Genomic DNA, 72089 nt, shown 5'->3' on the forward strand with positions numbered 1-72089 from the left:
GAAAAATACTTTTTTAAGCCTAAATATTTTCCTTTACATTTTTCCAACTGCCTCTCTATTTCCACTTCAGGATCAAAAACTGCGGTAAGTATGTAAATATTATTATGCAATAGTATTATTATTATAGTATTATTATAATTATTATTTCAATAATATTATTGCTTATGAATAAAAGAATAGAAATGAAGAATATTAATTTGCATAAGATGGTACTATTAATTGCTGGAGATTTTATGAAGTATTGGCGGTATTTTAATTCTGTTATTTAATATTTTTTTGTGTATTTTGATTCCATTTTTTATTTTTTTTGACGATATTTTAATTTCTTTCCGGTAATCTTTCGTCTCTAGGGAGACGACGCGTGCGTTTAAAGCATCGGTATGTGCTCATTTCTTTCAATACTATCATATTTAAATAATAATATGTCAGAATTTATTATGCCTTATGAATTATAGATTTTAGAGGGATATAATGCAGGGTAATTTTTTTTAAATATAGCAATAATCGTCGCAATGTTTCTTGTACTCTATATAGTCGTTATCTAATGTTTGGTAATATTGTAATGTATGTTATAAATGTCATTTAATCAATAATAATTTATGTGAAATTTATTTTAAAATATATGAATATTTTCGTAAGCATTAGTAATTTTCTTATGGAATGAATATTTAAATAATTAAAAAAATATTTATTCATTTTGCCGGCAGAGTGCTGAGAAGACGGTTGCTGCTCTACATGAGAGAAAAATCAGAGCAATTTTTACAATCTGCCCAATATTTGAACGGATTTTTCTTCCATCAGTAAAATACAAAGAGTACAGATATTAATTACAAAATTTTAATTCCTATTAGAATTTGTCAAAATTTCTGCAAAATATATAAATCAAAAGAAAATCTATCAAAATTTTATTTTTCCGCAGGAGAAGCGACAAACAAAGCAATTCTTACCTATTTTTTCGAGTAATTTTTTATTTGCTATGGTGCAGGTGGTTAAAGTATTTATTATTATAGTGCCTGTCACAATTTCTTCTGAAAATAATTTGAAAATACATTGCAAAACATAATAAGACAGTGTGATCAGTAAAATGATTGCAAACTAATGAAACTCTGCATCGGGCAACGTCTGGCATACAAAGGGAGCGTAGTCCCCTGCTAGACGCTGATCAATATACCGGGGCGCTGCCCCCTCTGAGGGGCACGGGAGATGTCGCTCCGCCCTCGGCTCAGCCCAAAGATGGTAAGAAAAGCTACTGCGCATGACACTAAAAAATAGGTTTATTAATCATAAGAAACTTCCTCTTAAGATCAATAGTGGGTTTTCAGGCTTTATATTGTGGTGCTTGGGGATTTTTAATTCGACTGATAGAAATATTCATGCGAAACTACAGATGCTCAAAGTGAAGGATAAAGTATGCGGCTGAAAGCTCGTATATGTCTGGGAATATAACGACGTACGCTTGATTTCCAGTTAAGGGTAAACTTATTTCAGTTAAAATAAATGAAAAAAATCATGGGAAGATGCATAAAATTTACAGGAAAGACTAAAATAGAGAAATTAAGAGAATAAATTCGCACGAACGACATTTTTTCGACTTTTTGAATATTTAATCAGCCCTCGCAGTTAGAGAAAACCCGTACGTGGTTGTGTTCTTATTTTTATTAATTTACGGCAAGATATATTTCTTGTAATTTCAGTTTTTTATTGAAAAAGAAGAAGGTATGATGCAGTTTTCATTAATGCCCTAATGGAAAATTTTCTAGTATTTCCATTGATTTTCAATGCTTGAAGTATGATTGGTCCTGCGATGATCAAAATTAGAGTAAAATATTCTGCAGAAAAGACGAAAACGAAACCTGTTTCAATCTAATAGTTTAATGTTCTTGCGAGGCTGAGTGACATGGATTCATGCAAGACCACGTGCCAACATGGAACATAGATCAAAAATGTTATCATAAAATGTATTTGCCGACGTCAAATAATATCTATAATTTCAGGGATATCAATACATTCGTATCCATTTCGAAACTCTTGAAAAAAATCACGAGTATGATTGGGTAAAATATTCACAGCATGACGCAGAGAATAATGAAGGCTTGCTGCATGGGCTAATCTTGGCTTTATGGGACTGGGAAATATAATACCTTTAACATTAAACGTTAGATATATTTATCGTTATCTAAAATATTAATAATGCGGCCGTGTAAATCTTTGATCGTCGTATTTAGATCGTAAGTCTGATCGTGTAAGAATCATATGATCATTGTTCAATTATATGAACCTATCATATTTACGATCGTATTTATAACAAAAGAACTGCATGTAGGTCATGCAATCGTAAGTAGATCATTCGAACATATGAACTAAAGATAATGAAGCTTCAGAAGGCGTTACAAACCATGAAAGTAGATACAAGCTTAAGTAAGATTCAAGCTGAATCGGAAGTAGATTCAAGCTGAATCGGAAGTAGATTCAAGCTGAATCGGAAGTAGATTCAAGCTGAATCGGAAGTAGATTTAAACTGAATCGTGGTTGTTGACGGATTCAAGACTGCCCTGAAATCACTAGGGTCATGAATCAGCTTTCAAAAAAATAAGGCATCGTTAGGTGGACGACTTTTTAGTACCCGTTATCGGAATGTATCTACCAATTACGCAAACACAGGAGATCTGGCCACAATTGACCTGAAAAGTCCCAGGTAAGAACAGCGGTCTCCCCCTCTATGATCTTTCTCTTCGGCTCCTCTTCGTCCCCTCTCAGGCATCTCACCGTCCCCACTCCGCTCCCTCCCAGTCCCCTCTTCTTCCCCTCTCCATCCCTTCTTAATTCTCCCTTCAGTAATTATCATTTGCCGATGCTTGAGCAGCTTGACCCGAACTCTGGACCTTGGTGCAGCAATATCAGGAAAGTGTTCTCTAACTCCCCCACAATTATCATGTGGCGCCAATAAAAGCTACCATCGGCACCGTGAACCCCAGCAATAAAGATAGACACGTCGAGTCTCCCTCGTGGCGCTAATTGTTTCTTCAAGGCGGCTGCTTGTGCCGGGACGATTAAACGCATCGTTCGGTCACGCGTTCCTCGGGAGTCGTTCTTGAGTCCAGCGAATACAATAGGCTCTTAGTTCTGCTAAGTGCACCTTTTTGAGGTGCTTAGTTAACTTCAATGGGCTGTGTGAGGTGCTTAGTTAACTTCGATAGGTTGTGTGAGGTACATAGTTAACTTCAATAGGTTCTTTGAGGTGCTAAGTTAACTTCAATTGGCTGTGTGAGGTGCTTAGTTAACTTCAAAGGGATCTGTGAGGTGCTTAGTTAGCTTCAATAGGTTGTGTAAGGTGCTCAGCTAACTTCAATAGGTTGTGTGAGGTGCTTAGTTAACTTCAATAGGTTGTGTGAGGTGCTTAGATAACTTAGTTAACTGTTAACTTAGTTCTGTGAGGTGTTTAGTTTACTTCGGTGGGCTGTGTGAGGTGATAATTAACTTCAATTGGTTCTGTGAGGTGCCCAGTTTACTTTAAAGAGCAACCTACATAACTTTGCTTCGTAGCTTAGCTGTACAGGTTTCAGAGCCGGCCCAAAAGATACCTGGTTTATGAAGGAATACAAGACTGTTGGATTCCTTCTTATGGATGTGAGTTCTCGTAAGATTTATGCTTTCAAAATAACCAACTTTTGCCGGATATCCTATAGTAGAAGTAGATAGATTAGTCCCAAGTGCACTGAGAGTAAAAACTGCATTCGTTAGTGCAAGATTGTAGTGTAGATCGAAGTACTAAACAGTAAGCAGAACTTATACTATTTTGTTATAAGAACTAGTGTTTAGAGTCCTGCGCGTTTTCATCAAAGGTTCATCAGATTGCAGAGACGTCACAAATCTCATCAAGAATGAATTTCAACGCAGATTCAAGGACATCATAAACAATAATATTTGAATTATTCAAAGTTGTAGTTAAGCTTGAATGTGGAATTTAAGGATAAATTGAGTTTGTGTGGCATTAGCCCCAATTGATGTTCGAAAAAACGTCTTAACGCATTATTGTGGTAATCAGGGCCGTATAATTAAAATTTGAGACAGACACTCAGAAAAGACTACTTCGTACGGCATTAGTAAGTCAGCTAAGTAATTTTGTTCACATTCATCAAGACTTTTTAATAGTAAACACTACACTCATTCGAACGATTATCGTTGAACATGGAATCGCTGTTAAAATGTAAGGAAAGCATCGGGTGTCCCGAAGCATGCGAGAGGACCGGCGACGGACAGGGGTGGAGCCCTGGGTCATGTCGTTATATCAGCAGCACGAAAGTTTCCTCATTTGAGCGCCAAGTGCGTTCCTCAGGCTCAGTTTTTACGGCTTTTAGTGCTTCGAACTTCTCTGCTGGGACACTCCTTGCTCGATACTTTCTTCAGGAGCCCGCGAGACTACGAGCATCCATAGTTCATAAATTAGGTTTGCGAGGAAGAAGGTCTGTTTGGATCTCATGGTCAGGATGATAGTTTCACGATCACAGTTCATTCAGAAGTGCATGAAATCACAATGACAGTATTACAGAAAATCTTTATAACCGCTGGATCCTATAGAGGACCAAAGATTTCGTGATATTTGTGTTGTAACCCTTAGTGGTTTGGACTGCTGAGCAAGTATCTGAACCTCCTTGGGTTCCGTATTATTGAAGAATGTTCTCAAGAAACCACAAACTTTCTATTATATCTCATCAAAATATCATGTAGTATTAGGTTGGCACAAAATTATAAAACAATGCTTTTTTCCGTTGTTTCGAATGATTGCCAATAGTTCAACCATTTTCTAGAGGGGGAAATAAAAAAATTTAAGGAATAATAAAAAAATAAAAAAAATATTTTGCGCCTTAGAGAAGATTAATAGTTGCAGGGCAGCTTCAGTGTCTTCAACTCCTACAATGTCAGTTCAGAGTTCCTTCTGACTTGGAAGCCTTCATTCAACTCCTACAATGTCAGCTCAGAGTTCCTCCTGACTTTCCACTGCTACAATGTCAGCGCAGAGTTCCTTCTGACTTGGAAGCCTTCTTTCAACTCCTACAATGTCAGTTCAGAGTTCCTCCTGACTTTCCACTGCTACAATGTCAGCGCAGAGTTCCTTCTGACTTGGAAGCCTTCTTTCAACTCCTACAATGTCAGCTCAGAGTTCCTCCTGACTTTCCACTGCTACAATGTCAGCGCAGAGTTCCTTCTGACTTGGAAGCCTTCTTTCAACTCCTACAATGTCAGTTCAGAGTTCCTTCTGACTTGGAAGCCTTTCTTCAACTCCTACAATGTCAGCCCTGAGTTCCATCTGACTTGGAAGCCTTCATTCAACTCCTACAATGTCTGCTCAGAGTTTCTTCTGACGTGAAAGCCTTCCTTCAACTCCTACAATGTCAGCTCAGAGTTCCTTCTTACTTGGAAGCCTTCCTTCAACTCCTACAATGTCAGCTCAGAGTTCCTTCTGACTTGGAAGCTTATGTTTGCAAGTCGGAGGAATGCAAGCGTCTTGCCGTGAGTGTCTCGAGATACACGCGTGCAGTACGATGAGGCCGACGCGTTAAAGCTCTGTACGGCTGGTTAGTTAAGTGAATGGAAAGCAATTGCCAACATAAATTTGTATTATCACTTTATAGGAAGCCTCTTACTTTATTTGGATTTAAATTTAGGGACGAGGACATTTTTGTATTTATTTTTGAGTTTGCCATACAATCTTAAATATATATATTTTTGTCAATTAGTTTCATTCTTAGATGCTAAGCGGGGTGATTGCAACTCCTAAGAAAAAAATGTCTTAATTCTTAAAATTTTCTAGTTTCTTATCTTTGTAAGCATTTGACCGGAAGAATTAATTATGCAAAACAATGTATTATTGAAAAACTAATTAAATAACTTTTAATGAAATGGAATTTTCTATAAAACTACGTTCCTGCTGGAGTCCAGCTGAGCTAAAGTAAGATTGTTTCGGAAAAACGCGCATGTGAAGAAAATATTACTTAGGCTAAATCCACGATGAAGTAATGTTCGTGCATGTTCATTGGTATACTTGGTGCAACTCTTGTAGCTTTGCTGTTTGAACTTCTCGGAAAATTTTATAATAGCGACTCTCGTTTGAGTAACTGAAGAAAAACAAACTTCCTTTGCTGGGATTTATTCAAATGATTTCTAGACAACGATTTCATAAATATTATTAAACCCAAATATAGATTCATGAATACAAACGTCAAAAATTTCTGCAGTTTGAATTTAAAACACCAATAACCGAATAGAAAAGCAGCCTCGAGATGAATGTTAAATAATTTTTGAGAAGAATATTTACGATTAAAATCTAGGTAATATAAATCTGTCATACAAGACCATTGATCGATTGCTTCAAGAATAACCTCGCATGACGTTAACCTGACTTACTACCGCGTAAGACTTACGAATAAATTATAAAAAATTTCAATCTATGAGCTACGCTGAGATTACAAAGCTCAGCAGACGAGCAAATGTCGTTCTCTTCCATTGCGCAAATTTACGAACGTTGCTGAATCTGAGTGAGTGTCCGTAAACAAGCGCACTATCGATTTTCCTATTAGGTTGATCGAGTGCCGTGCTGGCCATACGAGTCCCTAGCGACATCCTAACTCGCGCTTATACGAGGGCAGCTACCTCGTAAACCTCACGAATTCTCCAGAAAATTCGAATTTTATCCCGCTAGGTCATGAATGCTGGAAAAAATGTTTGGAGATTTATTATTCGTTCGTATGTAATAGGCGAAGCATGTTACATATTTTGCTCATTTTTGTATTATGCTTGTAAATGGAGAGGAGCATTTAATAGGCTAGAAATTACAACCAACATTGAGAATAATTTCAACTAAAATTATTTTTCAGGCTTCTTCTTCGTAAGAGAACCAATTTTCCAATAAAGAACCAAGTTACGTTTCCAAAATACGTCCAATCACGTTTCAAATCGGACACTATACCCAAATTTTAAATTGAAGCAAGATGAATGTACAGTATACGTACGTACCACATATTTTTGGTGTCAATGCTGTCAATGAAGACAAAAGTTGGACAAGACTCGCGCTGAACGAGCAGGAATATTAATGAGATTCTTATGCAATGTAACTTCAGAGAGGCGCGTAACTATGAAAATATTTAAGAAGTTTAACATTCGTGCGCTCCTGAGACTTCATGAAATGTGTAAGACGCAGATGCTGTACTACGGATGCAGTGACCAGTGTCCGCGTAATAGAATCTTATTATCGCTGCTCAGAATTTTCTAATATCGACCACGTGATCAATTATCGGCTACTGGTCATCCTGTGATTCTCATCACGCCTCGGGGAATCATTCCGTCCTGTAACTGTCAGCCTCCTGCGAATTTTGATCAATTATATTTCACGTGTTACTCGCACGTTCCTTTTGGCTACGAATATACTAAATGTTTTCAGGTATATGAATGACAGAGAGTAACTTACCGTGTCACAAACATTGCCCAGAAGCAGCATTGGTCAGTGTGTATAACGATTATATTCAATGACATTTATGTTTAATGTTCATTTGATGCGAATGCACACATGTAAGCGTATAAATTATTTGCTACAATTATTTCAAGTCTAGCGTGTTATCCACTTAGTTCTCTCGATATGAGCAACATTTTCATCAACGGATTGCACTTTGAGCACGCAATTAGCTCACCGTGAGCATCAAAGCTCAGCGAAGACTGCAAGCCTGGATGTTCAGGAAAAATTAATAATTAAGGGACAAAATATTTCTATGAATTTCAGACTTAAAATGAGGGTTCAACGATATTCTGGAGACTCACAGTATTAGGAAACATGTTATAAGCATGCATGACAGTGGCGAGCCATGACATAGAACACTGAGGTTGATTGAGGCCGATGTGACTGTTTTGCAATCGGAGGCTGGATTGCGAGGACCAACGGTCGGTCAGCAGCGTGATGGTGATGATATGTCGACAATTTTCAATAAGGTTAGGTTATTAGGTTACGTTTATTACGTGCGTCATGTGGTTCGGATATGGATTGTGGCGAAGGCTCGGTCATTACGAGGCAGCTGAAGGCGATAATTGCTGGACGACTCGTAATGTGTCAGCAGCAACACGGATCACATTTCGCCCCATGCAATTGATCGCTAATTCGACAAGCCGTTCTATCATCGTCGACAACCATTGAGCAGAAACAATATGGCAGGGCAATTGCATGGGGGTGCATACTCGGAGAAAACAAAGGCATTTGTAATGTGGACAACGATCGTGTGTACTGACAGGATGTTATATATGCTTTTGATGTTAGCAGTACGATTGTTCCGTTACTACAGGTTAATTAATTGTTACGAATGTCGATGACCATGTGTTATGGTGTATTCTTGTTTGTACGTTTTTGACATCTGAAATCAGTAAAAGAAAAACGAATTGTGTGTTTTTTGACGCACAAATTAATAGAGTTCAAATAACACAATATGACCGGACAGTCGTGTGAGCAGGCGTATAAGGAAATATTTATGATTTTGAATTTCATGGAAACTTTTCATTCACTTCATATATTATAAGGAAAATATTCGACATGAGCTGAGCTACGATCCTCGCATATGGCTGTTTTAATTCTTAAAAATTCCGAGCTTCATAGTAAGTTTGATTGTTTTACCTTGTTGAAAGTGCGTCTTAGTCTAACGAATAGTAAATTCGGACATTTATATGCAGTATAAGTATGCATGAATCCGTTCTCCTTAAGTTATTTTTTCGTAATAAATATTGATCTAGCATATTTAACATTCAAAGTTGTGTTGCAATGGAGTACATCGCGACTTGCCTGCTAAGTCATCTCCATATGTTTTTTTGTAAGTCTTCAAGATGGAATTAAGGCGCTGGCATTTGATCGGAAAATTTCTGGTGAAACCTGCAGTGCAAGTCAATGAAGCAGCCTGAAAAAACTTCTTTATCTGTTGTCACAATTTGTTTGGGCGATGTTTCGAAAGTTTCGCTCGTGCCGAAGGTAATGTGCATAAATTGTCCAAAGTTGGAGAACGTCAGACAAAAAGTGAGTGAAGCAAGAACGAGATGAAAGAACGAAATTTAATGTTATGTGTTTGCTTCAGACTGTGTGAATTAAATAAAATGATAAATTAACTTTATTATATTGATCTGAAGAAAAATTAATCCTGGAATGGTTGATGATTGGTGGCTGCTTAATTACTTCACTAAATTTTTGGGACACTGTCTAAAAAATTGTTTGTGTTATTTGCCCTAGTCATTTCACTTTGCCTTATCTCACTGCAAAAATCAATGATTTAGCGAATTTTTTTAAGCACAATTTTTTTTTTCCGCGGCAAAGGAACAAACAGCGCATCGCAGTCACGAGGCTAGAAAAAGAGCAGCGACCACAGACGAGTCTAATGTATTCATTTTTTATTGGTCATCGAGTGGCCCAGCGATATGACACCTGATCTCTCGCCTCTAGGCCTCCTTTAGGCCTCACTTGGGCCATTCTTGCTTATCCTCGGCCCCAAAGGACGATCTGTTTCCCTTATTTTGGCTGCATTCGTTACGCCGCGCAACACGCGCATCTGCCACACAGCAATCTTTCCATATCGCACGGCCGGTGCGAATATCCCCAATGGTTTGACTTCTTTACGATTTACAACAGAAAACAAATAATATATTTGTTTTAGCTTTGACGTTATGATTATTTATTTAATGCTTGTTTACTTCATTCATCGGTACCTCAGTATTTATTTTCCAAGAAGCCCCTGCAATCATTTCCTCATTAGGACCAACAAAGAGTTAAAAATTTAGCAGATAATTAGTATTTCGAATAACTTTTGTTAGGTGCAGTTATTTATTTATTAAGGGTTTCCAAGTTTCGTAGGTATGGAAATTGCCCCCTGGATGATGCACTTGAATGGCCTTTTCCATAACTTGATTTACGGTCAGTAAGTTATGGCTTACGATACCACAAATGAGTTCATCAAGTAAGTCGTAGTTCACATATATGTTCAAATTTTAATTTTTAAGTCAAGGAAGTGAATCTGTGCATAATTCCGCAAGACTGCGATCATTTTATTCAATAGCATTCTATTTAAGTATTTGTAAGGCTTCTTGATTAAAGCGTCAAATTTAATAAAATTGTTGGAATGTATTCGTGTAAAAATAGGAAAGTTATGCATGTTTTTTAAATGTTATTCAATTCTTGACCATAATAGTCTAAGAGTAGCTTATTTTAGCATTTTTTCGATATATATTGATCCATGTGGATATATGCAATTGAAGGTTTATGCTATGCTGGTATCCCGAGGTGATTCTTCATCACATAAACCAAATTTTCAAGCCTAGGCCATAAAACAAAGAAATATTTTCAGAGATGCAATGCTACGGCAGCTTCCCAATACACGTTTTTTATGAGTCCCCGTTCGTAGGAACGAGCAGATCTGTTATAGTTTGAGGGTAACTTTGCCCTCTGATTTATGGCTTGGGTTTGGCCGGGACTTCCGCTTCTGAGGCGTCTGTTCGGTATGGCGGACCAAGGTGTGAACTCGACGCAAGAACATCCAGGTGGTGTTTATGTGTTAAGAACTATTCAAAATTAACGTATTTTACTTATGTATATTAGTGTAATAATGTTGAGAACACTGAAAAGATAGTTATTAATTTACATCGCAAATTGTCCCAAGTTGACCTAATGAATCCTTGCAATCTATACATGCTGTAGTTTTGATGCATATAGTCATTATTATTACACCTGATAAGAAAAGGGGAACAACTGGGATGAAATGCTGACAACAAAGCACTTTGACGTACATTTCCGGACTTTCTTTCATGTCTTGCAATAATTTTGCCATTTCATTATAAGCAAACTTTATAAAATTACGAAAAAGCATTAAAAGGTGACATAACGACATGATAAAATAACGACATACCGAGGCCTTCGTTCAAAGGTACGCGATAAATTGTTGCAGGAGTGGGCAGAAAATTGCTGCAAGGAATCAAATTTAGTGCGGTCATTTCCTTGTCAATTTCATTTAGGGCCGAGGGAGCGGTCAGAAAATGTTGATGTACGTCGCGGCCGAGCTGTGAGGTCGTCAAGCTACCTCGCCAAATTCGCACGAGAAAAAAAATTATTTACTCAGTACAGCTCACCAGAAGCTGTACTGAGCAAATAATATTTGATGAAGGTTTTATTTTTGAAATAATATTACTTGAAAATTTTTGGGTATGATCAAACCACAATATCGCAGCGGGCTGAGCAAAAATGATTTAGAAAATCATTCGATCGCCTACCAGTGATTTGTTGGATTATATTTATAGAAGTAAAATCTTGACGTAACGTTCTAATTTATTGATTTTTGCTCCTCATGCTTATGTACCCATTTATTAAAAATTCATCGAATTCATATCCCCTGTTAATCAACATTGCAGTTTTCATCACTTCACCATAGTTTACATCATCGTCAAGCTTTCGGTCAAGGAAGTTCAGAATTTTCAGCCAGCGGAGCGTCGGACGTTTTCTTGGGCGCCGTAGACTTAGCTCCCGCAGCCTCGCTTATTGCATTTGCGGTGCGCAGTGCTATTTACACAGCCACTTTTGGGGACGACAGCTGCCTGTACAGCTGTACACAGCTGCCTGTAAAGCTGTACATAGCTGCCTGTGCAGCTGTACATAGCTGCCTGTAAAGCTGAACATAGCTGCCTGTACAGCTGTACATAGCTGCCTGTGCAGCTGGACATAGCTGCCTGTACAGCTGCACATAGCTGCCTGTACAGCTGTACATAGCTGCCTGTACAGCTGTACACAGCTGCCTGTACAGCTGTACGCAGCTGCCTGTACAGCTGTACGCAGCTGCCTGTACAACTGTACGCAGCTGCCTGTACAGCTGTACGCAGCTGCCTGTACAGCTGCTCTGACGTACGCAGCTGCCTTTACAGCTTGTTGCCAATGCACAGGTTAGATATCTTATCCTACTGCCTTATTTATTACACAATTTATTTTATTATTATTACCTATATTCTTGTTAACATTCATAAACTGCTACTACTCAAAATTGTGCTCCGATATTACCCATCCAGTCAAGCTTGGCCTTTTGATATGTTGTTAACAGTTACGGACAGCTTTTTCAAACAAATGTTAAAATAAACTCGCGACAAAGTAACAAAAAACCCATAATTTTTCAAATAAATCTTATCAATGCTGCTGATGATTCACTCCTTTTCTATATTTTTCAGTAATATTCGTAGTTTTGGGGCCCCATGGACAATTGTGCGGAATTGGGAGCTTATCAGAGTGAAGGCATTAAGATTAAGAGAGAGCGGGAGAGAGGGAGAGATGATGAGGGAGATTAGTTAAGTCTTCGTATACGGGGGCCAGAGTTCGTATGTGTTATACGGTGAAGACTTAACAGCGTGGATATAAGGAAATAATATCAGTGTATACATTACTGGTATTAGTCAGATAATTAGTCATTAGTCAGAGAAACTAGTGAGACCTTGTCCAACTAGCGATGTAAATTTTACCATTATGTATAGGTCATCCGGACCTAGTTTGACTCGGCAAAAGAGATTAGCAGTGCTACATTCGAGGAGTGTGTCACTATTTTGACAGTATGGCCCATTCATTTCTGTGAGTGTCTCAGAGAAAAAGTTACTTCGTTGCCAGTGTATCATGAATGCCACAATGAAAACCATAAAATTTTCTCAACACACCCAGAAGCAATTATTATGTAATATGCAGTCAAATCTAATGCAGTTTGTGATAGATACCCTGTTCAGGGCTGTACAGATACCTACAGCTTGCGATAGATACCTTCAGCTTTACAGTTGTGTTCTTCCCAAATAGTCTAGTCCCGTCCAAATCACTCTTGTAAAGGCATTCCCAACCCTTCACGAGTCTCATGATACATCCAATTACCCAAGTTGCTCCTGGTCAGAACTTCTTCATTGACTTCATATAAATGCCTCATGCTATTGCTTTTTATTTGGGTGGGTGCGTTAGTTGGGTCTCTCCTTATTGTGATTACGGATATTTTATATGCAGAAATTAAGGGCTGTACTGAAAGAATTTCTCACCAATGACCGCTGATTATATAAAATATGCTTCCTGATAAGTGGTTCATTCCAATACTTTCATAATTTCAATAATTTCTTTCATTTCATATGTGTTCCTTGCACGCACGTGTCATCCGCCTATCATTCTTACCCTGAATTTCTCACCCCTCATCAGCCTTCATAGTTACCCTGAATTTCTTACCCTAGACCGCAATTATGAGTCATTAGCAGATCATTGAGGAGAGCGTAAGGGCATTATTGCGACGACCGCAGCACGTGGCGGCCACGCCATCCGTCACCTCCTGCACGATGCCGTGGCCATCGCGCCACCACGGCCATCGGGCCACCACGGCCATCGGGCCACCACGGCCCTCACGCCACCACGGCCCTCACGCCACCACGGCCCTCACGCCACCACGGCCCCCACGCCACCACGGCCCTCACGACGGCCCTCACGCCACCACGGCCCTCACGCCACCACGGCCCTCACGCCACCACGGCCCTCACGCCACCACGGCCCTCACGCCACCACGGCCCTCACCACTTTATTGCGATGTAAAATATTGAGAAAATCATGGATTAAGGGAAAAATAATTTCGTGCTATGTTTTTCGTCTATGATGCAGATAAATTTTCAGATGAACATAGCATGTTATTTGAACAAGAAATGATAGACTGAACGCCACCCATGTAGCTTTTATTCTCTGCAAAATTAATCTGCTGACGTTATTGAGTGTCGATATTCGTGGCTTGAAAAATGAGGCTGCGGTGCCGCAATAAAGCAGCGACGCTGTCACTCGGCACACCTCACACGACGCGTGCTGGCGGCGCTCAAAATCTTGGACGCATTATCGGCGGTCAAATGATGACCAGCTGTCATTCACTATCATTCTTGATCATACATATCATTTAAGGTCTGTCAGTGGCCGTCAAGTTATACACATTAAATTAAAAAAATCAGAGGCTCATCTGAGGTTACGGAGCAAGTTTAGGAGCATGAAAGTTTGCATGAAGGAGAAAGTTTACATTCCTCTATGATGAGCTTTGTTGGATCTCTTGATATTCTAATTCCAGGGGAAATTCATCACCAATTTAATGAGCTGCAGAAAACGTTGATTAACCTGAACGCGAATTAATCCCCATAATTTAATTAATGTAAGTTTAAGCCGACGCATAATTTCAAATCATCGCTCATCTCAGGACAAGAACAACAACCCTGGTTGTTTGCCCCCTGATTCGCAAAAGTGACCGGCAAGTCTCGCCCTGGCAATTGACGTTGAAACAACGTTTAATTTACGTTTACTCAACGAAACAACGTTCAACTCAACGTTTATTCAACATCAGATGTCTGAAGGGGATCTCGCAAGCCTTGAATATATGTTGTCGAGATCCAGCAAATACATGCGTCATATATGTATACGCCGCGTCCCAGAGTTCGCTGGGTGCCGGATTGTCCCTTTGCGTTTTTATGGAAAAAGACGAGATTGTTCGGCTTATCGGGAGTGCATCTTAACAGGATGAATGTGTTTGTTGGCCGTGCACGGTCGTCAGATAGAAGGCCTAATAGGACGCATTTTGTTCTACAATAATAAAAATATATTTTGTACTTTTTTGTAGATATTTGGTACTTCCAATAAAAATATTTATCGGAAGTACCAAATATACTTCCAGTATATAATACCATAGACATTTTTGAATTTAATACTTGAAGAATTGTGCACTTTTAGCGCATTTACCTGTATATGTAAGCCCAATTACAAATATTTACTTAGGAGTTTATTTTGAATTCGATTGAAAGGCAGTAGTAATTACAGTTATTATAGCGTGCACTCCGATGCTGTTGATTTTGTTCTATTCAGCTTTGAGAAATGTTATTCCCTTGCCAGTCCGTCTCAATTCCAGTCTCACAATTTCATGCTTGTATAAAAACGATGGATTCCATTTCTATCTAATTTTTAATTCCTATATTTTTTCAATGTAGCAACACAATCATGATCATTATAGATTTACAGTTAATACTGAATCTTGTCTGATGATATATTGGTTGTATTTAGAGAATCTCTGGTCAGAGTCAGATTATCTCAGGGCCTGTCACTGTTTTTTCAGTATTCAGGGTAGAATAATGTGGACAAATACAAGCTTATAGGATTACCGACGCGGGAATGAGCTTTGATAGAGGGTAATCCTATGTTTTTTTGGTTCGTATTGTGGACGTTTTTGTAGGATTTTTACGTAATCTGTATTCCACTTAATAAAGTAGTTTATCTATGAACGTGTGAATTAGTTAGTTATTAAATACACTAGAGTTTTCGAAAGTTTAAAAATGGTTTTCAATTACCATGTAATTCAAGTTGCATTTTGAAGCCATTATTTTACATTTTAGCGTTTGTAAAACCCATTTATGACATTCATGCTCAATTTATAGGTAAACTTGTAGATTTAGATTATTGGCAAAGTCATGTAGATAATAAATATGTTGGTTCGAATGAAATTTATAATTTGATTAATAAATTTTCCATTAATAACAGCTCATCTATGAATTTCAAGACAGCAAGCAGTAAAATTGAACTTCTTTGAATGATATTATTATAGCTCCTAAAAATGCTACAATAAGAATGATCTCATTGTAGCTCCAAAAACTCCATTTGTTTTAATGAAATGTTAAATGACACTTTTATGTATAAGATATTGTCCGAGCATCGATGAAATATTATTGTGGCAGAAGTAGGTCCAATATTTATTAAAAATCCGTAATTTTTTAATAAATCTTCCTGGTAAATGATTACTGAAAGACGTATATATAAATTTTCGTTGTTCATGCTCTGAATTTGAACTGTTATTTGGTACTTTCTTACCCAATTATGTTGGTGTGTGATTCTGTGACGAATGACTGTTGATTCTGTTGATTCTTTCTTGAGATTTGCACTTCTCTGAGAATATTTGTAATTATTCTTCATTGCCGTCATGAGAAAAATTAGGTAATATAACCGTTTTGGCCAATTGATTAATATAAATTGTTGCTAAATCATCTTCAATCTTTTAATGAGAAAATACCGTCGCAGCTTCCACAGTTTACCTAGCCCATTCCACAAAATCTTCAATCGTTTAATCTAATATAGAATAATAATAATAATGCTATAAATAAAGTTTTTTGGCTGCTTAATTAGCAAAGCAACGCCTGTGTGATAGTCGGTGGATTATCGTGCTGGTGGATTGTTGTGCCGGTGGATTGTTGTGCCGGTGGAATGTTGTGCTGGTGGATTGTTGTGCTGGTGGATTGTTGTGCCGGTGGATTGTTGTACCGGTGGATTGTTGTGCCGGTGGAATGTTGTACTGGTGGATTGTTGTGCTGGTGGATTGTTGTACCGGTGGATTGATGTGCTGGTAGATTGTTGTGCCGGTGGATTGTTGTGCTGGTGGAATGTTGTGCTGGTGGATTGTCGTGCTGGTGGATTGTTGTGCCGGTGGATTGTTGTGCCGGTGGAATGTTGTACCGGTGGATTGTTGTGCTGGTGGATTGTTGTGCTGGTGGATTGTTGTGCTGGTGGATTGTTATACCGGTGGATTGTTGTACCGGTGGATTGTTGTACCGGTGGATTGTTGTGCTGCTGGATTTTTGTACCGGTGGATTGTTGTACCGGTGGATTGTTGTGCTGGTGGATTGTTGTGCCGGTGGATTGTTGTACCGGTGGATTGTTGTACCAGTGGATTGTTGTACCGGTGGATTGTTGTGCCGGTGGATTGTTGTACCGGTGGATTGTTGTACCGGTGGATTGTTGTGCTGGTGGATTGTTATACCGGTGGATTGTTGTACCGGTGGATTGTTGTACCGGTGGATTGTTGTGCTGGTGGATTGTTGTACCGGTGGATTGTTGTACCGGTGGATTGTTGTACCGGTGGATTGTTGTGCTGGTGAATCGTTGTGCTGGTGGATTGTTGTACCGGTGGATTGTTGTGCTGGTGGATTGTTGTGCTGGTGGATTGTTGTGCCGGTGACAGCGCGCAGGTCTGGCAAATCCAGGCTACAGATGGTGGCCAGCAGCACAAATCTTCGTAATCCACGAGTCTACGAGGCGTAAAAAACACACGTCACCCCACCTTGTCCTCTCACGGTGCTTTCTATTTAAAGAAATTCGATTATATGAAGGTAGATGTGTGAATTATTTTTTTTTGTTCTATTGAATTTTCTTCAAGCCAACTTCTCAGCTCTTCTCTTACATCTTCTCACGAGTTATTTGCAATGCATACAAAAAAGTTATCAAAGTTGGAAATTATCAGTATTAACCCATACCATCTCGCGTAGAAAGTGTGAAAGTAAAAGTCATTTATTTTATTTAGTAATATTTTATTTAGTATTGATTGTTTTTTCTATGTTAATACCAACAACCAACAAGTAACAAAATTTTGCAGTGAAATTTCCTGTAAAATGACTTTAATAATTGTAAATGATAAATTAGGTTCCTCGTAGTAAAATTGGTCCAAAGCCGACGCTTTTTATTTGGTTTTTGAAATACATTATGATATATGCGAAATTTAATTTTTAATTAATATATTATTTTGCGATCAAGACAATAATACAAAAAATGAAATTTGCAGATTAATAGCCTCCGACTTTTGAAACTACATTATTTAAAAGTAAATGCCGATTAAACGTTCATGAATTTTGAAACAATGTTCTATTAACCAAAAAACAATGGTGCTCTAAGCTCAACCTCTTCTCAGCTCTGATATAGCCTGTAAACTTATCTTTCAAAGCCGGAAAAATAATCTGACCACATTTATATTACCAATAAGTATTTAATGAGAATTAATTTCATGCACGGTTTCACTATCGTATTCATCATACACATGAGCGCTATATAGTTCTCCAGCAACGCTCCAGCGTACGCTGCTTGTCATGCTTCGGCACAATGAAATAAAATGGTGAATTTTTTTGGCTATTTTCAATCAAAGATTAAATACCTACTTTACCCACAGTTAAAGAGGTTGATGGAATAGGTGTATGAAATGCTCATAACTGAGCAACTCAATTTCGAATTAAAAACACAGGAGTTTGTACAGTTAATGAGTAAGCTGTTATGAGTTACTGGAGAGCTATTTTGAGAACACGCTGAGCAACCTAACAGGTTCTTACAATATTCAGACTGCCTTCTCATCTCATTACTGTGTGTTATTCAGACTGCATACAGATCTGTTCTACCCTGAATCACCAGCGACGTGTTGACCGTAAGTGATAGAACTTTCTTTGCCTCCACGCGAATGTTCCTGGAAGGGAAAGAACTTTTTTCCAGTAGTCTTGGGAGGGAAGCTGCGCGCCTCGTATAGATTTCGGCCGGACTCGTGCCATGAATGCGATAGTAGCGGCCTAATACGATACCACAAAGCCGGCCTCCTCACAATTACCTCAAAAAATTCTGCTGGTATTGCCATACACAAAAATCCTTATTATTGCGCATACGACAAAAATAATGGCCTTTTTTTGCACGTGTTAAAAAATTATGTGGAAATTCGGGTCCATAGAAAGAGAACGGTTAAAAATAATTTGGATGTCCAGCAATCTTGGATTTGAGAGCGTTTTTATTTTACACTGACGAGTCATATGAACGGTTGGAATGCAATGAAATATGTAGGAAACTTTTGAATTGTAGCCAGGCTGGTGTAGCCAGGCTGGTTCGATGGTTCGAAAAAGTGGTAATTAGATAGCTGAATGAATGAGCATTCTAAAACGAACTTTTTGTTTGATTACGTGCTCATCGTATCGACGAATTTTGCTCACGTATAGTGTCTCTATTAGCGAATTTATCTTGCAAAAATTATTGGAACGATATCATAATTACTTGCCTTGAAGCGGTAATTTTTTTCAAAAATAGATTTTATTAAATAATCTCTATTAGCAAAAAATTTTTGTACTGATGTAGTCGTTAAACACGTATTAGTGCCTACTTTATAAGACCTGTTTCTTATCATCGTATCTAAGAAATTATTTGCGATCGGGTCCTTTTTTGGCCACAGCGCCGAAGTTAGCAGCTTGGACCCGAGCAGTTGTTGTGTGCGACGTTTGGTCAAACTGTCCCGTTAATGAGACGCAGAAACAAACAGTGGGAGAGAGACAGGCAAACACTGCCAGTAAACAGACAATGAAGCCAATACACCAGCAAACACTGGACGACGATGCTGCAGTCTTATCTGCACTATTACCGCTCCGCTGCTCTAGATATACCTTTAGGTATATCCAGATACCTATATGACTCAGGATATATAGGATATAGCTATAGGTATATCCTATACAGGTAAATCCAGATACCTATAGGACACAGGATATATAGGATGAACCTTTAAGTATACCTTATACAGATACAACCAGATAACTATAGAATATATAGGACGTATAGGATATACCTATATTTATATCCAGATATATTTAAAGGTATAGACTCTCCATATCCTACAACCATCCTTGCCGGCAGTTATTTGCCTCCAACCTCTGTTAAATCAATCAATATAATTTCCAGTTTTTTTTTAACATTTCAATCGAGCAATTTATGATATATTTTAACACGTTTTTCTTAGCTTAGCTTCGCGTTTGTTTGTTTGTTTGTTGTTAACATTGACAACGAAAATTAGCCCACTTCTGATTGCTCTAGAGATCTGAAATTCGGCATGCAGGCTATTTTCGCCTAACAATTTCAGATACAATTATAAAAACTAGCAATTAGACCTAAATTAGCTTAATTGAGTAAAGTATATATAAATAGTATATATATAGTATGACGTGCGGGCGCTGACGTTATAGACGAGCAGGCGCTAACGCTGCGTATCATCGATACGTACGTCAAGGCAAGTAAATTGGCTCGCAACAACGTTTTTCATGTGTAGCAACGGACTAAAAAGGAGAAAATAAAATACTTAAAAAAAAAAACTTTAAAAAAAAACCACGTTTTTCTTGTGGACTAAAAAGTAGAAAATAAATTGGGGCTCGCCCCAAAAAACGTGGGTCGGGCTGTACGTACGTTCACCATCAAATTTCTAAAATTCGTGTGTTGTGTGCTTTTCGCTTTAATCATAAATCTGCCCGACACACGTTTTTTGGGGCAAGCCACAATTTATTTTCTACTTTTTAGTCCACAAGAAAAACGTGTTTTTTTTTAAAAGTTTTTTTAAAGTATTTTATTTAAAATACTCTTTTTCCATATCCTGCTTCCATCCATCCATCATGTTTGGTCACTCCTACTAATTAGAAGACTTGCTTCAATAAAGTGCTTTTAATTATTGTTTTTTTTACAAATAATATTTCTTTAAATATATTTCTTGAATGGCCCTTTCAACGGCGGTCATTTGTTGATGAATAATTTCTCGAGTGAATTATTCTTTCATTATTTGCTTATCTATTGCTCTTACTGTTCCTGCTTTTAATCCCTTTCTTCTTGTTCTTCATTCGTTCGCTTTGCGTTCATTGCAGCCACATATTTCAATTTTTCATTCGAAACGTATTTAATATATAAATATAACTTGCTAAGCCTGCCTTTTGATTTACCAATGTCATCTAAAAAATTAATTGACTCTTAGAAAATTGTAGTACATTCATAAATTCTGCTCATTAATTGTACGTATATGTTTTAATTTTTGCACTTATTTCGTCCACGATCCTTCTGATAGTTTTTCCACGCAATTCCTCTTCATTTCGTCGTTATTTCCATACAAAGTTTTTCGTTCAATTACCGAATCGGATTAGTCTTTTATAATGGAGGCTGTTTTCCTAATTTTCTTTCAGTTTTTTTTATCTAGAAAATTTTTTCTTCTCTTTTCCACATCAACTCCATATCTCCTCTATTTTCTCCTTAGATCGTCTTCCCTCTCAACTCCATATCTCCCTCTTTTTTCTCTTTAGATCGTCTTCCCTCTCAACTCCATATCTCCTCTTTTTTCTCTTTAAACCGTTTTTCCTCTCAACTCCATATCACCCTCTTTTTTCTCTTTAGACAGTCTTCCCTCTCAACTCCATATCTCCCTCTTTTTTCTCTTTAGACCGTTTTTCCGCTCAACTCCATATCTCCCTCTATTTTTCTCTTTAGACCGTCTTCCCTCTCAACTCCATATCTCCTCTTTTTTCTCTTTAGACCGTTTTTCCTCTCAACTCCATATCTCCCTCTATTTTTCTCTTTAGACCGTCTTCCTCTCAACTCCATATCTCCCCTCTTTTTTCTCTTTAGACCCTCTTCCCTCTCAACTCCATATCTCCCTCTTTTTTCTCTTTCGACCCTCTCCCCTCTCAACTCCATATCTCCCTCTATTTTTCTCTTTAGACCGTCTTCCTCTCAACTCCATATCTCCCTCCTCTTTCCACATGCCCTCTTCGTTTTTCCCAAACTGTTTGCACTCATAGAAACGAGCGGGACTTTCTTCAAATATCGATGCAATTTTTCCCCTTTTTTCCAGTAAGTGTGACACTATTTGGACAATATGACCCATTTAGTTTTCAAAGTGTTGCTTCATAGGTTTTCCCGGTTTGGTCCGTCCCAGTTCTCAGAATAAATTATTTTGTACGAGCATTGACACACTTTTCTTACTCACGGCACGAGCAGGGAGCGAACGTAGCACTGATACGTCTGCCCCAACTGCGTCAGGATGACCTGCACAAAGGCAAAAGTGCATCGCTATTTGGACAATGTCACATTCATTTCCATGAGTATGGACATGCTTCCTCTCAAGTGCAGGCGCATATCATCCAAGTCATCTAGAGACCATCGCTAGGTGCTGGCACTAGCGACATCAGCACTAGTATCAGCAACGCTAGTATTGTGCATCACTGGCAGTATCAGTGCAGTCTCGGCATCACTGGTATCCGTGACAGTATAACACTGGCAGCTTCACCACAACTTGTCCCACCAGCAGCAGCCTCATAAGCACCATCATCACCACAACAATTACCATCATATTAAGTACCACCACCACCACCACCACCACGCTTCATGGACGCAGCAGTATTCTGGTCACGCCGCGCTCTGCTCTGATACCAGCGGCCAGAGTAACGAAAGCTCGGAGGCAACGGGCGCTCACACACGGAATTGCAAGTCCGAAGAGAGGAGAAATAGTAAATATAGATTTAAAAGGACGGGAAGAATTACGTTTTAGCTCCTATCTAGAGAAATGGATGGGAGACTGACTTGGTGGGGGTTTAGTACTAAATGGACATTCGTAGCCTGATGAAAATGAGGGCACTCACTGCTGATGTCGAAAGTCGGGAATTTGTTTTCTATTTCCAGCTGTCTGTCGACTTTCACTAGAAATTTGTTCCATAAATGTATTTATAACAATATTCCACCAAAATGTAACTACAACGTGACTTCTGGATCGTTACTGTTAAGGGGTTAAGTAAACTTATATATTCTTAGTGCTGAATGGTGCTGTGGATTTTCAATAAATGCTTTCACTTAGCTGATGGATTTTACAAAGTTAGTAATTCTGTTGACCTGCGACGTCTTCTCGGCAATTGTTCTCGGTGGTGAAGTCCGTCGTATTTTAGACTTAGTCTTAAATTTCAGAGCCTCTTTACTCCTCAGGCTTTAATTTGAACGGGAGGGCGATTTACGGGCGGTTAAAAGTTTAATTAAAGCTCGGCCTCGCAGCAAACGATAGAGAAAGAATTCCGTGATCTCGTTCTTAGAAGTTGAAGTGGTGAGAAAAACTGCTTATTCTGAGTAGCGATAATCGAATTATGATTATCATTTATTTGACTGGTTGTAAAATTATCTTTTGTAGGCCTAAGTAATTTAAAAATTTTGTATATCGTTGTAAATTTTGCACAAAACATTATTGTTTTATGCATGATAATGTGTTTTTGATTTACGTTGAATTATTTCTATCATAGAAATTTAATATCCGATTAGTTATTTTTACAACAGTTCTCTTTAACTTCGCTTCTTGTTGTTGATTCGTTTGTTTGTTTGACTGCAACAAATCTTTTAATCGATATAAAATTAACACACTTCTAAGTGCCCAATCGATCTGAAATTTTGCACACTTGCGTAAAGTTGGAGACAATGTATGAATAAATTGACAGAATGAATAATTTTGAAAATTAACAAAATTTTTATATATTAAAAAATGTGAAAATGAATTTTTTAGCGCATTTTCTCATTTATGGGAAAAAGGCGCTATTGTGCTCGTCATGTCCCTCCGTCTGTGTGTCCGTACGTCTGTCCGTCCGTGACTTCACGTTTTAGTCGATGGCAAAATGCGTTCTCTGTCACTCACTGCAGTGAGTGCTGAGTTATATTTTTTTTAATATTTGAAAAAAAATTAAATTAGAAATTCATTGTACATATATAAAATCGAAGACACGGGATTCTTTAGAAGTCTTGTCTTTAAAAAGTAATTTTAAAACGCATATTGTTGATTAGTAGGTGGCTTTTGCAAAAATCAGTAACTCTACATGAATGCTCTTTTCCACTCACCCGGAACATTTCTTGAAATTATTCAATGAATAACTGAGGTGAAGATCGAATTTGACTCCGGTAACTCCGGTAGACGAGGCAATAATAAACAGGGCTTAGTTTTGACTAAAAATATGAAGAGGTTGAAAAAACGAAGACTGGACGGCGTAACCTCGCACCCTTCACAAAGGGTGCCGTTTGATGTGACACCTTTCACACTATTATTATTTCACAATTATTTTACACTATCCATAAATCATATTGTGCACTATGACTTTTGGCTATTGTTATTTTGCGGTGAATTGTGACAATAGATACAAGAATTTTGGGTTGGTTCCAGTTTTAAGAGACCAGATACATCGCTTCACGGATAAACTTTCGATTCACAATGAATTGTTATATATTGTTAAATTTTAGTTCAACTCCCACAATTTAATTCATACGAGGATAAAACATTTGAGCATCGAAATGTTAAAATTAAAATATAGATAAGAATTGACGAAGATATGGCGATTGTTGGTCACTGCATGGGTCAGAGTATATTACTGTATTTACGTACAATACACAACGGTTCTACGCGAGTTTCACCAAATACCGTATAATGATGGAGAGAACGACTGAAAACATTCCCTGTGAATATATTTTTTTAATATATAAGAAAACGCTTCTTGTTTTTTAGAGGTACTTGCTTCCTTTTTAAATGGACGGATTACTTTCTACTTGAGATATTTTATCGAGAATTATAAACAGTCTGATGTTAACAGCAAATTTTCTTATGCGCGTAAATCTACTTTTTCCGTTAAGCAATAGCGGGATCAAAGTCAGCATGAATTTCTTAGAGGTCCAACGATCTAATTTAAGACCATGGAAGCACGTACTCACGCACGACGTAAGAATTCCATCTCATGTGATGATTGCGTTAATGCGAACCGTAGCGCGGGCAGCCACTGTTCCATTGCTGAAAATTAGAAGAGTTTCATCCACGGCTGATCGCTGGCCATCTATTGGCCACTGATACTGTATTATAGGCTGTGATTTTTCACAGGCTTGCCCTCCCTGGCGCGGTGAGGAGGTCAATCTGGTGCACTGGCCACCCTCTCGATTGCTATCATTTGTCTGCACCGCCGAGACATCGAACACCAGAAGCTTTTGCTGCATTTTTTACGTAAGGAGTCGAGGGAGAATCAAGCTGGGTTCTGCATTCCTGCGACTTGCGTAATTTACCTTCGATCGTTTTCTTCATCTTGTAGATTTAAACTAAATAATACGTATGTAAATTAACGATAAGCTTTTTTAGTTATACCTGAAATTACGGAAAATTTATGATTGGCAAACGAAACACGAAATGTGCATTGGTACTCGCATTATGAACGCTTTTCGTTTCCACGCTTGGGACCGTCACGTCATTCACGAAATTTCAAATAGCGAGAGGGCATTTTTAGATGAAGCTTCATGAAAGTTAAAATAAATAAACCAAGTTTAGTACAGTATAGTACAGTATAGTGCAGTATAGTACAGTATAGTACAGTATAGTACAGTATAGTACAGTAATACAACAGTAATCAGTACTAACCTCGAGCTACTCTTCAGGACGACCAGGGCTCGGTGAGAATGGAGCTGTGGCGAAGGCGTCGGCTGACCCCGAGTGTCCGAGGCGCCGGTAATCCGGTCATTTCTCAGTGTTTTCCAGCAGCTCACCTCCCCAAATTGCTTTGATTTTCCCCCATAAAAAGAAGGCTTTCAAGACGCGTAGCACATTTTTCAAGGGACTTTCCAACACAAGAAGAATGACTGACAGAAGCTCCAATAAAAGTGCAGCAGCGTGGCAGAGCAGACGAGCGTCGCCTGGTCATCACCGCGACAATTTATTTATTGAAAGCCGATATAGAATTCAGAAGCAGAAACTCTTGAATTCTAACAGTTTAAGTATGATAAAAGATTCAGCAAAGTGGTATAAGTTTACGAATAATTGTAAATCTAAAATAAATTCAATATGAATGAAATTATTAAATATAAAATATTTTATAATGAAGCCTTGACGTTAATATTTTGAGTCAGCTTGCAAAGGGGAAAATGTTCATGACATATACAGTGTTCAAAGCAGAAAAAACTATCAAGTTTTTCCCACACAATATCAAATAAATGCTTCCATATCGATGATACAGCCTGTCACTTCAATATTTGGTATTTGTTTAGCTTACTTTCTACTTTCAAAGCTTCCCAAGTTTCAAGCTAGGAATTAGTATCATAATTATGAATAAGATAATTCAGTATCACATATCTCATACATCAATCATCCTTCCTATGAATAATACTTGGACATCAGGCTTGGTTTTCGTTTTTGATATTTATTGGACTTGTAGGGATTCATTCTGAACGAATAATATTCTCATCAGTCCAAGGCCAAGAAAAATCATTTACGTGGATAAAACCGCTAAGAAATATGTCATCGTATTGTGACCTGGTGCGTATATACGCGACGTCATTGCGTCAATTGATGTGTCTCCCCCATGTCTAAGTAGCTTATGGACTCTGATCAATGAATCTACGTGACAGCTGCGTTTTTTATATATATCTTCTCCCCTTCCCTCACACAGTCCTTCTGGCCCTGCTCATACTCCTGAAATTTGTAATTTCGTACACATTCTATTCGCCTTTCAACGTTTATTTTGGTCGTTATACATGTAAACCTTTGTTTAATCGTCAACAGCGGCTGTGCACTCCATCACTGTGAACCCTCATTTAATTATGTAGCTTTCTCCCATCATTGTAAGTCGTCGTTATGCAGTATGAATCTCTTTCAATATATTATTGTAACCCTTATTATGCATTAGAAACATTCTTCTGTTAATGTGAGGCATTATAATGCACATTATTTTGATCTCTTATGCTGACCGAGTATGACGCAAAATTTCCTTTGGCGAACTTGAAGAAATACACACGATAAAATATTGAAGAAATAACAAAAATTTCTGAATTTCCAACAAGGCTCATATACAGATCCGAATTTGACTTCTCAGCCTAATTGAAACTTCACTGATCCTATCAAACTTGCGATTTTATTGGATTGTAAACTATTGTCTTGAATAGAAACAATGTCGAACATTTAGAACTCTTCAAAATATTCGCTTCTGTTCGATGCATTTTAAATTGACATTTCAGACCGACATCGAAGAATGCCCGTAACGAATCAATTGTTTTTGAAAGATAAACTGTCAACCAAAGCTCAACTGATGTGTGCTATCTCTAAGCAATTATTCGTACTTGCATCAGTGGAAAGGGAAATATTATAAAATACATCAATATCCATGGAGCCATTAAATATCTAGGTCATTGAAACGCAGGGATCGCTATTTATGTGGGGTCATTGATACAACGATGATTGAGTAAGATTTATTCTTCAAAGTCTGATAATTACAGGACGATAACGAGTAGAATAAATTAATTATCTACATTGCAATAGTCTTTCCCTAAGCAACAGCTACAGTATGTACAGTAGCGCTGACTAACCGCACAATTAATGCTGGAGTCGCGACTAAAAAAAGGAACTAAACAACCCAGTCACACGAAAATATTTTATCACAGTTTAAATAAGTTGAAATCAAATTTCTAGATGATTTCGGTTCGGATTGAGTTAACATAAAAATCCTTAAAATAAGTCTTGCCTTGGCAGAGAGTTTGTAAAAAATAAGGATTTCCATTCTCAGCATAACATATTTAAAATGGAATGAAAAACTTATAAAACCTATAAAGCGTTATGTTTCAATCGAGTTGGTGCAGCATTTCTTATAATGACTCCATCATAGTAATCGAAAGAACATAAAATTGAGCAAACGCATAGGTGTTTTGAACATGAAGCTTGAACTTCATGTGGACAGCCATCTACCTACAGTCTACCTGACTCGCTTCTACTCCGTAGACACACGTCATCTTTCCAATCATTCTAGATCTTGGTCAATTGGAATCCTCTAAAGTGAGTCATGGAAAAAAGTGAAAAAGTGAGTCACTTTAGACTCAATTTTTAAGTTCTTGTCAGAATGACTCACCAAATTGAAATTCTTTGTAAAAATTCTCACCCTGGTAGCATATATCCGATATTTCATTGCAATGACAGGACTTAGCTAATAAATCTCTACGTAATCCAACCTCCTATAGGAAGTAACCTCAGTTCACACATTGCTGGATCACTGAATACGGTCGTCCCTTGCATTAGCACAAAGATCAGACACAATTAAGACGGAGTAATTGGTTTCGCTAGGATAGTTCGTTATTCAACTACACCGATGGATGTTCAACTATCTCTCACCTCATACTTCATGCAGACTGTGCTTACTAATAAGCTGAATGTTACATCTTCACGAACCAATCCTTCATGTCTTTTTGCCAAAGTTCAGTGTGCCGTGCTATTAACATATTGCACTATATGCTACCTACTGGCATTGAAATCATTCGGGCATTGCCAGAAACTGTACATACCAGAATTTCAACTGAGTCTCTAAAATAAATTTTATCAAGAGTGATAATGAAAACGTTAAGACAAAGAAAAAAAACTCATTCCATATTCATGATTGAGTTAATGATATTATAAAACTTTTTGTCTGTTTGAAGTTTGAATAAAATTCACGCTTAAAAATATTCTTCATGAATGGACAACCTTCTGAAACCAAAGACCTGCATTTTCAGATAACTGAATGCTCGTATCTAAAAGTAATTATATTACAGTATATTGCATCGACGTCCTAGAACTATTTAAAGCACCAGATCGTTCAGCTTGTACATTCTAAGATCCCTTATATCCTATTTTATTATTAGGTACAACTAGGACTATAGCTTTGGTTGGCAGCACGAAGAAATATTTTATCCAGAGAAGAGAATATATCCCTCGCCACGAGGGCGCCATGACTTGAATAAGGCTCGTGAACATGAGTTACGGTAGCTCATTTGCATGGATCGTGGATTGAAACCGCAAAAAATTCGCGTATAATCTGATGTTATATTGTGCTGATTAAATTAAATTATGTTATATGGTACTGATACATGCCTCAGGTTTGAAGTCGTTGATGGAATGAAAATTAGATTAGAGGACGTATTGACTATCAATAAAAGGAAATTTCGGGGTTTGAAAGAAGGATAACAAGATTGAACCTTAATTGAGATAGAATTGAATGCCCCATTTAATTGCGGTTTTACCCCTTATCACATTAAAGGTGAAACGATCGGAGCTACCAAAGTAACTACAGAGTTATACCATTCAATATCTATGACTAGCTCTTGATCATGGTTTGTGATCATGGTTTGTCTTGATCATGGTTTGTGAATTAAGAAAAGAATTATCAGGAAAATTCTGATATCTAAATTGATTTTGAATATAAAAGTATAAATAAATTTCTCTCATCCTGGAATTTATCAGAACAACTATTTTACGTCAATCAAAGGGTTCTCTTCAAAAAATTCTGCTTGCTAATTGTATTCAGGGCGCCAACTAACGAGTCTTTGTTAGTACGTGTTCATTAATGAGGAATGTATTGCGCAATGTATATTTAAATAGAATAATTCGTGTGTTCGTGGGAACTGCTCCAACTTTGCAGTCATATTCATATCTATGGCGGCAGCCTCGACGATAGATTAAGCCGATATTGGAAAATTTGCACTCATGCAATCGCTGTTCATCTTTTCAGACAAACGGTGTAAATTCAAATGTGGAATTGAAAGCTATGCTACACGTCAAACCTAACATCATCATTATTACTAATTAGCATCGACATGTGTGCTCCAGAGAACAATATCATCAATAGCAAGCCTCAGAAATGCAGTCCAAAATTTAAATTCATGATCTCGCTATTATTTTTTCAGAAGAATATAGGCCAATTACTTCAGTAATCATGTGGATTAATTATCATGCAGGGTACCAAGGCGAGCGCAGTGCATCGTACGGGTTTTTAGGAGGCCCAGCCTGTGATGAATACAAAGGTGAGTAAAGATCTGCGTATGGGTCACACGCATGGGTCTTGAGTCTGTCCGGCGACATACTGGAGGGTGGAGTGAGGTGATATCCTGCGAAGCTGGCGTTGTGCGTGGGAAGGATGCTAGGGGACTGGATGGTTGACAGCGGAGAGGCTGATATGGATGAGTTGCCAGGCGACGTCTCGATTGTGTCCCGGGACGTTCGGATGACAGTCTCACGTTTGGCTGCGTAAAGCTGTCTTAGTATAGCGGATGATGAAGGTTCCTGACCACCAGCCCACTGGATGGTGGACAAACCGCTACCCAGTCCACCTCCCAGGCTGTTGGCGAGTCCACTTTCATGAGGCAAGTGTCTTGTCATGGCTGCTTCGAGATGACGTACTGAGCCTCCACCTCCCAGGTCGTGTTGAGAGAGTTTATCAAGCGACGTAAAGTGGTTGTTGTTGTGACTGGGGGACGACCTGCATCTTAAGGGGGAATATCGGGAGTTGGGGAGTGCAGAACAGGGACCAGGGGACACTATACCCGGTGGGGACTTGTTGTTTTTGTTAGGGGAGTGGAGTGGAGGCCTGGGGAGGCTTGTTGGAGGTGGGGGAGTCAGAGGAGGAGAAGCCGTCGATGACGAAGTTGGGGAATTTGTCGATCCTGGGTTTTGGTTGTTGTTCACGATGTCCAGAGGAGGCAGCTGGAACACGTATAAAAAGAAATAGGCATAAATGTTTGGTCACAAAAGAATTATCTTTTCATTTCTCGACTGAATTATATTTGACTCTTTGCATGATTTCTCGTCTACTTGACTTAAACATTATCAAATGACAACGATATAGATTCAGGGCACCAACAGGTGCATTTAGAACAATTTCGTATTCATTTTTGAAGCTTAAGGACTTTTCGTAAACATTTGCTATTAACTGCAAAATTTATGCCAAGAGGATCCATACTGGGACAGTTGGAGCTACAGAAATTTATTATGAAACCTACACGTGATCTGATTCTAAGAAGAAGTTAAAGATTAATTCTTTACGACTATTTTACGACCGTATAGTCGTACAATCCTAAAATAGTTCTCTTACCTCATTGATATTTTCAGGAGAGCCTTCACCGGACTTGGCGTGCGGCCGCGCATTTTGATGCTCCGCGCGCGGATCGCTCTCCGCTTGTCCGCTGCCAGAATGCCTACCGTCTGAAGAAATCCGACACAAAATCTAAATAAAGTGAAGTGAAGAAAAACAATCTAAAAACTTCATCAACCTTTGCTGAGTCCAGGTGCAACGGCTGGCCTGAAGTGAGGTCATCTCTGCACCTATAACCCGCCACCACCACCTCCACCACAAATCTACTTAAATCTTGTGTTGACTTATAGATTTTCAAAATAATCCATTTACTCTTTTTAACAGACCCATTTTGCGAGTTATGCAGACATTGTCCAGAGGTCAACATCTTCCATCAGTTCTTTCACATAAATGACCAGTATAACCCACTTCCATATTTATGATTCAGAAGGTTTCACCATAGATTACACTTTCATGTATATAAGGTTTGTAAGGTCACTCAATTTAAATTCTCCTCATATTGATGCCGAATAAATAAAAATATCTCTGACTCCTTCAGGTCTTTGATTTATATGGTTGCAAAATCCTAGCTTATCTTATTCCATGTTTCTACTCAGAAATGTTATTCAAGTCTTAGTATGTTTGTCTTGAATAAAGTTAATGGATTCTTGACTGCTTTCATACGCATGCTGCATAAGGTTGGAAAATCACCAACTCTTTAATAAATATGCTCCATTTTCTCACAAAATATTTAACTGCTCTCATGTGTATGCCTCATAAGTCTAAAAAACCATTAACTTTACATGTTTAAAATGTTGAAAAGCAAATTTCTTCAATATTAAAGTAAAATAAGGAAATCTGGATTTCTTTCCTAGAAGGAATTAAAAAAAATTAAAATACCAAAATTCATCATGTGTAAGCTTTTCCGGACAGAAAAATTTCAAATACTGTTAAAGTACTTTTTTAAGTACAACTAAGCCGCGCAAAGTTGCATCATGCGACTGTAATGTAAAAATAACTAATGTACAGGGTTATTCTAAATGATAGGCAAAATTTTAATTTGTATTCACCTATGTATGAATTCAAATGAATAATATACACACCAATGGAAAGAAAAAGATTTAAAGTTTTTTTACATATTTATAAATGTTTAAAATCTCCTTATGCTACACAGCAAACATTTAAATTGTAGCCAGGCTGGACCCACATACGAGAAAGCATATTCTCAACGCTCAGGAAGTGACTAATTCAAAAAGTTTCGGATATCAAGATTTGAAAAAAATTTTAAGATTAAAAAAAATTTAAATCTTTTTCTTTCCATTGGTGTAAAAGTAATTCATTTCTATTTATGAGTAAATAAATACGAATTTATTAAATTGGATCTGTCATTTAGAATAGCCCTGTATTTTATTCCTAATTCAAATGAACACCAGAATAATTAAAACTCATTTAAAAAAATAAATATTTAAAGAAATAAATAAAATCGTACCGAAGTTTGATGTTTTGTTATCGCTGCCGCTGTCGCTTGGCTCGGAGTTGAGAGCGGCGCCATCCTTGCGGGGCAGCTGGCTGCAGTCCAGCACCGTGCCGGCAGCCTCGGTTCTGCTGGATCACCGCAATAATATACGTTAAGTTTACGTCACATAAATATGTTAAGTACCTCAATTATATGCGTTAAGTTTACGTCATATATATACGTAAAGTTTACGTCAAATATATGCGTTAAGTTTAAGTCAAATGTATACGTTAATTTTATTTCAAATGTATACGTTAAGTTTACGTCAAATATATACGTTAAGTGTACGTAAAATATTTACGTTAAGTTTACGTCAAATGTATACGTTAAGTTTACGTAAAATGTATAGGTTAAGTTTACGTCAAATTTATACGTTAAGTTTACGTCAAATATTTACGTTAAGTTTACGTCAAATATATACGCTAAGTGTACGTCAAATATATACGTTATGTTTACGTCAAATATATACTACGTGAAGTTCACGTCAAATATACACGTAAAGTATACGTCAAAAATATACGTAAAGTTTACGTCAAAAATACACGTAAAGTTTACGTCAAATATACACGTAAAGTTTCAAATTACGTAAAATGCATAGACATGCTACTGCGTATCCCGGTGACGTCAAATTGGAGACAGATTTAAATGATGATTGAAAAATTACGCTGATGATCTTATGTTTTTTACCAAATTGATGAGAACTGCAAATAATAATACGACTAGCCCATCTAGTTGAAAGTAATACCGGACATGTTGTGTCAATAAACCAAAGCCCAGAATGGTCATGTCGATTACGCGGTAACGTTGCTCAAGATCCAACTTTGTTACTCTATCTTAATTAAGCTGCATGGTTTACATGTAACTTAGTGTCCGCGGTATCTGTTTCGGACGTCGCAGCCCCATGCTCGTAATTTACTCTACAAATTAAATCAAATAAGATTTATTTCAGAAATAATATATCATTACAGCAGACCTGAGGACATAATTGACAGCAATGATGCTCTGTTCTTCGCCGGTCTTGGTGTTGCAGATGATGGTGGCGCAGAGCTGCATGAGACTGTACCCGCCCGCCTTGTTCAGGAGGCGGTAGTATGGCGTCATCACTTGGCCTTTCTTCAAAACTGCCGGGACACGGGGTCAAAATTTTAGAATTAAAGAAAATATATTTAAAATTTATTCGCAATAATTTATTATTTGTTGCCTTTTCAGTGGGCGTCAAGCTACGCCCAAATGTTTTTCATACAGCGAGGTCATGTAATGCAGCTCTTGTTCTGATGAGAATGAATTCAGCATTGAAATGTTCAACTCCGGTATTTGCGGTCTGTATGACTTAATTTTTATATATTTCATTGCGATTTACTTTAATCATATAGTTATAAAAAAATTAGATTTTCTACTATCAATATTTTCACTTGTCCGTTCACTAGTGTTTTAGGATTGAAATATTCTTTCTGATTATTGCCCTTGATATGTTCTCATGCCCTGGAACTGTTGTAGTTACCGTCGCTCACGCGATGGATGTAGCGAACTTAATGCAGTAATTCATTCATTATTGAAGCTCATAAATAATTTGTACCTTTCATTGTGACAGTTTATTGAGGCTTGAATTCACGATTCAAAATTAAATATGATCTAGTCTTTGATTATTATTTTGTGTGACATTCTTAGATGATATAGATAGTTCTAGGACCATATCATTTTCATGTATTGATGAACGAGAATACCATTATTGACTTACACAGGAGCCCTGAGCAATTGAATGTCAGCTTTAAGTGTTCAGTTAATTTCTAATTCCTATTATATTTATGTTGCTGAATCATAATCCACCCATGACAAACAGCACGAATTTCCGATCAGCGTTCGCGATAGCAATCGTCCGCAAATTATTAATGATAATGTTTCTAAATTATTGGAAATCGATCGGAAATGGTTAGCATTACTAAAACCATTTTTAAGTTCAAAACTCAATTGGTACAGATTTCTTAATCATCACAAGCAACGGCAAATATTAATAAGTCACGATCACCGTTTTATTGTTGATGAAGCTTTCTAAGCTTGACAAGCGTGTAGTGCAAGTGGCTTAATTATGATACTCAGTTTCTAATTATTGTTGAAATATCTGCATAACAAATGTGGCTTAGTAGTTAGGTTCATTATCAGCATAGCAATTAAGACTTGGCTCAACATATAACAAATGAAATAATAATAAGTCATCAGCGTGGTCTGCTCATTCGGTAAGTTTTTATTGCTCATGAACAGCTTGCAAGGAAGCTGTTGTAGCTGTTGCAAGGAAGGAATATTGCATTAGCTTGCAAGGAAGGAATATTGTAGCTGTTTATTGCACATGAACAGGTAGCAAGGAAGGAATATTGTAGCTGTTTATTGCACATGAACAAGTAGCAAGGAAGGAATATTGTAGCTGTTTATTGCACATGAACAAGTTGCAAGGAAGGAATATTGTAGCTGTTTATTGCTCATGAAGAGGTTGCAAGGAAGCGCTATACTCACGGTCGGTGTGGGCCTTGCGTAGGAGCGTCGCGTCCTGCCCGTGGCAGAGGGAGTACAGGGAGCGACCCTGTAGCTCCTCCGCTGTGTAGTCCAGCAGGTCGCTCACTCTGCGCCGAGCAAATGCCAATGGTTTAATACAGAAAATACATGATAAACCAAACACGTCATTATTGTATTATATCTTCGGACGAGCATATGCCAAAGGTTTTATACAGAAAGTACATGATAAACCAAACACGTCATTATTGTATTATATCTTCGGACGAGCATATGCCAAAGGTTTAATACAGAAAATACATGAAAAAGCAAACACGTCATTATTGTATTAGATTCTGGGCTGAGCACATGCCAAAGGTTTTATACAGAAAATACATGAAAAACTAAACACGTCATTATTGTATTATATCCTCGGACGAGCATATGCCAAAGATTTAATACAGAAAATACATGGAAAACCAAACACGACATTATTGTATTATATTCTGGGCTGAGCACATGCCAAAGGTTTTATACAGAAAATACATGAAAAACCAAACACGTCATTATTGTATTATATTCTGGGCCGAGCACATGCAATCATCACCAGAGGTTTATAGATATTAAATAAAATACAATAGTTTTCCTATCGACTATTTATTCTTATAAAAAAGTTAGCGTTCAAATTGTTTTTCGCCATATTACACATGGAGGATCGATGGAAATAATTTCAATGATTAACGAAATGATTACACTTCTGTTTCAATCCCTATTGATTGAAGATGCATAATTTCAAATTTAACGTTCGATATGTGTCGTTCAGAATGGTTTGACAAAAAGTAAAAAATAACTGATTATTTTTTTCTCTGATCAAAAATTATCACTTCTATTTATTTTACTCCATTTCAATCGATCTAAATCCTAAATGGTAGGAACCATTTTTTGCGTCAAGATACTCACTAGCACGTGCGTCCAATGCACCCTATAATTGTGTTCGAGCACTCAAAATTGCCAACAAAGTTATGTAGTTTTAAAAATCATCAAATGTAACCTACCAATATACATACTTATCAAACGTTACAAGAAAACAGCTCACTTTGGCTCACAGTGGGCGATTCTGAAGTCGAAGTTGAGACGCGTCACGAACATGTCTGACTCGAGTCGAAGCTCGTGCACCGAGGGAGGTGGCATGGCGATGGCAAGACCGACCATGCCAAGAAGAGCGGCCGGGGACTTGCGGGGAGTGTGCGAGAAGACGTACTGGGGCCTTAGATGACCCATAATCAGCACCACCTTCAGAAGAGTAAAGTAAACTAAGCAAAAAGTTTTCGTATTGCTCAAAACTAGTACACTCAGTACACGGAACTCTTGAAGTGGCAGCCTCGCTTGTTATACGCAACAGTGGCACGCAAATAAGGGTAGCCATCACTCACCCTGTACCCGGAGCTCTTGAAGTGGCAGCCGCGCTTGTTATACGCAACAGTGGCACGCAAATAAGGGTAGCCATCACTCACCCTGTACCCGGAGCTCTTGAAGTGGCAGCCACGCTTGTTATACGCAACAGTGGCACGCAAATAAGGGTAGCCATCACTCACCCTGTACCCGGAGCTCTTGAAGTGGCAACCCCGCTTGGTGAGTGTGGACTTCATGCGGATGCAGAAGGCTCGGTCGTAGCCAGTGTAATTGGAGTTCCCGTCTACCACCATGGACGTGGCAACTGTCGGCAAGAAAGTCCGAATATAGCTTAAGATAATTTCCAGTTCATCATTGGTGTAAACAAATCTAAAACGAATATTTTTCCCTACCGAATTCTCCACTCATTCTACATGCAAAGATTACATATTGACCTGAAGGCTCATCGCCTAGCACTGTTATGCCAGTGAAGAAAAGTTGACTTAAAATAATTATGCGGATCATGGTAATAAAATATAGCTCTAATACCGTCAGGATTCATGGTGCCCTGGTCATTGTTAGGCGTGGCATCGTCAGAAGCAAGACTGGATGGCGAGGGCGCTGGCTGCCCCGTGGCTAGGGTAACTTCCAGCTGGTCAGCCAGTTCCTGATGGTCGTCTGCGTGGACATACTCGAACATTGACGACCCAGCCATTTCCACCTGAGGGATGAGCACATACTGGTTCATGTATCATATTAATGAGGGTTTTGCGTGTGTTTAATTGATGTATTCATTAGCGGGGTCGAAAATCAACGACTTCGTGCCGTCTACGAGATTATTGAACACTTTCTTGGAATGTTGAGGGTGTTTGCTTATAAATAATGAACATCTAGGGAAGTTTAGAGTATATGATCATTGGAAAATTAGCAGTGATTCCTGGGCAGCAAATAGTCGAATAAATGACTCACTATGGACTTGCTTGACTCACTATGGACTCGCTTGACTCACTATGGACTCGCTTGCCTTACTATGGACTAGCTTGACTCACTATGGACTCGCGTGACTCACTATGGACTCGCTTGACTCACTATGGACACGCTTGACTCACTATGGACTCGCTTGCCTCACTATGGACTCGCTTGACTCACTATGGACTCGCATGACTCACTTTGGACTCGCTTGACTCACTTGTTACTCACTTTATGCCTTTTTGAAGTGCTTGGCTCACTTATGAAGCGCTTGACCCACTTGTAACACGCCTGACTCACCTGTGACAGGCCCAGGTAGATGGACACAGTCTCGGAGATGTACAGGAACCTTGCATCGGCTGCGAGGGTGAAGGCGAAACCGTCTAGGGATTGTAGGATGTGGGTGCCCTGGTGGGCATCAAAAAGCTCCATGTGGAGAGGAGTAGGCGAGCGTCCTCTTATATCTAGGGGAGGTGCATGTGGAAGACGTTATTTAGTACAATAATGGTGTACACGCGCACCTCTTAGTACATTATTTTGTACATTAAAGATGTTTTCGCACATCTCTTACTACATTATTTTGTACCGTGAAGGCATACACGTATTGACTCCTATTAGTGCATTATTCGCCTCATAATCCATTTTGCAATACGTATTTAAAGGGATTATTTTTAATATAGATGAATAGGGAATAGGACGCCATTCAGTTGCAAAATAACAAAATGATGCAGTTAACTGAAGTGGAATATAATGTGGAGACTAATCATATTTCACAAATCTCATGGAGCTTATGCCTGTTGTACGAAAGGTTTGGAACATTTCGCTATATTTATTTCAAGTTTTAAAAACTTGCTTAACTAACTTTTAAAGTTCTTATTCGGAGAATGAATACGAGTCCAGGGTGGGTCGCCGTGTAGAGTAAAATCGCGTAGCTTAAGATAAGATAACGTCAGTCTGATGACCGAGGCTTTGTCCAGCTGTGTTGTGATGGCGTGAGGGAGGGGCAACATCTGCAAGATAATAAATAATATACCGATTATATAGTGATGACTGTTATTATAGTGATAAAGAGTTATATAATGATTACTAGTAATAGTTGAGTCCAAGTGGCGTCAACGAGTGATCATTGATCATATATGTTACAATCGAGTTTAACTGATCTATAATGAGTCAGGGGTGGATTACAGGATAAATTGATTAGAGTGTGCAACATAAAACCGATTTGGAAAATTAGCTGTTAAGAATTTTTCGGTTGGTTAAAAAACTATTTGCAGCTCAATTAAACTATAATCAAGCGAAAAACAATATTTAAAAAGTGATGCAACATTTGGATTTGATTCACATTATTGCATTGACTTTGAGCCGAAAAATTATTCATCTATTTGAGACCACTAAATTAATTGAATAAAAATTAAATCAGAAAAAATTGACCCGCAATGATTATCAGTCAAACAATCGTGCATACGTAAAAAAAATTCGCAGTGAATTAATTAAATCCCACATAATAAGTTTAACTCATAATTCTTGTATTTTATTCTAGTTACCTTGGCGAGTTCGTAGAACTCAAAATTCTCCTTGCCTCTGCGGCTTCTTGCAGCGTCTCTGCTCTTCTCCTTGCGCATCTCCATGACGCTGTTGAAAATTGTACAATATATAAAATTGTTTTAAAGCGCCTGCGCAGAAAATAAATACATGAGAGTTTTCTTTTCAACTTTGATATTTTTCGGGTGTAGCGGCTCAAGGAAGCTAGCTCACTAGACCTCATTGCTTTAGTGGTCAATAATCAATAATAATCTTAAATAATTCTAGGCGAAGAAACGCTTGTATTGTCCAATGTGGTCAGCATGTAATAAAAAAAACTCAAAAATCGTTCATAAATTCTTGAATTTGTTAGAAGTCCAATTCTACGTAAACACAAATATTTTCGACGCCATAAGTAGAGTAAAACGACTCCTCTTGAGGACAAAAATGGGAAGTAGCAGTACGGAAAATTTTGTGCCGGTGTGAAGCGTGCGTTCCATTTGGTCAAAGGTCCTTTTATGGCCTGACGCTGGTTTTTGTCCCCCAGAACTGCTGTTAAGTGAGAGCAACTCTCTACTGGACGGTAATTTAAGAGACTGTCCACTTGCCCTTTTAGTAGTCCATTTAATCTAGTATTATAGTTATTTTATACATGGCTTGAGAGCCAGGGACGAAGTCCACTTTATGGGCAAATATCGGCAACTTGGTCGCATTATTTGGACGGTATCGTCGTATTATCGGCGGACGAACGTCGCGTGCTGCGCTCGTCGTCCTGATCATATCTAAAGTCGATCATGAGATTAGAACGTACGAGCATAATGGGGGACACTAAAATAAACAATTCTAAGTGACTGCCTCGCAAGAGGGCGGTAGTTAAATGTATGGCAGCAACAGGGGATGCAAGTGAAGTAGTAGTGTTGATTTTTAATATTCAGCGGGAATTCAGACTCTTTGCATGATTATTTGTGATTCCTATTGATTAACTTATTATCATTTTGGGAACGAAGTTTAAATTTTTATGTTCTGGAAGATCATGTTGATGTGGTACTGATTTTGATGTGGTAGTGATATTGATAAGGGACTAATAACGACAACCATTAAATCAATGCAATTAAAAATGATTGTATTAGAATTTGAACGAAGGGCATTTAAGAAGAAATAAGTTATAAGGTTAAAGTCAATTTTAGTTATCGGTTTTAGACAGTTTTAGTTAGTAAGGCATGAAATGAATGAAATTATGGGGGTTCATGATTTCGACGGAATCGTTATAACGCAATGATGAATCCTGTGAGTCAATATCATCGATTTATTAATGGATTCAATGCAGGAGAATTAAGCGCTTTTTCCATGGCTCAGCCTTCAGAGGAAATTGATCGAATAAAGTTCCGTTGATACAAGAATTAATTTCATTTTCTAATTTCTAATGTTGTTCTCCAATTATTCAAGATGATTAAAATGAAAAAAATATTGAAATCAAATCAAAATATTGTGAATGAATTGCACCAAGTAACATAAATTTTCTCACAAGAAAATTCAATTCCAAGTAATCCATAAAATGAAATGCCTCACATTGTAATTCGATGCTATTAAATTCATTCAAATATAAATCCGAAAAATAATGATACCTCGAATGACATCGCAGCACATTAGGTAAACTTGAATATTATTCCCTTGCATCAATTCGCAACATTATATATCGCTCTGAAGAAATCGTCCAGATCAGAATAACTGCTCTGCAATACGACTACATTTTGGGACGATACAATTATGTTTCATGCTATAAACTGAGAGCTTAAATACTGGGCCGATATAATTATTATAGCTGCTATAATCTGAGGGCTTCAATACTGCGATGGTACAATTATTTTAAGAATAAAGATTATATAAAGAATAAAGAATTTTAAGTGCTATAATCTGAGGGCTTCAATACTGGGACGGTACAATTATTTTTACTGCCATAATCTGAGGGCTTAAATACTGCGATGGTACAATTATTTTAGCTGCTATAATCTGGGGGCTTCTATACTGGGACAGTACAATTATTTTAGCTTCTATAATCTGAGGGCTTCAATACTGGGACAGTACAATTATTTTAGCTTCTATAATCTGAGGGCTTCTATACTGGGACAGTACAGTTATTTTAGCTGCTATAATCTGAGGGCTTCAATACTGGGACAGTACAATTATTTTAGCTTCTATAATCTGGGGGCTTCAATACTGGGACAGTACAATTATTTTAGCTTCTATAATCTGAGGGCTTCAATACTGGGACAGTACAATTATTTTAGCTTCTATAATCTGAGGGCTTCAATACTGGGACAGTACAATTATTTTAGCTGCTATAATCTGAGGGCTTCAATACTNTTGCAGTAACCTTATACATGCAGTTTGCTAAATTCCTAAAACAATGTAAATTCGAATCTTAAGTAGGAATATTTTTTGCTTTTCGCACGAAGGCCAGATACTCAGAGTTCTCTGGAACACGTGCAGTAATACAAATGTTGCGATGCCCTCCCTTTGATTGCGTGGGAGGCCATCCATTGATTGTGTGGGAGGCCTCTTGAGGCCCGTGGGCCAATTAGTTCCCCGCCTCACAAGGGCCTCGTAAAAGAGACACCCAATGCACTTCAGAGGACACTTCCTTAACACCGCATCTGTCACTGCAAGCACTTCTAATGCGATAACTCAACGCGGTGAGAGAGGAACGTGGCGAATCAACGCAGGATGATCGAGAGGGATGTGATAAATCAATGCGATATGAGAGGAATGCGCTAAATCACGCGACATGAGGAGAGGAATGTGATAAATCAACGCGACATGGGAGGAATGTGATAAATCAACGCGACATGAGAGGGACGTGATAAATCAATGCGACATAGCATAGCATAGTGATGTTGGCGCTGAAGAATGAGCCTGATGTGTTCTGTTGCCGATTCTTGTATAAGATCTATGGCGCTAAATTCATGAAAGAGTAAGGCGCTAAACAAACTCGTCATGAAAAAGTAAGGCGCTAAATCAACGAGGCATGAAAAAATAAGGCGCTAAATCAATATTATATAATCTTGAAGATCGTCTGTAATGATTAACAGCTGAGTAATGAATGGCCGGCCTTACATCGCAGCGATCAACGCTCATACGAGGGCCGTCCCAGCCGGTCATATGTTATAGTGTATGCATGAAGTAAATATGAATTACTGTATGAAAAAAATAATATTCCGCGTTCTGCTCTGCTGTTTAAGCTGATAAAGCAATAAGCTGATGAACGCGAGGTCAATAATATCTTCCAGAGTTTTCTGAACTGAAACTCACAGTGTGTATCTTTAAAGGATGCGGAAGAAGTAGTTATAGTTCAGAGTGTCAGGCTGGAATTCTTTAATGATTCTCTTTTTATTTCAATAAAAATAGATGGAATAGATACGGACTCGTTTTGCTATAACTTTCTGTTGAATGCTGAACTCTTTGATTACGGGACACTCTTTATGAACTTCGTTCTCGATCATAGATAAGCAACTCGGTCTGGCCTCTCGGTCTGGCCTCTCTACACAAGGCCACAAGACCGAAAATTCACGGCGATATTCAAGTCAATTCAATTGAATTGAGAAAAAAAATTCAATTGAATTGTATTCAACTCAATATTCCCATTCAATTATTGTACAAGTCATATCTGGCCCCATGTAAACGCACAAAAAACTAAGGCGCTAAATCAACGAGGCATGAAAAACTAAGGCGCTAAATCAATATTACAATATATTGAAGATCGTCTGTAATGATTAACCGCTGAGTAATGAATGCATGGCTGGCCTTGCATCGCAGCGATGAACACGCATACGAGGGCTGTACAAGCGCGTCATGCATTTACTGTATTAATGAAGTACAGTAAATATGAATTACTGTATGAACATAATAATATTTCGCGTTCTGCTCTGCAGTTTAAGCTGATAATGCAATAAGCTGATAAACGCGAGGTTATTAATACCTTACAGAGTTTGCAGAGATAGACAGTGTGTACCTTTAAAGGATGCGGAACGAGTATATATAGTTATAGTTCAGAGTGTCATGCTAAAATTCTTATATGATTATTTTTTTATTTCAATAAAAATAGATGGAACAGATACGAACTCGTTTTGCTATAACTTTCTGTTGAATGTTGAACTCTTTGATTACGGGACACTCTTTATGAACTTTGTTCTCGATCATATATGTAGATAGGCAACTCGGTCTGGCCTCCGAGGAGCCAGCTCATCTCATACACTATGGGCCACAAGTCAGAAAATGCACGCGATATTCCATTCAATTACTGTACAAGTCATATCTGGCCCCATGTAAACGCACATTATGACATTAGGAATATAAAAAAGTGAATGTATTTTCGAGATAACTGCTTTACATCGGATCTAGCCAAATAACAGGAAAATTTTGTGTACACTTGGAGATAGCAATTTTTGGCAATTTGTATGTCAATTACCACCTGGGAAAAATTTTGTATTGTAATAAAATGTAGGGAAATGCGATGTATGAAAGCTCGGTTAAAGGAAAACGCTTAGAATTATGAAAGTATTAATTCTCAGTACGGTATTCACCTTCCATCCGGATGCCTCCACTGCTGGTCGCCGAAACTGCAAAGAAAATTGCCATTGATGAATAAAAAATATAACTCAGTACTCATTGCAGTGAGTGACAGAGAGCTCATTTTCTCGCCGACGAAAACTTGAAATCACGGACGGACAGACGGACGGACGGACGGCCGGACGGACGGACGGACATGGTGAGCACAACAGTGCATTTTTTCCATAAATGAGAAAATGCGCTAGAAATTGATTAAGTATTTTTAATTGACTCAACAAGTCACCACTAATCATTTATTACTTTGTCAAGACCAAAAACTTCAATGAGGCTCAACTTGAAGCACATACATATAACTTATCTACTTATTAAATTCAAATCTTTAGTTAATATTTGATATTATATATCAGAATGTTGAAAAGTAGTTGAGCATGGTAGTGGTTTCCTTTGTGACTGCATGGGTGGACGTGCCTTCAATATTCGAACGACTAACATTTTAATGGGAGCTAATTAAGCTAGTTCATGCAAGAAAAAAAGTATTTATTATAGCTGAAAGTGTATTGAAAATAAGTAAGAAGACCAAACACTTAAATTTATTTTTAATACCGAGTTACTATGTATAGTACAGAAGAGGTTTCAGTTTCTGGAGTAATTACATGTTTAAGTTGATGTGATTGTTCACTTTTCTCTTCAAGAAGCTCTCCTCGAAGAAGCAATTAGTGGTCAGGGAAGCATTGGAGTCTGGGAAGCACTCCCGACGCTGCTATAAAAGTGTCTATGCGGCAAGTAATTGCTAAAGGCTTCTCTATTATGCACTAACGACGCCACCAATATTGTGCTCGACTCTCAATAATTGAAGACAAGGCTACCCTCGGCCGCACATCTTCACTTCAATTTCAAGCGGCAGCTCGACTCCACACAAACTGGAAATAATGTCGTCGCTCCAATTTGTGTCATACGGTTTATAAAATCTGGATTAGGAATCACAGGTTTACTTTTAAATTTAGAATCGAATTTTATTCTCTTATGATGCAAAGTAAGTAATAAGCAGGCTGAATGTATACGGACAAATTATCAGCTTTAATGTTCCATATTTCTAGGCGTCCCAGAGACGCCTGGATTGCATGTGCTACGCGTAGACCAAGACGCCAATTCTTTTGCGCTACAAATTTTGGCTTCGAATATTGATAAAAAATTAAGATAATTCTTATCTACACACACAGAATTTTTCATTATTGTGCACAAGAGTGCAATACTTTAGAAAAGCTGAAGTTCGAATTGGTTGAATAGCATCCTATTGCGTGCTTAAGTTACATTACATTACATATAAAGTTACTCACTCATTAAACCATGCACTGTGTGCAACTGGGGGGGGAAGCACTTGTTCCTATTTATTCCATGACTATTTTGACGTATTGCGCTGTGGCTTCATATAATAAACTCTGGAACATTGCAATAAAAAAACACAATTTTTTTGAAGTATAAGCTTAACAATATAACTCACCAGAAATTTGGTTGCTGCTGCTGCCTCTGCAGGGAGTATGCAGCAGCTGCAGCGTGCTGTGCAGCCTGCACGTGACTGTGCGGGTGTGGATGAGAGTGCGGGTGAGGGTACGCGTCGTGGGGCTGTAAGCCGGGGAAGGGAGCGTGACTGTACCCCAGCATGGCGGCTGAGTCAAAGCCGTGCAGAGACATCAACTGCTCTCTCGGTCCCGCTGCGTACCAGTCAGCCATCGCGCCACTATATATATTTCGGTCGAATTTCAGCCCTCTATTCTGGTTCTGAATTAGTTCAAGCAGTTATTTTTTCAGCATGTTTTATTCATTGTTTAAACTTCTATTCTAGTTCTGAATTAGCTCACACTGTTATTTTTCAGCCTGTTTTATTCATTGTTTAAGCTTCTATTCTAGTTCTGAATTAGTTCAAGCAGTTATTATGTCAGCATGTTTTATTCATTGTTTAAGCTTCTGTTCTAGTTCTGAATTAGTTCAAGCAGTTATTATGTCAGCATGTTTTATTCATTGTAAGCTTCTATTCTAGTTCTGAATTAGCTCACACTGTTATTTATCAGCATGTTTTATTCAATCTTTAGCTCTCTATTCTAGTTCTGAATTAGCTCACACTGTTATTTATCAGCATCTTTAGCTCTCTATTCTTGTTCTGAATTAGCTTACGTAGTTACTTGTACACACGTTTTATTAAATCTTTACCCTTCTATTCTGGTTCTGAATTAGTTCACGCTTTTATTTCTGCACATGTTATATTTATTGTTCAACTCACTAATGGAGTATCTAATCCTTAGTTATTTCACTTTATTATTTCTCCACATGATACGTTGATGTTTGTTCCTGAGGCTGATCATTTGTTGTACTGTTATTACTATACATCCATGGGCGGTGACAGTATGGATCACGAGCACTGATGAAGAATTGGTTCTGTTTGAACTACCTGATCATAATAATGGCGAATATTTATAATCTCGATGGATTCTGTTGTGGTGTCACAAAAGAGATAAAAAGGTTAAAATTTTCTGATTTTTTGTTATGAATTTCACATTTTCTTCCTATAATTTGGTCCAGTTCATTGAGTCTCTCAGTCTCAGATTAATTAACGTTAATGGATAACGTTCACTGAACTGATGTCAAATACCCAATTAATAGGGGCATTTTTTCGATGGCTGAAAGTGTGATTAAAAGGGCGAAATCTTCAAATAAATGGGGGACACAAAATTATCCCAGAAATAGCGCGTTACAAAGAACTTAATATATTAATTATTCAATCGAGATCATGTATGCCCTGATTAATTCTGTTTAAAAATCAAGCAATTTCTTTTCTACACAAGTTTTACATTATTTATGAGCCTGCTTATGCAACATTTGGACATAGAAGTCTGATTTGATATAAAAAGACTTAAATAAAACGATCATACTTAATTAGATGAAATAAATAATAAACGCATCTAATTTATCCGCTTCATATACAAAAGTAAATGTTAAATTTTACCCACTGCAAATTTTCGAATTAATTGAAAAACGTTTTTAAGAAAATTTTCTTTTGCCAAAGCAAAAGGTAAATGCACTAGAATGTTTTCTTACAAGCACTTGTAAAACATGACATATATAATTACTATATAACTTTAGAGCTAAAGCAGAATTAAAGAGCGTTCTTCAATAAAACATATATAAGATCAAAGCAATCGGTAATCACATTATCTACTTAAAATTTGACAGTGAAACTATTTCCATGCAACTTCACTGAAAACTTTAAAGTACTTGATTTGCACCATAAAACATTTGGCACTCAGCTTAGAAGCCTGATATAAAATTATCTTCGCACAAAAGTTGACAAATTTCGGTAGCTTGGCTACTAGTTTCATGTGAAAAGTATGACATATATTTACATATATTTACGTATTTTGAATTTACGCTTTACCTTTACCACGTTTTACTGAAAGTTTTCGAATAATGGAGTAAGATTGGCTGGACAACATGGCTTTTGTGGTGCCTACTGAGCAGGCCATTTGGCCTGGAAATGCCAAATGGTACATAAATGAAGATGGTGAACTCTCCCCATGCTCTCTGAAAAAGCTTACTCTTAGTTTCATTACTGAAAACCTTGGATCTGTGTGCAATGTGGAATGTTAAGACCCAAGAACTATTTGCTGTGCAGCTCCTATTGCTAGTGCCTCTTCAAGAGAAAGCATTCAGAGGTACAGAGAAGCAACTGAAGGAGGTGCTGGAAAGTCAGCTTGTGATAGAGATCTTAAGGTCTTTGCTCGCACCAGTAGTCATAATTCGCTCACCGAATCCAGTGTAGTTAATGTTAATGGTAATGGCATCAAAGTTAATAGCACTTCAGCATCTGGTGCAAACTCCACTCCACGAACTGGCACTGAGGATCAACGACTTATCCCATACGCAATGTTTAATATACCTAACTATGGAAGAGTTTACGATAAATCTAATAGCACTGACCCTCCTAGTGAAAATGCTGAGCGTTTGGACCTCTTCGAAAGGGACTTCTTTCATTTTCAGTGGAGACAACCTGATGTTTATTTGTCACCTCGCACGGTTGCCATGTTTCTGGAAGAGCTTGACAGATGTGGCATGCTCAATGATTCTACACTCAGCCTCTTTGATACACCTCGCATGCAGCTCAATGAGGTCCGAATTCATCGTTGTGGCTCTCTCATCTCTGCTCGAGGCCTGAATTTCCTTATTCACAACAAATTATATCGCCTTGAATTGCATGGCTTGCAAATTCCCATCAAATTTGTTATCAGCAGTCTCAATTCTTGGACAAAAGCCAACCTTTCTGTTCTATCCATAGTATCCTATGCACCTTCTGACAGGCAAAGTGCTTATAAACAACTGCATCGTCTGCAAAATCTCCAAGAACTTGACTTGAGTAACAATAACTGCCTCGACCCAGCATCATTAAATATGTTGTTGCGGAGGCTGCCAAACTTGCATAGGTTGAGTATCAGTCATTGCGTGAACGTCAATACAATTGAACCTTTGATGGTCATTTGTGATCAACTGCAGCATCTCAGCCTATCAGGAGTGATGATCCACGACACGGCCATTACCATTGATGTGCTCAAGACCTTGACGAGACTTCGCTTCCTAGACTTCAGCGCTGTGACCACTAATCATGATGTTAGGCACGAAGAGTGCATCAATGAGGTGCTGATGAGCCCACACTTTGCTCCTGATTTGGAGTTTATTGACGTCTCTAATAAAGTAATGGTATCGGAACAAGTCCTATTCAGCTTCCTGTCAACCCATCCTAACGTCAAGGGTGTGGCGCTCGTCAACGTGCCTGTGTGTCCTGACTTCTGTACTTCCGAGTGGCCTCAAGTGAAGTTCCTGACTGGCGTGCGCTGCATTGGGAGCGACGAGTCTGTGCTAGACCTAGACCGTCTGACGGAGTGCATGCAGCACTACAGGCGCCGGCATATCCTGGCGCAGCAGATGCTAACCTTCGTCAGCGCTGCCACGCATGAGTCCTCACCTTCCAAGCCTCATCCTAAACTTGTTGCGAGCATCTTGCAGTTCATGGAAGACTTCCAGTCCCGGGAGTATGACCAGACCCTGAGCATCATTTGTCTGTACAACCTCACCGTGGGGAGCCCTGGTGCTGCACTGCATCCCAACCTTCAGCGCTCTGTGGTACATGCGACCATGCACGCCATGACACTACACGGGGACAACCATCAGCTCCAGAAGATAGGACTTCTGCTGTGCTGGCACTCAGTTCTGCACAACGTGTCCTGCAACCAGTACTGGGTGGCGATGAAGGCTCTGCACGCTCTGCACAGCTTCGCTGATGATGAGGTCGACCACATGGCGGTCGGCATCTGCTACACCCTTGCCGCCGAGCTCACCAATGAGCAGACTGCTCAACTCGGGTCCAATCCTGCCTTCATGAACAAACTGCTGGTTCTAGTGAGAGGGAGAATGCAAGACAACAACGCAGACATCATGCTGCAGTACACGCTCTCTGCACTCATGAACCTTACGGACGAGTCGCCCGTGACGTGCGAGATCTTCCTTAACCAGGATGGCCTGCAGATATTCATAAACCTCCTACTGACGTTCCCTGACAAGAGGTCCGTGGAGATCACAGTGCTGAAGCTCTTTAATAACGTCGCTGTGGTGCCAGAGCTGCGTAAGGAGCTCCTCAAGCCTCCCTTCATCGCCATGCTCAGGAGGCAGCTGCAGTCCGAGCACATCGCGGTGAGCTACTTCGCTGCAGGCATCTCCGCCTATCTCCTTTGTGCTGAGCAGGCCGCTTGGCTGGCCGCCGATGATCTCCCATACAAGGAAGTCCTGGCCGAGCTCGGCGACGTGGTGCTGGGCTGGGAGTGTCCTATATGGAGAAGATGGTGGCCTACTTATCATTCCAGCCTCTCCTGCCTCTGCTGCACGCGTCAGGCGCCCCCTACGTGCAGCTCTGGGCGCTGTGGGCGCTGCATCACGTCACCTCTAATGACAGCGACTATTATTGCCCCATGCTCATCCGGGAAGGCATCCCTGAGCTGCTCCTGACCCAGCGCGACGACGCGCCCTCCAGCGCGCCTTTCCTGCGTGACTTCGCCCTCAAGCTGCTCGCCCTCGTCGCCGCCTACGAGATGCGCGACGCAAAAACCCTAACTGGAAAAAACGCTCCGACTTTCATACCGTGCAGCAGGAGTTAGAATACTTACCAGTGAAATAATACTAGAAATAAGTGCCACGAGATACGCGACGCAAAAACCCTAACTGGAAAAAACGCTCCGACTTTCACACAGCGCAGCACAATCTAGAATACTTACCAGTGAACTAATACTAGAAATAAGTGCTTCTTTTGTTAAGAATAAGAACATTACTAACATTAACATTACATTAATAAAAGCATTAATAAGAAGAATGTCTTGTTTTTTTAATAGTTTTGTCAAACCAGCCTGCATATTAATAATAACCTCTGACAACTGTAAGTCAGTGAACAGGTCCTATAGTTCATATAGTGACTCAGTGCCAATTGGGCCTCGTATCTCCTACGCGAGGGCGCAGTTTGGTTCGCTCCATACATGAATAAATTCAACGTGACTTGTTGTAATGATGCAGATATTGATCTCCTCGAGGAGAGGTATGTACGTGATGTCCTATAACCGCATTAATCTAGGTTTGATTAAGAAACGTTTATAGTAAGGCAAATTTAGGATTTATTCGTGCAATATTAATTTACGTGTTTGTATGTAAACTAATCCTAAGGTTTGTTATACCGCCGCCCTTCACTTATCTTGTGCTGTTGTTTATTGTTCGCTTTGTCAAGAAGCGCGTCTTGCGGGCATAGAAAGTTTGTGCACGATCAGGTGCTTCCCTCTTGAGGTCTTCGCCATGCAAGAAGACATTTTTCTCTTCACTTCATTTGCAAAGCATTTTTCTGACTGGGTTTAGCTTTGCATAGACCAATGGTTGTTTTGGAATTGAAATCAGTTGGACCGGTCGGACAATCTGTGTCGCAGGTAATGGCTTCAGACAAGTTGGATAACATTGTTCTTTTAGCATGAACGAGAGTTTATATATATATGCATGGATATAATGTAAATACATTCGAAATAGAAAGAGTGATTCATAGAACAGTTTTTCATGTATGACTTCACTTTGGAAATTCTTGTAGTCTTCTAATAATTTAAAGTTGCAATTATTTTTATTCCAGTTAAATGTGCGACACTGATATTGTTAGAATTTTAAAACAGAAGAAGTTTAGAAGAACTTTTTTTTAAAGAAGTTAAAAAAAATTCAGCAGATCAATAATACAAATTTGTACCTATTAAGTTCTCGCCAGGGATTCTTACGAAGACAACAGAAACTATCAACTCAATTTTACAGGCTGAAGTTTGAACCAAAATTGAGTAAAAATTTTGACAACTCTCATTCAACGGAATTAAATGTTTAAGCTGAGCTAGCGCTTCGCCACTTGCCTATATGTCCATCATTTTTAATGTGCGTTAATTTAAAAATGTCCGTCATTTTTAAGCTCAATCGAGCTTTTTTTGAAGTAAAAAATGAAGTTAAATTTATAAGCTTTATATTTTTATCATTAAAATTTTCAGTAAGTTTAGCAAGCACTTAATTTAAAAAAAATTACGATTTTTAAAAACAGAAAATTTCATGCTGGCATTTCAAAAGCGCCAGTTGATCCTCAAGGACCAACGTTAATTTCTTTTCATTGCCTTAAAAAGTAATGAATAATTGGCTGTAATCTGCAAATAGTTATGCGAAGCAATTGATAAACTCAAAGAAATAAAAATAACCTACTCAATATTGTGATCGCATGAGGCTACATTGATTCTCATCCTTTAGCTTACCATTAAACATAGATTTAAAAACAATTTGATATTCAGGGTTAAAAATCGGATTACTACCTTGTTATGTCTAATGTCTACCAACACTGTTACAACAGGCTATACAAATATTATTAAACTTTGTAGCATCTGAATCGTGAACGCTGATCAATGTCCTCATAAACCCTTTTAAAATTTTTAAGAGACATAAAGCGAAGAAGCCTATCACACTTTTCCTTACAAGGCACCACATATTAATCAACTGACAACCTTTCTCTTGATAATAAAAAAAAATTCAGAACCTAGGTGGCCGCATTAACCCGCGGGATTTCTTTCACAATTAATTTCACCAAAACACTCACAATGAAGATTTTCGCACACGATCTAGCCATTTTTTCAGAGATGTAAAGTAAATAATAAGTCGGCACTGAGAGAGCAGCCTACAAGCGACTGAACGGGACGGTCTCTGGAGCCTCACTATCTGTCATCTTAACACTGAACACGAATTAGTGCCTGCCATTAAATCTTCAAAGCCTTACTCAGAACATCGTGTCGGAAACCGAACTGGGCTTGTGTGCTGGTATTGGGCTGTGTTAAAAAAAAAACTCAATGGAAAATAAAAATATAAACAAAATTATTGCAGCCTAACGTCGGCCATTCAGTGGCCACCAAAATGTCTGAGGAGAATTTGAACGACGAAGAGCAACGCGGAGCAGCGGCTCCATGCACGATCGCTGAACGCGGTAGCGAACTGTGGTGTCATCAAGCGCCTGATGCTGCAAAAACCGGCGGTCGGGCGTTTGTTTAGGACCGTAAGGACTAATAGACCTCTTAATAATGCTAATGTAAATTGAAAAAGCAATTTGAGCTTAAGTTTCTTCCGGAGATAAATTCGGACGTGATGCAATATTTTATAACATCGAAGTTTAAAATGATATTACAACTTCTTCTCTAATGAATCAGAGAATACCGATTCTACTCTATCATGTCTAAAGACGTGATATCGATTGTTATTAAAGTTTAGAAAATAATTTTGAGGTCACCATTCATCTCGTCACTAATCGTCGGAAAATTCGGAACTTATCGACGTCTGCGATGCTATTAAAAATAAAAAAAAATTGTCCTGCAACGACAGATTCCGAATCAGTACGCCACGGTATAGCCGGGGACATATAATCTGTCAACAATTCAGTTCATAAAAGAAAAACTCAAATTCGGAGTTGCACATGTCAGAAGAAGTTTGCCAACACCAATACCGGCGAAATTTATATTAGACAGCCCGTACATCGGCGACTAAAACATTACTGATCATGGCTGAGATTCTGAGAGCAGCGGCTGCAGAGGCCGAGTGTTGTTCGCGAGGATGTTCAGGTAGCAAGTTCAGGTCTATAAAGAGTAAGACTTGTTAAAGAGAGCATCATTATGTCGTGATATATGAGGCAGGCTATCGCCGAGTCTCGCCACCAATATACCTCGCGGCCACTCTACATATTATGAGCTCAGTCTCCGCATGAGTGTTTGAACGAGTTTTTGCATGAGTGTATGCACGGCGTAAATATTGCAATGATCTATTAGAAATTCATAGGCTGGAGAGGTACGGAATGAACGCTGAGAATTCTTACAGGGAATAACTTGTAAGGTCCATTGACTCGGTTGCCTCAGTCATCGAGTGAATTAGGGTAAATACTAGCAGATTTGTACTTCTGTACAAGAACTATATTATTATTTTGTACACGTTTTTTATATTTATGAGTCACGCTGATGGCAGAAGTGTTGTTTTGACAGAAACGATGTTTTTTTTCTTCAATTTTTACAGTCATTAATTTAAATCCTTCCATATTTCCGAAGCCTAGAAGTATTGACAATTTCCAAGAAACAATAAAAAGATTTAATGATAAATTTTGATTCATATTTATTTCATAAACACTTTATTGATTTATTAAACTAACTTCACTCGTCGATGGCGCCACAGTAAAGCTTGTCCTGCTTGCTCTGCAAGTTTTATTTTGAAAAAAAAAAAAAATTCATATACCGACGCCGAATTATTCAACAATACTGAGTGTAACTCGCATGTCGAATAGATTATTTTATTGCACGTACATGAATTAATGAATGAATTGTTTAACCTACCTGCTTGGAATAATGTAATTTTTCCGATAAACGTCGATACAAATTAGGAATATTTTAGAAATTTATAGATGGGTTTCTTAATTTTCTTTAAAATTTTGAAACTTTTTGCCCTGCATAATTTGTCGCAGTTAAACCAATTTTCCAGAGATATTACTATACCCACGGGCGACGTTGAAAGACTAGTTCAAATTTCCATAGCACATGAAATCTACAACAAAATAAGATCAGTCTGATACGTAGACCGACTGATCTTAATTTCAAATAATTAGAGTTCCAATGGCTCATCATCAACGATAAAAGTAATTAGCTGAGTATAGATGAAAAACAAGAGATGATTGTTATAGAAATAATTTCACAAAGATGAAATTGTTTATCGAACGTCCACAACATCTAAACAGCGTAAAGAAAAATATTTATTCCAAACATATAATAATAATAAAAACTCGGAAAAAATAGCTTAAATATTTTGACATATAACTGACAGATCGGATTGTTAGACAGTAATGAAATGAGGGGGATTTGGAGGGAGGGGGAGGACGAGGGTACAGGGGGGGCTGAAGGAGAGCGTGGGGGCTACGTCTTCACTGCACCGAGGTTGCGGCGGCACTGAAGTCCCGCGCGCTCCTCGTGTGAGGGACGAGCTATAGCGGGGCACTCCGGGACTGAGGGCACTCTGAGACTGAGGGCACTACGGGACCGAGGGCACTCCGGGACTGAGGGCACTACGGGACCGAGGGCACTCTGAGACTGAGGGCACTACGGGACCGAGGGCACTCTGAGACTGAGGGCACTCTGGGACTGAGGGCACTACGGGCCCGAGGGTACTCCGGGACTGAGGGTACTCTGAGACTGAGGGCACTACGGGGCCGAGGGCACTCGAGACTGAGGGTACTATGCGGGACCGAGGGCACTTCGGGGCCGATGACTAATTTTAATTTGCTAACAAAGCAGTTATCCGGGCAACAAATATTCAAAATATTTCATTTTATTGGAGTAACTGCATGCATGCATGTATATCATGTATATCAAACATGTTTAAAGTTTGATACACAATAGTCACAATATTGTTAGTATTAATTATTCTTTTGATATTCTCAAATATTGCTTCACAGGTATTGAAGAAATAATTTGATGTAATTTTTAGTATTTCCAGTATGAAAAGATTGAATTCCGCTTATTATGTGAATAGTCAAATTTTGAATACTAGAATCGAACAACATTTTAAAGAACGTAACAGAACGTAACCAAACTGTTCCAATTTTGTTATTGTTGTTATATTGAAACCGACAACAAAACCCAATAAAACCCAGTTGCGTATTGAAACGCTTCACGTTATATTGATGATAAATGTTTGAACAATAACTTCAATTCAATGCTTGTTGGAATGACTCTATTATACAGGATGCGGTACATATAGCACTACATACATGATCAATGTATGACAGGCGCACATGAATTTTCTGGAAACTTTGACACGTATTGTTGATTAAAAAATAACGATTCAAAAAATGTAAAATTTCATTCAAAATTTCGATATTTTTTTTGTGATGGGAATGATATTTAGATGAAATTGAAATATTGAAAATAAAGAGTTATCTTCTATTGCATAGATGCTTGATCGTCAGAATTTAGATTTTTTATGAACTTGCCAACTTTGGAGAAAAGCCTACTTACCGAAAATCCCAAGCTCGTGATGAGACACTGTAAAATCGTTATATTTTCAGGAAAACCTCAATGTGAACAAAAATTACGAGTTTTTCTATGCTCAGCGTGGGCGTATCAAGCAAGGCTCTAAGGGAGGAGCGAGTTATTTACAAGGAGGAGCTGCATGTTAATGTGAACGCACCGAGCGAATCGCAGCAAAAACTCTACCCATGGCGAGCCTGCGCGCGCTGCCCCGGCCAGCCTATCCAGACGTAAAAACGCCCTCGTCTACCAGAGCTTCGAGTGATATCAGGAATGAGTGATAGACTCTAGAAATATTGCTCTGGGAATATTGCTCTAGAAATTTTGCTCGAGAAATTTTTGCTCTCTGTGAATATTATGCCCGACGTTGCCTATGATTCATGCGAGCCAAAGCTGCGATCGATGTCGTTGTACTGATGTTAGATTTAGGTCAGTAAATTCGGTCAGATTTGTTTTATTTTCATGACAAATTAATCAAATTGCAACATAAGTTGAAAAGATCTGCTTGCATTAATTGTGAAATTAAATTACAGTGCTATTAAAAAATCTTAAGAATATATTAAGATAAATTTCACAATGATCAAAATCTCAGTATAATCTAATTTACTCATAACTGAAGGTAATTTCAATCTTTTATATGATGATGCCATTTTATTTAGTTCACCGAGAGTCATAACAATGTTCACCTCAAACAATGCCGGGACTCCTATTTGCGGAACACGAAAAAAGTTTATCGTACCATAAAAATATATGCTATAAAAAATTAAAATAATTCCACCTTGCGAAATAATGTATATATATTGTTGTGTCATTTTTGAGAACAGTTTTCTCCGAGCGCAAATTTCAGATTTTTTTTTAATGTGCAGGGACGCAAAATATTGCATATGAAGATTTGCATATTTCACATGATCACAATTGCATATTTCCATATTGTGGATATGACGATCATTATTTTATAAAAGAAAATTCATTGTTTTCTACTAAACAATTAAACGATTCCTTAATGGAACTTTCAATGTAAGAATTCAGTACCACATTTCCTTGTTTTAGATTCCGTTCTTATAATTCTTTCAGAAATTTTAATTCTTCACTTGTGTTCACTGACCCTTTCATGTATGGTTTAAGAAACATTAAAAAAATTATAATCCAATTTTTTACTTGGGGATTTAAATAGTGAAAACTTTACTAATTATAATGAGGCTGGGATGAAGACACAACAACAACAGGCCAACATTCAATAACGAAAATCTGAATTCATAATCAAAACTGTGCAGTATATATTTGTATATATTGGCTTCAATAATTAAATAATGAAAATTAGGCCAGACTACCCATATAACTGCCTGATCATATCTGCTACAGAAAAAAAGCTTAAATTTAAATTTAAAATATGCATTATTTTAACGATTGATTCAAATTATTTGAATAGGTCAAGCTAGAAATAGTCAAATAGAATACGTCAACAGGTGCTTAACCGAAACCAACCGCTGAAAAACAATAATATAAATCTCAATTAAAATGATCCGGCGTTTTATCTCTCAAATCTAATAACTAAAAAGCTCGAGGATAATTCATTCAGAAACCATTTTGTTGGAATCATTAAGGAGGCAGTTAAAGTACTCTTTAATAGTTATTAATGGACTTTTTGTGAAGAAACAAAGGACAAATTAGACGGTCAGCAAATCTAAACTGGGAAGCATGCATGAATTCGATTTAGTAGTCACTTAAGTTTGGGTCTGAATAACCGTAGAGTTTTATTGTTGGTGCAGGTCAGGCTCATATATTAATTTGAAGATTTTTGGAATTGTATCTCCCTATTTCGTTTCTTCAAAGCATGCGATCAATCTTAAAATTTCTCAATTTCTTGGGTCTATACTCGGCTTTATTCAGATTACAAAAAAATAAAAAAAAATCTGTTAACATCCAGTTCAGCTTGGGTGTGCGTACCTATAGATGCGTTATTTCTACATGTTTTATAGCCTGAATTTCATGTCCCAAAAATGAAGTGCATTCTGCTTATGAGCTAGCAGAGCATTCTCGTGTTCGAGCTCGTAATTGTGCGCTCGTTGAAGAGTCAAGTCGCTCTCAACTTTTCCTCATTGTGATGCTGGGTGCACGCAGAACTTTTGCTTGCCCAATCAATAAGCAATTAAGAGCTATTTCATCACAGTCGTTCGTTCATCACATGCATTGCTGTTCATTTTTTTCCGTGCGTTTTCTGTTAATATGTATGTAGACGGCACTGTTGATAAAATGAATTGAATGAAAAATGGAATAACAAATATAATCCGTGCCTATTTGTAAGAATATTTTCTGTAGTTGAAGCAGATCGATCATCAACTTTCAATTTCTATAAATTAAATGTATGAATAAAGTGAAGTATTGACTGATGATGCAGACATGAAATGTATGTCTTATACTATACTANTCCTACGATTGTATGTATTTTGTTTCCAAGAAATTCAAGCCTTCCTTTCATGGTACAGCCAATATAGCAGCTATAGGGGCTAAAATCGAGCCCAAATAAATAGGACTATAAATTAGAAGTCTCCTATACCAAATTGCGATCACTAACTGGACTGCATAAATAAAGCCTACCATTAACTGCGTCACTAACTTGACTGCGCAGTATACTTGACTGCATAAATAAAGTCTACCATTAACTGTGTCACTACTTGATTGCGCAGTATGCTTGACTGCATAAATAAAGTCTACCATCAAACTACGTCACTAATTAACTTGAATGCATTAATTAAAGTCTACCATCAAACTACGTCACTAATTAACTTGAATGCATTAATTAAAGTCTACTTTCAAACTGCGTCACTAACTTGACTGCACAATAAATTCTACCATAAAACTGCCTATATTTTATTATTTGTTTTTATTATTACTAGTTTATCTGATAATTCTCACGAGCATCGTTCACATCATCAGATTGTTACATTGGATTTGACTATAAAACTGAATTAGCAATTTGGACCTGCACATTAAACTTTGTTCCTAAATATGCGGCTACAATTAATGGGTCTCAATGGAATTATGTATAGATTTTTCCTTCAAAAATCGTTGTCATTATAGATTAAATTATTTTTCCTGAAGCATCACCCAATGTATAGATGTATATGCATATATATTTGCTTGCCAGAAACTGCATGCATTCCATCAATGCATGGAGGAACTTCTTCATTAAATTCATCCCCCAAAACCGCAATTGACATATGGGACTTATTTATTTGAGAATCTTTCTTTGAAATAAATTTTGAAAATTTAATCTTAAATAAATAAATAAATAAATAAATAAATAAATAAATAAATAATCCTGCATATTTGCCTGGGACACAGGCTCATGAGGCACCTCCAGGCCATGTACATTTAATTGTTTTATATAGCATCTTAAGTTTTAGTTCGGTATAATCGTCTCTGGAAAGAAGAGAATGAAATATTTGGTACGCGTGTTTTGATTATTAAGATTACTTTGACTATGTAGAGCTGTTTTAATATCGTGACCTATATAATGCTCCACATAAACGGTGGCACGTATCAGTTTTTCTGTACGTGCAATACTAGTTTTATGTTGCAATTTTTATCAATCTAAATTGTTTATTTTTACAAAAAACAATTTTTACTGGAAATGAACGAAAAATCGTGTATTTAAAACCATTATGAGCGAATATACATCACAGTAAGATTAGATAGACTGTAGACCTCCCCAATGACATCGTTGGCGCTCCAAGTATGAACGCGTTCAAGAACAGACTAGATAAATCTATGGAAAAATATATGTTCAGATTTGAAATGCCTAGCTCCTTATCGAACCCGGTGGAAGTCTAGTAGCTACTTCAAACTATCGCCAGTCATGAAAAGATCCGGTCAAATGACACGAGTTTAGATCTATGAACAAGGCACGAAATGGAAAAGAATCGGCGACAGGCCACATCAGGCCTACACTTCAGCGCCGACATCACTATGTTATGTTATGTAATTCATGCAATTGTACGTTTAGATTCCTTCCTTGATCGTCCTTTCGACTAAGATAGACTGTGAGACAGCTGTGCGTAACTGCGTCGGACAAGTGTACAATGACGAGGAAGCATTTAAATTAGGACAAACTTATCATTTAAATACAATTATTCTGGTGTCTCCCGGGATAACCTTGTGTTATGGTACAAAATAATAAGCAAAAATGTGTCCAAACAATATACTGGCCAGTCACAGTAAATGACGGTTAAGGCTAAACGCTCGGTTAAATCAACTTATCAAGTAAATTCACTTCTCGTCCTAATTTCAATCTCATGTGTCGATAATAATATTACAAACGGCAGTGGCATGGCACTTTTCAAAGGGATTATGATGCATAGTGAGCATACATATTCTGACTGCTGTCTTGTTTCTTTTTGTCTATCCGTGAAACATTTTCTTCGTTACTTGAAAAAGAAAAAAATTTCCGGGTAAACTGCTATAAAAGTTTTAGCTGCTTCACAGGGCCAGAGTAATGGCATGGGCATGCTCGCGTAGCTTTCAATTTGAAACATATTGCACTTGTACTGACCTGCGGAATAACATCAGCGGAGTGACTTGTTCTAGGTTTTTGCTTGCTGCAGTGAGTAGAGATCACAAAAAGTTCCAGCGCAATGTTTCATGAAGCTATAAGGCTTAGCTTCTCAGGAAGCTCAGGGATGCTTAGCCTTAGTTAGCCCTGCTAAGCATATACTATATGCTTTAGCTGATTCGCACTACATGATATAGTGCGCATGCGGATGCTTCGTATGATTTATGGTACGTCTCCTGACTCTTGACCACTCTTTCATACAAAATTCTTGTTGTTACGCTTAGAACAAAACGGCAAACAAAATTGAACTTTAATTTCAGAGATAACTGGTCCAAATCTTGAGAAAGCAGGCGCATTCTCAGAATATTGATGATAGAACCAAGTCCCACAAATTAACGCTTGGTAGCGGTTCCGTTACAGGTTATCGACGTTATACCGACGAATAAACCTGGCCCAACATAACTGTAGAAGCAAGAAATACCTTTTAAATTTTACAATTCTGCATTACAGCAATATTATTCCAATGTCGCATTAAGTTTCAATAAATACATTCACAGAAGCCAATTTAACACACCATGACAAATTGAAGGCTCTGTATATCGTAAAATGTGTCGCTTCAGAAAGTCCTCAAAAAATCGAATGTTGTTTCTTCAGATCCGCAGTTATTCTATCGAATAAGAGAATTAAATAGCTGTAAGATAATTATTACTAATCAAAATTAAAGCTCTAAGAGCATAAATGTAAGACGCACTGTGTCAATATATCAGCAGCATCGGACCCACCTTAAAATCTTTAGCCACCAAGCGGTTAAGCTGCAACTTTAAGAGGCATGTAAAGAGACCATGTAAATGGAAATAATGAAAGTAGAAGGAGAGGCAGACTCCGAAGCAATAATAAATTTAACTGGAAGAACTCGGTTCTTCTAATTGAAGTATTTAATTTATATTTATAACTATAAGCCCACGGCCAAGGTGGTTATACCACAGTAAAGGACAATGCCAAAGATCAAGTCTGTGTCTGCCTCCTAAATGAAGTAAGAGCGAACATGCATTTAAACTCAAATTAACATAACGAAAACTGAGAGTGATCACTCTAACAAAAAAAAATAGAATTAGGAAGGTATGGCGTTAAATACAGACTGCCGAAGCGCATCCAAAAAGATAGGTGCTTTCACCATCAAGTTACAAAGACAACAACCTACTTACAAACCTATGCCTAACGATAGGCATGGAGAAAAAGAATCCAATTTGTTATAATTTAAGAAAGTCGGAAATTTTCAACTTTTTTATACATGAATGCTTGGTTTGAGTACATCTGAACCATGACTTGAAATTTGAACGATGAATTCCACGATAGGTTTTTATGACGAATTAATGATATTACATATATTGAACTATGAAAAATGCTCAGGAATAATCAGATAGTTTTAATTTAGATTGAAAGAACTCTAATTCCCTTGATAGCAAATATTCCGTTATTGATTTAGTAACTTTTAGGTAAACTCAATTATTTTTAAATTAAGTTTTCCAACAGAGTTGAGTTCAGTAGAATATAAATTAAGTTTTATACTTAATTTGCTGTTAAATTAGTGTTTCCCTTTTTAGCGCATTTTATCATTTATGGAAAAAATGAACTATTGTGCTCGCCATGTCCGTCTGTCTGTCTGTCTGTCCGTCAGTCCGTGACCTCAAGTTTTCGTCGACGAGAAAATGCGCTCTCTATCACTCACTGCAGTGAGTACTGAGTTATCTTTTTTATATTTACGTTTCATCAGAAATGAGTAAGAAATAAGCCACCAACTAAACTTCAACTTCAAAATGAAACTTAAAATTTAACTTCCCATTATTGAATACGATCTTCTTCGTTGATATGGGAACATTTCCTGCGTGGAGTCAAAAGTGTCAGTTCAGCCGTTTCTGAAGCAGAATGAGTACTATTAACTTTTCATATTCAACTTGAAAATTCCCCCATGCCATGAAATGTATTGCACAATAATAAATGTTCTTCATATTTTGAAAGTGTCACTTCAGCTGCTTCTAAAATAGAATTGTAATAAATAAGTCCCTAAATTCATCTTGGAAATTTCCCTCAAACCTAAAAATTAATTCACTTTAAAACGAGAAAATGCGGTTCAAATTTCAGGGATGTCAGTTCAGCTATTTTTGAAATAAAATTAGTATAAATAACTTTCCAACTGTAACTTGACACTTAAAAAAATGAATTGTGAAGGACTTTCTTACAGTCTAGAGACTCTAGTCCTTTAGGAACTTTGCTAGGCTATTCCATTACGCGCCATCGTGGCAGGATAAGAACGAACATTCCATAAAGTACGGTTTCTAGAAAGAAATGACAAATATACATAAGAAAACTAAGAAGGCAAATGTACTCCATTTAAATGAAATATTAATGTATGACCTAAGATACATCAACAATCATTAAACAAGATAATAAAAATTCACGAAATCACACAATAAATCTAACGGAGCAATAGCTTGGTTCCTCAAGTGGTGCCAGGCATCCGTATATCTATGGCTAACAATGAATGCTGTGACACTGGTGAAATCAACTGCGTCGAGTAGGCTAATTCTATTGCTACAAATTTCAGAAAAATGGAAAATGGCGACTACATGAATAATTTGAAGTATATTTCTGTAATTTGTTGTGCAAAAAATGCAGGGTGTACATAAACTCATAATGCCAACTTTTGAAAAGTAGGAAGTTGTGGAATTTCCGCAAAAGTACGATTTAATTATTGAAAGTTACAACGCAAAGCTCATATGACTATCCAAAGCTAACGAGTTGACTTCAATCTAAATGTATTTTTCATTTTAGTCGATAATCGAACGTGGAGACAACACACTCAAGACTCAAGCTGTTGTCACAACTTAATTGAGAGTCACCTATTAAAATACATTATCTTACTGAATTGATAGTAATCCCGTAAAATCCACTTACGTCTGTAAATGTCGTGAAATTTCTGTTCTAGTGTTCAAATGGACATGGTATTCCGCACTTTAGTTTTTACTAGTAAGTAACCTCGCTCCAGAACTAATTCTCAATGACATCGTTTATGTCTGCATGCAGTTGATGCGTGTGAACCTAAAATTTGGCTTGGTGGAGCAAAAAAAAAAAACTCAGTGGATGAACAGTATAGTTTTAGCTAAGTTGAAAACGAAGAAAGAAGCCTACCAGCGTTATTTACAGACTCGTAGCGGTGCTGACTATAACCTGTACGCAAGAGCTCGAAATCAAGCTAAAGAAAGCTGTCGCACCGCAGTAAAAACCCTCGAAAAAAGTATTGCTAAAATTTGGCTTGGTGGAGCAAAAAAAAAAAAACAACTGTCCTAGCCGGCCCCCTGACGTCATTTTTTCGAAAAACTTTGAACGAAGGGATCTTGCCGGCTGACTGGAAAGAAGCTCAAGTGATACAATTGTTCAAAAAAGGTGACAAAACCTGCCCGGGCAACTATCGCCCTGTCAGTTTTACAAGTGTCGTTTGCAAGGTAATGGAATCTGTTGTGAGGGATCGTTTGATAGATCATTTGACTGCTAATAATCTCCTATCAGACTGTCAGCATGGCTTTATTGCCGGGAGATCCTGCACCACTAACCTCGTGTCTACTCTGAACGAATTGACCCGCCTACTGGACGAAAGGGATTCAGTAGATGCAGTGTACCTTGATTTTGCCAAGACATTGGACAGTGTCCCACATGAGCGGCTGTTGCGCAAATTGAAGTCTTTGGGAATCGAGAGTAATGTACTCAAATGGATCAGAGACTTTCTAGTAGGAGGGCGTCAACGTGTCAGTATTAATGGGTCCGTATCAGTCTGGGCTTCATTGCGCAGCGGTGTGCCACAAGGAAGCGTTATCGGGCCTATTCTATTCGTTGCGTTTATAAGCGATCTGCCAGAAGCTGTACGTGTCTAGCGTTGGCTCGATGTATGATGACGACACACAAATTTAATAATACAGTGAAAAATACGTCGCAAAAAGTACAGTTGCAAGGTGATCTTGACAGGCTGGTTGACTGGGCTGATATTGTAAGTGGCAGCTGCGTTTTAACGCTGACAAATGTAAATTTATACACCTAGGCAAAAATAATGAACAGCAAGATTACAGTATGAGAAGACACGGTTGCAACGAGAGAGTGATGATGTCGAAGTCGACAATTGAAAAAGATTTAGGAGTTAATATCGACAATGATTTGAAATTTTCTAATCATATTGAAGGTCAGGTTAATAAAGCCAATAAACGACTTGGACTGATCAGACGCTCTTTCGAGTTCCTAGATGCAGAAGCGATGAAGCAGTTGTTGTTTGTTGCTGTCGTGCGCCCGAACCTAGAGTTTGGAAACGTCGTGTGGTCACCGAAATTTGAAAAGGACAGAAATTTAATAGAGAGCGTTCAAAGACGCGCAACAAGGATAGTTCCGGGCTTGAAAGGCAAGACCTACGAGGAAAGATTAAAGATTATGAAGCTTCCAAGCCTCAGTTATCGACGTCTGCGTGGGGACCTCATTGAAGCATACATGTATACTCATGGTTTATAAAAGGTCCCAGAAGGATTACTGGAATTTGAAAGAAGAACCAACACCAGGGGTCACGGCTATAAACTAAAAAACTGCGTTGTAACACATCCATGCGACAACATTTCTTCTCACTTCGTGTCACCGACATGTGGAACAGCCTCCCTGATATAGCATCGTTGACGCTCCGAGTATGAACGCCTTCAAAAACATAGACGAAGCTATGCAGGAGCATATGTTCAGTCATAAAATGCCTAGCAAATTACGGACCTAGGTAATAAGTCCAGCAGCTATCTCATTCAATCGTCAGTTCTGGAAAGATCGGGTTCCAAAGGCCGGATCCCTTTTGAATCAAGTCACGAAAAATTCAAGAATCGGCAACAGGCCATGGGCCTATTCTCTTCAATGCTGACACTTCTATTCTATTCTATTCTATTCCAATGACCAGTATTAGAATCGATTTGGCTCTAGTACGTTCAAGACCTAGTACGACTGTTCTCCTTCTATATGTATTCTGTAATAGTTTCTTTAAGTGCAAGACCTTAACATATGAACATATCCCCATGTTGTTGCCGGTTTTATAGTAGTATTATTTTATTCCAGGATGTTGTGCTCTTGTTGAATAAAGCTCTCAATGAGTCACTTCGGCTTTCGCGTACGACAGGGTTAGGCTCGAGTACGAAGAATCAAGCTGCCGCGGACCAGCTGCAGACCTGTCAGTCCGCGCAATCTTCTCCATGCAGTGCAGTACACTAGTGCGTGAATTTATCCTGAAGACAATTCTGGTCCTAGAATCCGCGATTCATCTCTGAGTCATTTTGGAGTGCTGGAAGATCTGTGGTCGCACTTACTTTGACGCTTAAGTAGTATATAATGTTATTGGTATCTTCATTTCTGCCTTAATTACAGAAGTTATTAAGTTTATTTAAGTTATAAGTAATTTCCATATTTATTACGGAACTGAAATATTCGCTTTGGTGAACAGACAAGAGCGCAAATCAGGTATTTGTCGAGGTGGTTTACTGCCAAGTATCATGAGTTCAATATTTTTGATGATTTATGAATAACATCTGAGAGTATTTTTCATAATGTCTTATTGCAAATGAATTGCACGTTGTATACGGTGTCTCGTGGTGTAGAAAGTTGAAATGGAAACCTTCAATTGGTTAATAAAAAAGTATTCAGATATTCATAACATTAGTTTGCTTATATCGCATTCTAACTATAAATTTAAAATGAAACAATATTCATAGCTAATACGTCCTAATTTTATTGAAAACATTTCGGTAAATTCCATGTACTCGTAGATAATAGAATTGCCGTCCCTCAACCAGTCGAATACTTAATTGGTTGAGTGGAAAATGTTCCATTTCCCTGTAATTTTTATATTTAAGGCGTATTAATGGTATTATATGTACCTAAACTGGTCATGCAGTAACCATAGCTGTGTCTGCTGTACCTGTCCGTTGCGTAATTTAGAAATTGCTTATATTGAGCTATAGTTGGGGCGCACATATTTAGCTTCCAGTGCCATCATAATCAGTTTGAATTTGGACTTATCCAAAGTTTGAATTTGAATCAGTTTGAATTTGGTCATATATTCTCTGTGCCAGTCTCAGATATCAGCCTGCTTTTCGTTTGTTGTTACATATGTTCGCTACCCCTAGTGGTAGTTGATGCTTTAGTCTCTGGAACATTCCCTCTCATTCAGAATATTCTTTTTGATCTCGAGAACGAACAATGGATGATCAAACTTGACAAAAGTTCTACTCATTAACACTGCTTTCCGATGATTGATTAGGGGTTGTGCAGTCCACTAATTTATAGCATATAAGGGTTAGAAAAACAACTCTTACAATTCAAGCATATACAGGAAAATTAAAAGTTTCAATATTACAAAACATGGTACAATGTAATACGAAAAGGATCTGCAAAAAGCATAACTAATGGAGTACTTGCCTTCTTGGGTATAAAAGTGAACGGTTTTCTATAGTATATAGTTAAGTCTCTTCATAAGAGAATCCTACAACGAGTACTATAACTCTTTTACACTTCCTATACCTAATACCATTACTGATATCAAACAGGGCGTCGCAGCAACAACTTATCCACTCACAGAAATAAGCGTGTGACGTCTCCTCGAAGGAAGTCACACACTTGGATGTCATGCTCCAATTCCTCATTAACACTAAATCTTCAGCCTCCTCAAACCAAACCACGACTATACTAAAACAGAGGTTTCGACTAGCGAGCTCTGTAGGCAACACATTTTATGCCTATAGTTGCTTTAGTTTACCCTCTTCTCGCTACAGCTCGCTTATGAGACCGATATCTCCTTCCATGTTGGCGGCTGACGGAGAGCGTGCCGAAAGGAAGGGAACGCCGATATTCTGCTTCAGGTAAAGCTTCAGCGTACGCTAGGGGAGAAGCTTCGGGGTGGGCTTCAGGGTACGCTTCAGCGAGCGCAAAAGCTTCAGGCTGCGGCCCGGCTTCGGGAGCTGGAAGGGCAATGCATGCTGCACTGAAGGCTAACAAAAGTACCTGTGACATTAAAGACCGTTACATTACCTGCATTACTCGCGAGGGAGGGCATAGGTTGAATTCTTAAAAATGATCAAGGGATATTATGAGTTTATTCCTGAAATCTGAGTACCCAAGCGAATAAGTAAATGGGNCGTGGTTACCGTCTTCCGAACGGGACCACCAGGAAATCTTCCTTCAAGCGGGACCACGTGGTTACCGTCTCCCGAACGGGACCATCAGTAAATCTTCCTTCAAGCGGGACCGCGTGGTTACCGTCTTCCGAACGGGGCCACCAGGAAATCTTCATCCAAGCGGGACCACGTGGTTACCGTCTTCCGAACGGGACCACCAGGAAATCTTCCTTCAAGCGGGACCACGTGGTTACCGTCACCCGAATGCAAAAAAACCGTCACCCGCAAGCAATATATATATAATCTCGTTCGACACCAGGATATCGTCCTAACATTAGTACGATAACAACCATCTCATCATGCGAGATCCCCCAAAGCATTATACACATGTATCTCCATCTACATTAACAATGTAGATGTCTCAAATAGCAATATAATTTTCTTATATCGATGCAAGAGCTCCAAGAAAGATTTATTCGTCACATATGACTCATGACGACGCCAGACGCTGCGTAGAAACAAGTTTCGTTTGCTGGTATCTGAGCTTCTGATGGATGTACTCTTCTTATCAAATTCCTCTCTATTGAAGCTTTGTTTTGACTATAGTTTTAGTTATGAATTACACACTCGCAGCACTGGACAAGTTCAGTTTAACTCCAGATGATAAGTTAGAAATAAACGTTTTTAGATGTTTTTAATCTCAAAAGAAACTCGGGCCATGGCCTTAGACATTATTTTGTAAAATTTAAATAACACGTTCGTTTTCTCCGAGTTTTATTTTTAGTGATTGGATGATTATAAAATATATAACAAAATAACATGCCTGCAATAGGGATGAGCAAGATAATCTGATTTCAGTCCTATTCGTGTTTTAATGGGGGATTACATACAATAAAGCCGTGATATTTATATAAATATGCATACAAATTTTCCCTAATAGTATTCATTCAACAAAATCCTGAATGCAGTAGATGCAATTACATTATTTAATTTTAAACAATATGTAACGCTGGCACAAACTTTATTTGGCTTAGCCAGCGGAGGGATTAAGACGCATTTGGTTTTATGCTTTAATCGCACCTCTAAACGCAGTGGATCTGAAAATGACCATACAAAGAAATCAAAAACTAGCTAAATATGATAGGAAATTAACAATATACCAAATATCATCAGTGAGACAATGTGGCAATAAGGAAGAACTTCTTGAATTCATCACAAATTGTCTTACGTATGTGCTTGGCCCTATTGGCTGAATCCTGAATTGAAGATTTTCCACAATTGAATTTCCAGTCCCTAATACGATCTACGATCTAAGCGTTGAAGTTTTACTAACACATTGAATGATATCTGCGTGCTAAACGAATGACAAAATAAATGAACATAAATATACATATAACAAAGTCATGATATTGCGTAGATAAGGAACAACTGACGTGCGAGACGTAGCGGCTAATGAATGGTTCCTATAGAGTGTTGCCACTAGGTGCAAGAAGAAAAAATACGCATAAAGAGAACTTAATACTAGACAGGAAAATAAATCCTGTTGTACAGGACAATATGATTTATATGATGCATTTTCGAACGACGCCTTTTAATTGTTTCACAAAATATCGTTGGTTTCAAAAACGACTGATCAGACACTCGTGAAATTTGAACATTGTTTTGCCGTTGTAAATTGGATAAATTTCTCGATTATCGGGTAAATTTTCAAGTTGAATTTAAAAATTCGTCAATATTGATATTAATACAAACCTCATTGGTGAAAAGCGATAGTGTAGTAGCAATGATTGCGATGAGAAACAATGTTGCATAACATTGACGAATCATATAATTGAATTCCACTCAATAGGTTAACTCTTACTCTCTTTTTTTCTATGCTTGATTATATAATATAAATATCACCAACAGATTTATGAGTTTGACTTTTTACGGCTATGTATGGTACAACTATTTATCTGTAACAATACTGGACAAACTACCTCCAACCGCGTGACGTAACGAGGTTTCGATAAAATAAATAAGTTTCGTTTGGATGTATTCCGAACAAGAAGGTCGTGCAAAAGCCTCTCTTGAATATAAGCCAAAAATTCGTGTGCCCATGGACAATTTCATCTTTGCTCGTGGAGACTGCCTAGGATTGGTCATTACACACTTATTGTCACGGAAAACCCATCTCCTCCTAGAGTTTTAAAGCTACGACAATGAGACATATACCATTCGATTCGCAAAGAATAGATCTACAAAACGACCTAGCCGTTTTTTCGATTTCGTCATAGTTTGTATTTTATTCCTGAAAAATGGGGGGGGGGTGGAAAGGGGTAAAATCGAAAAATTTCCGAAAACTTTACGAAAAATGCTCCCACACCCGCAAAAATTAGAAATTCAAAAAACGGCTAGGTCGTTTCATAGATAAAGATTTTACGCATCGAATGATATGTGTCTCGATGTCGTAGCTTGAAAATCCTAGGATGAGATAGATTTCAAAAGTACCCCCTTTTTTGACCGTTTTCTATGAATTTCACGTTTTCTTTCATTTTTTTCGAAAAATTTACAAGAACAAAATGTGAGTTTTTTCTATTTTACATATTTGTACCAAGTTTCAGAGTGATCCGTTTGTAAATAGCCGAGATAATTTTTGGGGTAGACGCTCCCCTTAACTTGACTCAGAACTAGAAGCCGCAGACTACGCTTGAACTCCGTAATCCAGACAAGCGTCACACTGCCGAAAGAAAATAGCGCCGTAGGTCTTCAGCCAATGCTTAATTTAAGAATGCTCGCTCATGAGCAGGCACTTCTTCATCCGGCTGTACCTACTCCGGCCTAACCTCTTCTGGCCTAACCTATTCACGCTGTGTCGGCTCACAACCTTCTTGCAGCCAATGACTGGCTCTGCCAGCACACTTGAACCGCCTTTCTAACTTCCTGCAGCCAATGAGGTTAGGTAAGGTTCGCCCATGTATTTGGACGGAGAAATGTTGCAACTTGTGTAGGTTATCCTGGAGAAGTTAGACCGGCAGAGATTTGACCAGATGTAGTATGACCATGTTTACCTTTAGCAAGCTTATTTCGTGGCTGTGGACATCCGGCGCTATGGCTTTGAGCACTTGACATCATAGGCTGTTATGCTATCTATCGTTCTTACCTACGGGAAGAAATATGAACAAAGTGTGAAGTTTGACATAGCTGGCCTTCGGCATCCGCCCCCCCTCCCTTAAACGGGTTTAGGCTCGAGTCCCAGGTATCAAGCTGTCACGGAAAAGACTTGTCAATCAGCGCAATCTTATCCAGTGCGGCACACTATAATGCGTCAATTTATCCTGAAGACAATTCTGGTCCTAGAATCCGCGACTCATCTATGAGAGTCATTTTGGAGAGCTCGAAGATAAGAGTTCGTACATACTCTGATGCTTAAGTAGTATATAATGTTGTTGGTGTCTTCATGTTTGCCTTACAGCAGCAAGTTATTTCCAAATTAATTATGGAGCTGATATATTCTATTTCCATAATAACTATGGAGCCCAAATATTCCCTTCGGTGAACTGACTAGAGCGTAAATTAAGTGTATGTCAAGATGGTTCATGCCCAAGTTTCATTAGTTGAATATTTTTCATGATTTATGAATGATTTCTGAGAGTATTCTTCAAAATGTCAAAGTTGAAATAGAAACCACTCCGCTGGTTAATAAAAAAGTATTCAGATATTCATAAGATTAGTTTTCTTATATCGCATTTTAATTATAAATTTAAAATGAAAGAAAATTCATCGTTAATTAGTTCTGGCTTTATTGTAAACGTTTCGGAAAATTTCATGTAGATATTAGTCTTACCGTCACACAACCACTCTTATACTCAATTAGTTGAGTGTAAAATGTTCAATTTCCCTGTATTTTTTTATATTTACTGGCTATTGTATGTACCAAAACTGGTCATGCATTCGCGTAGATTAGAATGTATGCGGCGAAGTATGAGATTGAGATCATATCCGTAGCCACGCCTTTGGAAACCTTCATGCAGTAACCATAGCTGTGTCTGCTGTAACTGTCCTTTGCGTAATTTAGAAATTGCTTCCATAGAGCTATAGTTGGGGCGAATAGATTTACCTTCCAGTGCCATCATAATCAGTTTGAATTCCGACTTGCTATAAATTCTCTGTACCGGTCTCAGATTTCATTCTGCCTTTGGTTTTTTATTACATATGTTCGAGACCTCCAGTGGAAGTTGATGCCTCAGTCACTAGAATAATTACAGAATATTCTTTTTGATCTCGAGAACGAACAATGGATGATTCAACTTGTCAAATGTTCTACTCCTTAACATTGCTTTGTGCCGATTGATTAAGGGTTGTGCAGTCAACTAATTTATTGGTATAAGGGTTAGAAACACAATTCTTATTAGTTAAGCATATACAGGAGAAGCACTAGTTTCAATGTAACAATACATGGTGCAAAACAATACGAGTAGGACCTGCCAAAACATAGCTTATATATCACTAGCCTTTTGAGTATAGAAGCGAACAGTTTGCTATAGTTAAGTCTCTTTATAAGAGAAACCAACAAGGAATACTGTAACACTTTAACACTCCCCTACCTAATGGATAATGCAATAAATAATATCAAACATGGAATATCTTATCCACTCACAGTGATATATCCACTCACAACTTATCTTATCCAGTATCTTATCCACTCACAACTTACATCCACTCACAGAGATAAGCGTGTGACGTCTTCTCAAAGGAAGTCACACACTTGAAAGTAATGCTCCCATCTCTCATAAACCCTCAAATTCAGCCTACTCAAACCTAACCGCGACTACTAAAACAGAGGTTTCGACCAGCGTGCACTGCGGTCACCACACTTTATGCGCTAGTTGCTCTTGTTTATCCTCTTCTCGCGGCAGCTCGCTTATGAGACCGATATCTCTTTCCACGATTGCGATTGACAGAGAGAGTGCCGAAAATTTGGGGACGCTGAGCTTCTGCTTCAGGAAAAGCTTCGGCGTACGCTAGGGGAGAAGCTTCAGCGTTGGGTTCAGGGTAGGCAAAGGCAGATGGTCCAGGGGCTGCTTCGGGGTAGGCTTCAGCGAGCGCAGAAGCTTCAGGCTGTGGCCTGGCTTCGGGAGCTGGAAGGGCAATGCATGCTGCACTGAAGGCTAACAAAAGTACCTGTGACATTCGAGACCGTTATATTACCTGTATTACTCACGAGGGAGGGCATGAGTTGCATTCTTGGAGTCGAGCAAGGGATATTATGAGTTTATTCTTGAAATATGATTAGCCAAGCGAATAAGTAAGTGGGATGAGTTGGAATATACAATACAGCAAATGATCTCGAATGAGTTGGAATATACAAACAATACAGCAAATGATTCACAATCAATGGATTTTAAATTGTATAATAATAATAACACGATAGGTATTTAGCCTGGGTTTTATTGTAAATTGAACGACATTTATCCAACACCGAGGCAGGTAAACGAACCATGTAGGAATTCATGCTGACGGCCAATTTTCGTTGACGATGTATTCTCCTGCGATGAACCAGCGAGTGCATCCAATACAAGAGACGACTTGATGACATCTGATGATCCAACCCTTGGTGAGCTTCCTTATATACCTTTCCTTCGAACAGGCTTAAACGTTTTGTTATAAAGTATCCAGGATACAAGAAAGCAGATTCTTATCATATGCTTACAGTTTCCAAGAGTAAAGGCCTAAATCCTGCGCGGCTCAAAATGAGGTGAAAAAGCATGGAGGAAAACACGTGTATACCA

General features: G+C 38.2%; 3 protein-coding genes across 4 annotated transcripts; 1 reads left to right on the top strand and 2 right to left on the bottom strand.

Moving 5' to 3' along the window:
- Positions 1-16206: 16206 nt before the first annotated feature.
- LOC108670278 (extensin-1-like) lies at positions 16207-21974 on the bottom strand. Its single transcript, XM_018157739.1, has 3 exons — positions 21915-21974; positions 21615-21673; positions 16207-17092 (listed from the first exon to the last, which is right to left on the bottom strand). Exons 1-3 carry the CDS (start codon positions 21972-21974, stop codon positions 16207-16209), a joined length of 1005 nt encoding a protein of 334 aa, XP_018013228.1.
- Positions 21975-28078: 6104 nt separating this feature from the next.
- Positions 28079-45477, bottom strand: LOC108670294 (protein trachealess). 2 transcript variants are annotated; one of them, XM_018157755.2, is made up of 13 exons: positions 44442-45477; positions 42955-42990; positions 38398-38485; positions 37716-37863; positions 37154-37317; positions 36434-36605; positions 36088-36209; positions 35589-35785; positions 34517-34623; positions 32982-33129; positions 31982-32094; positions 30514-30623; positions 28079-30125 (listed from the first exon to the last, which is right to left on the bottom strand). In XM_018157755.2, exons 1-13 carry the CDS (start codon positions 44669-44671, stop codon positions 29373-29375), a joined length of 2388 nt encoding a protein of 795 aa, XP_018013244.1. In that variant the 5' UTR covers positions 44672-45477; the 3' UTR covers positions 28079-29372. The 2 variants fall into 2 exon arrangements, with proteins under 2 accessions (XP_018013244.1, XP_047739463.1); XM_047883507.1 differs by having other exon boundaries at positions 31982-32097.
- A 949-nt stretch (positions 45478-46426) lies between these two features.
- LOC108670280 (protein zyg-11 homolog B-like) lies at positions 46427-49137 on the top strand. The gene is made up of 4 exons (XM_047883508.1): positions 46427-46496; positions 46608-47101; positions 47483-48790; positions 48847-49137. The coding sequence occupies exons 1-4, from the start codon at positions 46427-46429 to the stop codon at positions 49135-49137; spliced, it is 2163 nt and encodes a 720-aa protein (XP_047739464.1).
- Positions 49138-72089: the final 22952 nt, after the last annotated feature.

This window comes from Hyalella azteca, unplaced genomic scaffold, assembly GCF_000764305.2.
Source record: "Hyalella azteca isolate HAZT.00-mixed unplaced genomic scaffold, Hazt_2.0.2 contig13120, whole genome shotgun sequence".
In the NCBI taxonomy this organism is placed as follows: domain Eukaryota; kingdom Metazoa; phylum Arthropoda; class Malacostraca; order Amphipoda; family Hyalellidae; genus Hyalella; species Hyalella azteca.

What these genes read in the sequence shown, in the direction of transcription:
- LOC108670280 (XM_047883508.1), top strand. Translation starts at nt 46,427, where the DNA reads ATGGCTTTTGTGGTGCCTACTGAGCAGGCCATTTGGCCTGGAAATGCC. An exon ending in ATGGTACATAAATGAAGATG is followed by an intron (nt 46,497 to 46,607) that starts GTGAACTCTCCC and finishes TTTGCTGTGCAG; the next exon opens with CTCCTATTGCTAGTGCCTCT. An exon ending in TGGCCGAGCTCGGCGACGTG is followed by an intron (nt 48,791 to 48,846) that starts GTGCTGGGCTGG and finishes TTATCATTCCAG; the next exon opens with CCTCTCCTGCCTCTGCTGCA.
- LOC108670278 (XM_018157739.1), bottom strand. Translation starts at nt 21,974, where the DNA reads ATGGTAATTGTTGTGGTGATGATGGTGCTTATGAGGCTGCTGCTGGTG. An exon ending in TGCTGGTGGGACAAGTTGTG is followed by an intron (nt 21,674 to 21,914) that starts GTGAAGCTGCCA and finishes GCCTTTGTGCAG; the next exon opens with GTCATCCTGACGCAGTTGGG. An exon ending in GTTCGCTCCCTGCTCGTGCC is followed by an intron (nt 17,093 to 21,614) that starts GTGAGTAAGAAA and finishes TGGATTACGAAG; the next exon opens with ATTTGTGCTGCTGGCCACCA.
- LOC108670294 (XM_047883507.1), bottom strand. Translation starts at nt 44,671, where the DNA reads ATGGCTGACTGGTACGCAGCGGGACCGAGAGAGCAGTTGATGTCTCTG. An exon ending in TCCGAATAAGAACTTTAAAA is followed by an intron (nt 37,318 to 37,715) that starts GTTAGTTAAGCA and finishes CACCTCCCCTAG; the next exon opens with ATATAAGAGGACGCTCGCCT. An exon ending in TCAAGAGCTCCGGGTACAGG is followed by an intron (nt 35,786 to 36,087) that starts GTGAGTGATGGC and finishes ACTCTTCTGAAG; the next exon opens with GTGGTGCTGATTATGGGTCA.